This window comes from Leptodactylus fuscus, chromosome 1 (assembly GCF_031893055.1).
Source record: "Leptodactylus fuscus isolate aLepFus1 chromosome 1, aLepFus1.hap2, whole genome shotgun sequence".
NCBI classification, from domain to species: domain Eukaryota; kingdom Metazoa; phylum Chordata; class Amphibia; order Anura; family Leptodactylidae; genus Leptodactylus; species Leptodactylus fuscus.
The window spans coordinates 49,414,256-49,486,344 of record NC_134265.1 but is presented as its reverse complement, the minus strand read 5'-3'; the positions used below and the strand labels follow the sequence as shown (position 1 = coordinate 49,486,344).

Sequence of the window (72,089 nt, the reverse complement as noted above, 5' to 3'; positions counted from 1 at the left end):
TACGTGCACCCACAATTTTTACTACTGGTATACAGTGCCATTGTCTGACTGGGAATTCAAAGAGTATATTGGGAATACAAATACCCTCATTTCTTGCTACTGCCATATAGTGCCAGTTTCTGACTGGGAATTCAAAGAATATATTGGGGTTACGTGCACCCACAATTTTTACTACTGGTATACAGTGCCATTGTCTGACTGGGAATTCAAAGAATATATTGGGGTTATAAATACCCTCATTTCTTGCTACTGCCATATAGTGCCAGTTTCTGACTGGGAATTCAAAGAATATATTGGGGTTACGTGCACCCACAATTTTTACTACTGGTATACAGTGCCATTGTCTGACTGGGAATTCAAAGAATATATTGGGGTTATAAATACCCTCATTTCTTGCTACTGCCATATAGTGCCAGTTTCTGACTGGTAATTCAAAGAATATATTGGGGTTACGTGCACCCACAATTTTTACTACTGGTATACAGTGCCATTGTCTGACTGGGAATTCAAAGAATATATTGGGAATACAAATACCCTCATTTCTTGCTACTGCCATATAGTGCCAGTTTCTGACTGGGAATTCAAAGAATATATTGGGGTTACGTGCACCCACAATTTTTACTACTGGTATACAGTGCCATTGTCTGACTGGGAATTCAAAGAATATATTGGGGTTATAAATACCCTCATTTCTTGCTACTGCCATATAGTGCCAGTTTCTGACTGGGAATTCAAAGAATATATTGGGGTTACGTGCACCCACAATTTTTACTACTGGTATACAGTGCCATTGTCTGACTGGGAATTCAAAGAATATATTGGGGTTATAAATACCCTCATTTCTTGCTACTGCCATATAGTGCCAGTTTCTGACTGGTAATTCAAAGAATATATTGGGGTTACGTGCACCCACAATTTTTACTACTGGTATACAGTGCCATTGTCTGACTGGGAATTCAAAGAATATATTGGGAATACAAATACCCTCATTTCTTGCTACTGCCATATAGTGCCAGTTTCTGACTGGGAATTCAAAGAATATATTGGGGTTACGTGCACCCACAATTTTTACTACTGGTATACAGTGCCATTGTCTGACTGGGAATTCAAAGAGTATATTGGGAATACAAATACCCTCATTTCTTGCTACTGCCATATAGTGCCAGTTTCTGACTGGTAATTCAAAGAATATATTGGGGTTACGTGCACCCACAATTTTTACTACTGGTATACAGTGCCATTGTCTGACTGGGAATTCAAAGAATATATTGGGAATACAAATACCCTCATTTCTTGCTACTGCCATATAGTGCCAGTTTCTGACTGGGAATTCAAAGAATATATTGGGGTTACGTGCACCCACAATTTTTACTACTGGTATACAGTGCCATTGTCTGACTGGGAATTCAAAGAGTATATTGGGAATACAAATACCCTCATTTCTTGCTACTGCCATATAGTGCCAGTTTCTGACTGGGAATTCAAAGAATATATTGGGGTTACGTGCACCCACAATTTTTACTACTGGTATACAGTGCCATTGTCTGACTGGGAATTCAAAGAATATATTGGGGTTATAAATACCCTCATTTCTTGCTACTGCCATATAGTGCCAGTTTCTGACTGGTAATTCAAAGAATATATTGGGGTTACGTGCACCCACAATTTTTACTACTGGTATACAGTGCCATTGTCTGACTGGGAATTCAAAGAGTATATTGGGAATACAAATACCCTCATTTCTTGCTACTGCCATATAGTGCCAGTTTCTGACTGGGAATTCAAAGAATATATTGGGGTTACGTGCACCCACAATTTTTACTACTGGTATACAGTGCCAATTTCTAACTAGGAATTCAAAATGCGCAAGGCTCCCGGAAAGGGACGTGGACGAGGCCGTGGGCGAGGTCGGGGGAATGGTTCTGGGGAGCAAGGTAGCAGTGAAGCCACAGGGCGTCCCGTGCCTACTCCTGTGGGGCAGCAAGCATTGCGCCACTCCACAGTGCCAGGGTTGCTTGCCACATTAACTAAACTGCAGGGTACAAACCTTAGTAGGCCCGAGAACCAGGAACAGGTCTTGCAATGGCTGTCAGAGAACGCTTACAGCACATTGTCCAGCAGCCAGTCAGACTCTGCCTCCTCTCCTCCTATTACCCAACAGTCTTGTCTTCCTTCCTCCCAAAATTCCGAAGCTTTACAGAACAATAACCCAAACTGTCCCTGCTCCCCAGAGCTGTTCTCCGCTCCTTTCATTGTCCCTCAACCTGCCTCTCCACGTCACGATTCCACGAACCTAACAGAGGAGCATCTGTATCCAGATGCTCAAACACTAGAGTCTCCTCCATCTCCGTTCGATTTGGTGGTGGATGACCAGCAACCCACCCTCATCGACGATGATGTGACGCAGTTGCCGTCAGGGCATCCAGTTGACCGGCGCATTGTGCGGGAGGAGGAGATGAGACAGGAGTTGGAAGAGGAAGTGGTGGATGATGAGGACACTGACCCGACCTGGACAGGGGGGATGTCAAGCGGGGAAAGTAGTGTGGATGTTGAGGCAGGTGCAGCACCAAAAAGGGTAGCTAGAGGCAGAGGCAGAGGTCAGCAGCTTAGGCGAAGCCAGGCCACACCCGGAATCTCCCAAGATGTTCCAGTTCGTACCCAGCCCCGAAAAACTCCCACCTCGAGGGCACGTTTCTCGAAGGTGTGGAGTTTTTTCAAGGAATGCGCCGAGGACAGATATAGTGTTGTCTGCACAATTTGCCTCTCGAAATTGATTAGGGGCTCTGAGAAGAGCAACCTGTCCACCACTTCAATGCGCCGTCATTTGGAATCCAAGCACTGGAATCAGTGGCAGGCAGCAACGGCAGGACAAAGGCCGACTGCCGTTCACGCCACTGCCACTGCCTCTGCCTCTGCCTCTGCCACTGCCACTGCTGACTGTGCTGGCGATGCACTCCAGAGGACGAGCCAGGACACCACTTCATCTGCCTCCGCCACTTTGTTGACTTCTACCTCATCCTCCCCTGGTCCTGTCTTATCTCCTTCTCCTGCACCATCAAAGGCACCATCAGGCGTTTCTTTACAACAACCCACCATCTCTCAGACATTGGAGCGGCGGCAGAAATACACTGCTAACCACCCACACGCGCAAGCCTTGAACGCCAACATCGCTAAACTGCTGGCCCAGGAGATGTTGGCGTTCCGGCTTGTTGAAACTCCCGCCTTCCTGGACCTGATGGCAACTGCGGCACCTCGCTATGCCGTCCCTAGCCGTCACTACTTCTCCCGGTGTGCCGTCCCCGCCTTGCACCAGCACGTGTCACTCAACATCAGGCGGGCCCTTAGTTCCGCGCTTTGCACAAAGGTCCACTTGACCACCGACGCGTGGACAAGTGCATGCGGACAGGGACGCTACATTTCACTGACGGCACACTGGGTGAATGTAGTTGAGGCTGCGACTGCTTCCCAAACTGGCCCGGTGTACCTCGTCTCCCCGCCTAACATTCCTGGCAGGGACACGAGAAGAACACCCCCCTCCTCCTCCTCCTCTACCGCCTCCTCCTCCGCCACCGCCTCCTCCTCCGCCACCGCCTCCTCCTCCGCTGTTAGATTGACCCCAGCTACGAGTTGGAAACGTTGCAGCACTGGCGTTGGTAGACGTCAGCAGGCTGTGCTGAAGCTGATCAGCTTGGGGGACAGACAGCACACTGCCTCCGAGGTGAGGGATGCCCTCCTCGATGAGACGGCAATATGGTTTGAGCCGCTGCACCTGGGCCCAGGCATGGTCGTTTGTGATAACGGCCGGAACCTGGTAGCAGCTCTGGAGCTTGCCGGACTCCAACATGTTCCATGCCTGGCCCACGTCTTCAACCTAGTGGTGCAACGTTTCCTAAAGAGCTACCCCAATGTTCCAGAGCTACTGGTGAAAGTGCGGCGCATGTGCGCCCACTTTCGGAAGTCGACAGTAGCCGCTGCTAGCTTAAAATCTCTCCAGCAACGCCTGCATGTGCCACAACACCGGCTTTTGTGCGACGTCCCCACACGCTGGAACTCAACGTTTCAGATGTTGAATAGAGTGGTTGAGCAGCAGAGACCTTTGATGGAATACCAGCTACAAAACCCTAGGGTGCCACAAAGTCAGCTGCCTCAGTTTCACATCCATGAGTGGCCATGGATGAGAGACCTTTGTGACATCCTACGGGTCTTTGAGGAGTCCACAAGGAGGGTGAGCTCTGAGGATGCGATGGTGAGCCTTACAATCCCGCTCTTGTGTGTTCTGAGAGAATCCCTGATTGACATCAGGGATAACTCAGATCACACAGAGGAGTTAGGGATAGCATCCGATCCGTCACAGCTGGAGAGTAGGTCCACACATCTGTCCGCTTCACTGCGTTTAATGGAGGAGGAGGAGGAGGAGGAGGAGGAAGAAGAGTTGTCCGATGATGTGATGGTGATACAGGAGGCTTCCGGGCAACTTCGAATCGTCCCATTGTTGCAGCGCGGATGGGTAGACATGGAGGATGAGGAGGAAATGGAGATTGAACTTTCCGGTGGGGCCAGAGGAGTCATGCCAACTAACACTGTGGCAGACATGGCTGAGTTCATGTTGGGGTGCTTTACAACCGACAAGCGTATTGTCAAAATCATGGAGGACAACCAGTACTGGATCTTTGCTATCCTTGACCCCCGGTATAAAAACAACATCTCGTCTTTTATTCCGGTAGAGGGGAGGGCCAATCGCATCAATGCTTGCCACAGGCAATTGGTGCAGAATATGATGGAGATGTTTCCAGCATGTGACGTTGGCGGCAGGGAGGGCAGTTCCTCCAGTAGGCAACCAAGTTCTCACCGGTCCACACAAACGAGGGGCACACTGTCTAAGGTCTGGGACACCTTGATGGCACCCCCTCGCCAAAGTGCCGCCACGGAGGGTCCTAGTGTCACCAGGCGTGAGAAGTATAGGCGCATGTTGCGGGAATACCTTTCCGACCACAGCCCTGTCCTCTCCGACCCCTCTGCGCCCTACACGTATTGGGTGTCGAAGTTGGACCTGTGGCTTGAACTTGCCCTATATGCCTTGGAGGTGCTGTCCTGTCCTGCCGCCAGCGTCCTATCTGAGAGGGTGTTCAGTGCAGCCGGTGGCATCATCACTGACAAGCGCACCCGTCTGTCAGCTGAGAGTGCCGACCGGCTCACTTTGATAAAAATGAACCACCACTGGGTAGAGCCGTCATTTTTGTGCCCACCTGTGTAAAGCACCCCAACATGAAACTCCATGTCTGTACTCAACCTCTCCAATTCCTCCGCATCCTCATACTCATCCACCATAAGCGTTGCACAATTCTGCTAATACTAGGCTCCCTCCACCCTGATTTCCCCCAACTCTGCTGGTTAGAGGCTCCCTCCACCATGAATTTGCCCAAACTGGGCTGTTTAGAGGCTCCCTCCACCATGAATTGGTCCAAACTGGGGTGGTTAGAGGCTCCCTCCACCATGAATTGGTCCAAACTGGGGTGGTTAGAGGCTCCCTCCACCATTAATTGGTCCAAACTGGGCTGGTTAGAGGCTCCCTCCACAATTAATTGGTCCAAACTGGGCTAATTAGAGGCTCCCTCCACCATGAATTGGTCCAAACTGGGTTTTTTAGAGGCTCCCTCCACCATTAATTGGTCCAAACTGGGCTGGTTAGAGGCTCCCTCCACAATTAATTGGTCCAAACTGGGCTAATTAGAGGCTCCCTCCACCATGAATTGGTCCAAACTGGGTTTTTTAGAGGCTCCCTCCACCATTAATTGGTCCAAACTGGGCTGGTTAGAGGCTCCCTCCACAATTAATTGGTCCAAACTGGGCTAATTAGAGGCTCCCTCCACCATGAATTGGTCCAAACTGGGTTTTTTAGAGGCTCCCTCCACCATGAATTTGCCCAAACTGGGCTGTTTAGAGGCTCCCTCCACCATGAATTGGTCCAAACTGGGCTGGTTAGAGGCTCCCTCCACCATGAATTTCCCAAAACTTGGCTGTTTAGAGGCTCCCTCCACCATTAATTGGTCCAAACTGGGCTGGTTAGAGGCTCCCTCCACCATTAATTGGTCCAAACTGGGCTGGTTAGAGGCTCCCTCCACCATTAATTGGTCCAAACTGGGCTGGTTAGAGGCTCCCTCCACCATGAATTTCCCAAAACTTGGCTGTTTAGAGGCTCCCTCCACCATTAATTGGTCCAAACTGGGCTGGTTAGAGGCTCCCTCCACCATGAATTTGCCCAAACTGGGCTGTTTAGAGGCTCCCTCCACCATGAATTTGCCCAAACTGGGCTGTTTAGAGGCTCCCTCCACCATGAATTGGTCCAAACTGGGCTGGTTAGAGGCTCCCTCCACCATGAATTTCCCAAAACTTGGCTGTTTAGAGGCTCCCTCCACCATTAATTGGTCCAAACTGGGCTGGTTAGAGGCTCCCTCCACCATTAATTGGTCCAAACTGGGCTGGTTAGAGGCTCCCTCCACCATTAATTGGTCCAAACTGGGCTGGTTAGAGGCTCCCTCCACCATGAATTTCCCAAAACTTGGCTGTTTAGAGGCTCCCTCCACCATTAATTGGTCCAAACTGGGCTGGTTAGAGGCTCCCTCCACCATGAATTTGCCCAAACTGGGCTGTTTAGAGGCTCCCTCCACCATGAATTTGCCCAAACTGGGCTGTTTAGAGGCTCCCTCCACCATGAATTGGTCCAAACTGGGCTGGTTAGAGGCTCCCTCCACCATGAATTTCCCAAAACTTGGCTGTTTAGAGGCTCCCTCCACCATTAATTGGTCCAAACTGGGCTGGTTAGAGGCTCCCTCCACCATGAATTTGCCCAAACTGGGGTGGTTAGAGGCTCCCTCCACCATTAATTGGTCCAAACTGGGCTGGTTAGAGGCTCCCTCCACCATTAATTGGTCCAAACTGGGCTGGTTAGAGGCTCCCTCCACCATTAATTGGTCCAAACTGGGCTGTTTAGAGGCTCCCTCCACCATGAATTGGTCCAAACTGGGCTGGTTAGAGGCTCCCTCCACCATGAATTTGCCCAAACTGGGCTGTTTAGAGGCTCCCTCCACCATGAATTGGTCCAAACTGGGCTGGTTAGAGGCTCCCTCCACCATGAATTTCCCAAAACTTGGCTGTTTAGAGGCTCCCTCCACCATTAATTGGTCCAAACTGGGCTGGTTAGAGGCTCCCTCCACCATGAATTGGTCCAAACTGGGGTTTTTAGAGGCTCCCTCCACCATGAATTGGTCCAAACTGGGGTTTTTAGAGTCTCCCTCCACCATGAATTGGTCCAAACTGGGGTTTTTAGAGTCTCCCTCCACCATGAATTGGTCCAAACTGGGGTTTTTAGAGGCTCCCTCCACCATGAATTTGCCCAAACTCTGCTGGTTAGAGGCTCAATCCACCCTGATTTTCAAAACAAATGTTGGTGCCAACCTCAACTTACTACAAGGGCCAAATTCACTGCTGGTGACAAGCTCTCCTCACTGCAAGTGCCAAATACACATGTTTCAAGGTGTTTTCCTACTGTCAGAGAGGTGGTATTGAGTGTGTAAAGTGTGTAGTTGTTAGGCTGTGATGTTGGGGTAATAGAGGGTCTTTGGTGTGTTAGATGCCCCCAGACATGCTTCCCCTGCTGTCCCAGTGTCATTCCAGAGGTGTTGGCATCATTTCCTGGGGTGTCATAGTGGACTTGGTGACCCTCCAGACACGGATTTGGGTTTCCCCCTTAACGAGTATCTGTTCCCCATAGACTATAATGGGGTTCGAAACCCGTTCGAACACACGAACATTGAGCGGCTGTTCGAATCGAATTTCGAACCTCGAACATTTTAGTGTTCGCTCATCTCTAGCTACAACATTTTATACCCCTTTGCCACAGTGGAGATATTGGAGTCCATCCCAGTATGCGTTTACCCCAGTATATATTAATTCTTGGTGTACAGGATTCTGTTTAAGCAGTGGCATAACTAGCAATGGCGGGGGCCCCAAGGCAAACATTTGACATGAGGCTCTCTGACTCCCCCATTGAAGTAGATCACTTCAATTTTAGACCGGATGTCACCTGACTTAGGTTGGCATCATGACACAAGGACGCCAGCCTGGCCTGCATGATGTCACCAAACAGGCCCGAAGCCTGCCAGAACGCAGGAGAGGCAACTAACTTTTTTTTTTTTTTTTTGTTCCTTCACCTCTCTTGCCCCAACAATCATATTTCAGGGTCTGCACAGACCCCAGAGTATAAAGGTAGCAGTGTATGCTGGGGTTCACAGCCTTACTCACTGGAACCCTAGGTCCTGTTCATGGCCACATCTGAAGGACAAGTGCAGGCGGCTGTGAGCAGGATCGAGGATCAGTAAGTAAATAGGACCCTTTACCTGCTGGGGTTACTCCGGCAGGTAACAACAAAGAGGGGGGGGAACAAAACACCAAACACACCAGTCCTGGACCCCATGGTAGAAGAGGTAGTTACACCCAGGTTTAAGTATCCTGAAAAGAACAGTTGGTCTATGGCAGGGGTAGGGAACCGTCGGCTCTCCATCTGCTGCAAAACTACAACTCCCAGCATGCATACTGGCTCTGCTGTTCTTGAAACTCCCATGGAAGTGAATGGAGCATGTTGGGGGTTGGAGTTTCACAGCAGCTGGAGAGCCGAAGATTCCCTATCCCTGGTCTACAGGAACTCTGTATGTCCCTTAGACCTGTGCAGGAGTCCTTTCTTCATAGAGTTGTTCCATTATACCATTGTAACTGTGTTGTTTTTTTTTTGTTTTTATAAATTGGTTTAACCCCTGTAGTGATTGCCCAGACTTTTAATGACTCTCCAAAATGTGTTTTGCTCAAATGAATCTTGGGGACTTGTTTTATCATAATTATTACACAAGAACCATGTACTGTGATTTATTTCTAGTTTTAATCCAGATGTATGACTCCACCAGTTACCAGAAATTGAGAAACAAGTCATTCCTATACCTGTTTCACTATATGACTATCTAATGTGTGGCCTAGAAACACTAGTTAAAGTTAGACATCTCCGGTTAGCTAGCCCTCAGAGCAGTACTCAATAAGGAATCCTTGGTATAGGCAGTAGGCAATGAGAACCATCACACAGATCAGAATGTATATTAGGGGTCAATTTTTTTCACAGGACATTTTGGGACCCCCAAAAAACAAAACACCCACACAATTCACATCTTACCATTTATTGCTGGGGGCTGATGCCCAATGTTGAGGGCCTATCAGGGAGAAGACATACCTGTTTATATCTGCATCCATTTTCAGAATAAAGCCCTGTCCGGTTCAGGGACGGCATCTCAGTAATTTCTTTAAGGGTGCCTTCACACAGTGCACACACGTGTCCGAGCGCAGCGCTTCAAAACAGAGCCCATTGATTTCAATGGGTGCCGATATACACGCGCTACCCATTGAAATCAATAGGTAAAAAAAAAAAGCCTCAGATTGATTTCAATGGTAGCGCGCTTATATCGGCACAGATTGAAATCAATGGGCTCTGTTTTGAAGGGCCGCGCTTGGACACGTGTCTAAAGGAGCGGTGCGCTACGCCGTGTGAAGGCACGCTAACTCCCATTATGCAAAGGAAGCGGTGTGGATGGACTGACTATTTTCATTCACTTTCAGTAACAGATTGGAGAGGGCCAAGACCATCACTTATCAGGCAATTGTGGCATATCCTATAGCTACTATTATTGTGATGGAAGACTCATTTACAGTGATTTTGTGGGATGGGAAGACCCCTATTCAGTACATTCTCAACTTTTAAATATTAATGGGCCCTCCTAAGGATGGGTCATTGATATCAAACGGTGCAGGTAAGACAAGATAAGGGGGTAAAGGTCACCATTCCCCATCTGAATGGCATAGCAAGTCTAGCATGTACGGTATGTGCGGCTTCATTCTCTCTATGGGACTGCCAGAAATAGCCAAGTACATTCCTCAGCTATCTGTAGCAGTCAAAAGAAGTAAAAGGAGGATCTGTGTATGCGCAACGCTCCCTTCATCTGGAGCTACAGTGAACCTTTCTTTCTTTCTTTTAAATTTGATTTTTATTGAATTTTTTTTTTTTTTTTTTTTTTTTTTTTACAGTGAACCTTATTGCTCAGTGGACGCCCATGATCAACAAGTCACCCCCTATCTAGAGGACAGCTGGTAACCTAAAACTTTGATAACTGTTGGAGCTTGAAAAAAAAACAAAAAACAATTGGGCTGGTACGCATAGGCAGCACTTAGAAATCGAAGGATGCAAAAATGTTGGCGTTGGCTGTGAAAGGTTCCCCAAGTGTGTGCACCACAGGGAACCTGTAGTTGTCCATTCTTGTTGCCCCAGTCAGTAGTTCCGAGGGGTCAGAGCTAGAGATGAACGAACACTGTTCGGAACAGCCGTTCCGAACAGCACGCTCCCATACAAATGAATGGAAGCGGCCGGCACGCGCGGGGGGGTGTGTTAAGCGGTCGGCCGCCGGCAAAGTCTGCGTGCCAGGTGCTTCCATTCATTTCTATGGGAGCATGCTGTTCGGATCGGCTGATCCAAACAGTGTTCGCTCATCTCTAGTCAGAGCTGCTAAGACTTCCTAGATAGGATCACGTTCCTTACAATGCACCAAGTCTTGTGTTGACTATTAACCAGTAAGAATAAGAAGTCGAAAACTCCGAATTAGTTTTCAAAACCATCTTTATTTTGTTTGAAGGTCTAATACAATGTTTTAAAGCAACTTAAAACGAGACACAAGAGCTTTATCAAAGCTATAGCTCAAAGTTTCAGAGGCACAACTTTATTAATTGCCTTGTAAAGGCAAATAACTACTAACCATCCTTTTCCTCCCCAACAAAAGACCAAAGAATTAATGATGTTTAGCAAAGTCATTTTTTTAATGTTGTAGAAACATTGAACATAATTTTGTCTGAAATAGGAATAAAAAAATAGCAGCACATTGGGCAGCTAATGCAGTCATATGGTGACAAAGAATATGAAGTCATTGACGTAGCCAGTCAGAAATCTTGACGCATTAAGCTGTTCTTTAAGGATATAAAATTTGGCATGTTTCGCCTCTGCCAGGCAATGAGCACAATGCTGCCCATTTCTAAAGAGATCTTGAACACCACAAAGAATCCTGTCCAAAAATAGACAACCATGCATGACCGAGCCAACAACACGGGCAGCAAACTGGAAATGAGCGGAGACTTCAACAATTCTAGATCAATGTAAACTAAACCTAGAAAGATAAGTGCCTTTAATTGAAGGAGCGTCTACCGACATTCATATATATATATATATATATATATATATATATATATATATATATATATATATATATGTAAATGTTTCAGCAACTCGCCAAAACAAAAGATATCCGAGTTATCGAGTTCCAGAAAGGCAATTCCATGAGGCCAGCCACTTGGAAACTTATGGCCAGGTAAAGATCACAATGGCTTTGTATTACGAGAGTTCATTCAGATATCTTCGGTTCTAACACAGTCTCTCCGCATAGAGGATAGACTCGTGTTTTAGGTCAATTGGGCTTGAAATGACCATTCACAGTAGGGTCAGGTAGGCTTTGGCACTCCGTTAAATTGCTTTGAGCTGAGCACCTTGTGGAACACAGTCCGGTGCTATGGTCAGCACCTTTGAGCAGAGCACCATAGGTTGTCTGTATAAGAGGACCACCAAAGCAATAATACAAGTTGCCTTCCAGAAAAGCATGGATTGTACATTTAACAGCAGGTCTGTATTGTAGATCAGGGGCTGGTATTTACAGATGCACCCTACAAAAAAAAAAAAAGGTTAAAAGGAGCCCCTTTCCTATTGCATCAACTTGTATTGTAGATTTAGCAGCCCTGTAGACCATTCCTACTGCAATAAGGATAAGGTCTTAAAGGGTTCGTCTATTTCCAGGAAAAGCACCATTCCCACCCAGGGGCTGTAACCGGTATTGCAGCTCTTGTCAATTCAGTTAAAGGGGATTTCCAACTAGCAACACTCGCACTCCATCCATATAAACAGGTGTCTGCTGGATGTTTGATAGCCGTGACTCAGCATTCATACAAATGGGGAGTCCCAGAGTAATTGGGGTGGTAAGAGCACACACGTGACCAACGTTCCAGTCAGTTCTATGGGATTGCCAAAGTACTATGACCCATAGAAGTGAACAGGGCAGTGATCAGGCATGCTCACTACAGCACCATTGACAGAGCACTCGGAGACCCATTCTCATGATCAGTCACTTATCCCCTGACCCGTGAATAGAGGATCAATGGTGTTTGTGGGGGATTAACTGCAATAACAGAGCAACCCAGGGTTCGAAATAGCACAATTTATGGGAAACAAATTCCTGAAAACCCCTTTAAAAACCAATTCAGCCAATTGATCCTTCTGACCCTTATACAACATACATTTAATCTACATTTCAATTGTTGAACCTTAATACATGTGTTTGTGCTTCGAAAATCTGCATGGTGTACCTTGAATCTGATGAATAGTGCATGTACAAGTCAAAAACTTATTTTCCATCTTAAGAAAGCCTCTTCCATTCACCTATTAATGGTATGAGAGATTAAAATAAACTATAACCAAGGTGGGTGGGGGTGGGGAATAGTATGGCTTAGGTCGGGAAAGTCATCAAGTAAGCTTTTCCCGGAGTCTTAAGGAGAGAAAAAAAAAAAAAATCTGCATACGAAAAATAATTGTCTTATCTTAAATTATCAATTGGCGTAAAATCCAAGTACCAAATAGCTCACAGCCGTGGAACAACTTATCAAGCACAATAACCGGGCCGCATGATTTCCAGAAAGTTTACAGATTAAAAAAAAAAACTTAGATGATGTTTTAACATGATGACATAACATTGACTTAGAATCTACAGAAGCCAAAAAGTCTGCTAAAGTAAAACGTTGTCTGGAAAAATGCAGACCCCGCTATTCTTAAAGTATAGTTTGGTTTTCAGAATACGTCATGTACTGTAATAATAAAAGCTCATCTCACAGGCCTCGGGACTCCCAAATGCTCCGAAAGCTTAAAGATGGCTGACAATTCAACAAACTTGGATGAAGTATACCGAGCACAATTCATCCTGGTCTAAAAGGTAAAGCAATGTACAGGGGGGACTAATGTAAGATAACCACATAGGCGACTGGATAATGTCAGCAAATACTACAAAGGCAGGCAATTGCAAATACTATAGAATACAAAACTCAAGCAAGTACTGTATTGTGTCACTGCTTTCCAGAGCCATAAGTCAGAATACGCTTAAAAACAACTGGCCTGGGAAAGAGCAGCGGCGAAAGTGCCAAAAAATTAAGAAGGTACATAGATGACGTTTGTATCCCACAGTATTCCATGCTCATCTGAAAATCGTTTCCAATAAGACTTTTGGAGGGCAGAAATTAAAAAAAATTAACTTTTTTACTGGGCAAAATTTGTTTTTTTAAAAAAAATTGTCTGCCCCTCCCCCCAAAAGCCCGATTCTGACCGTAATTCGTTACCTTTCCTAAAAAAGTTTCTTCTAAAACCAATGCAGTGAAGTTACTTATGGCAGGGTTAGCATGCTACACAGTTGAAATGATGGGGGGTTTCATCACGTTCATATTGAGCAGGAGGCAGAAAGTTTTGTGCAGGCTTTCTACCCAAGTGATAAGTAGTAAGGACAGAGGACAAGAATGCCCCAAAGCACATGGCCAAGTACCATAATTAGAAACAACCCATAATAAAACACTGTCAAACTCTGATTTATTACGTTTATATATTTATATATCTTTAAGGTTTTATTTTCTCTTTTTTTTTTTCTTAAAAAAAGCAGCTTCGAAGCTCATTAGGCACTGCCCAACAATGCGTTAATCAAATATTTGTAATGAATTTTTTTTTTTTTTCAATTATTTTCTCTCTTTCTTTAATCTTGGGCAGAACGCCAAGTTAACTCTATACAAGGTTTTATGGTAAAATAGCTCGTTTAAATTCCCATGATTCTCTTCACCTCAGCTATTACCATCCGCTCCTACCCAAACAACGTACTGCACGTTTCCAAAAAATAAAATAAAATAAAAATGTGAAAAAAAAAAAATACAAACAAAAAGTAACATTTCATGGACAGAAAGGTATGTTATTGATACGTATAAAAAAAAACAAACAAAAAAAACAAACACAAAAAACAGCTTAAAGAAAATGGATGTTGCATAGCATTAAGGATTCAGCAGTCAGCAAAATAAACAGACAGTTTGGTATTGATAGGTTTCTTTTCGATAGCTTGTCCCCATTGCTATGTACATATATATTTATATATATACTGTTTATCAGTTTCCATCCTGTCCTCGTCCATATTAAATAGGTTCTCTTAACAGAATTCATTTCATGGTTAAAGTCTTAGTAAAAACACTTCCTGGCACTTTGCTCGAGTCGAAGCAAACTTGTAAAGTTTCCATTATCCAAAAAAAAATTTTCATCCGAAGTGCCGTTCTGCTACATTTGTAATTTTTTTTTTTTTTTTGGGAAAAAAATGAAACAATCCGCAAGGCTGTGTGGGTAAGATCCACTTTAGCAATGTGTCACTGGTCCTTGATAAAGGCTGTTTATGGAACGGTATTTTCCCCTCACGAAAAAAAAAAAAAAAACTAAAAAAAAAAAACTGAAGAAAAAAAATAAAAAAACAGTACTGTTCTAGCAAAAAGACACCTTGGCTTCTTGGATCTGCGGTGACCAACATTCAAGCTGGTAAAGCTTCAATAGAACGTAAACAAGCACCATGGTGAAGGCCTCGAGGTACCTGCAGGCCGGGAGATAGGCTTATAATAGCATATCTTTCTGTTGCTGTGCTTTTTTCGGTCTTACAAAGCAAGCACAATAGCTTAGAAACATACATTCACAGCTTAACACTCAACTCCTGCTTCCATGGCGAAAGAAAGCTCTTATCTCATCTGAAGGTAGCTTTGATACTGCAGCTCAATCTTGTGAAGTAGGCGGACGAGGGAGCTTTAGGATTTTGTTTTTTTTCCTTGCCGAAACTGGCATCTCAACTGTGTGTCGACGCGGGAATAATCTCCAAAGTTTGTTAGGTGCTCATCGCCTCTGCTGTGCATATACTGGGTATGCTAGTGTGACGTTGAGAGAGTCATTGTGCTGTACAAGTGACGTGTGTTGGTAATGTAGCACCAGTTCTTTCAGAGAGTTATATAAGTTGTATGGTTCTGCAAATCCATAGCCGGTAAGGGTTTTGTTGATGACGCAGTGCTTGACCTCCCCATCCGCTCTGCAAGAGAAGAAGAAGAAAGTCATGAATAAAACTGGTCTGGGCAACATGGCCGAAGGGGCGTACATGATAGCCATAATGGGATACGTACACCACAGAGCAGGCGTAGCACCCTTGCTTGCTGCTCTCCCGTACAAGGAATGTTCCATCTCTCTTTCCACGTAACAGGCTCTCGGCTTGATTTCTGTTAATATTCCCTACGTTCCACGTCCTTTCATCGTGGTGAGGTAAGTCCTCATCTTCTACTGTGGAGTATTGACTGGAAAGGAAAAACAAAAACTCATTTAACCCCCATAAAGAAATCCATATGTAGCAAAGTTAAGTGTCATCTGTCTAAACTCCAAAGGTGTAGATCATCTTGAGTCAGAGGTGAGAGACACAAAGGAATCCTTTAAATGACACATTGAGCTCTGCTGTATCTTCAAACCCCAGGGCAGGTTACTTGTGGCTGTCTAGCTATTGTGCAATGACCTGCTCAAGCTGGCAGAACTAGAAGAGTTCACGAGTCTTATAATCCATCCGGGGAGACTGAATTGCTACGCTTTAGCCCTCTGCCGTGACCTCGGGGTGTCATAACACTACACCTGCTAGAAAGGCATTTAAAACCCCAGCATTAAGTGTATTTCAACCCCATTAAAGCTATAAAGAGGATTTGCGTGGCACGATCTTCATCCGTGAAGATCCTCTGCTTTATATAACCTTGACGTGACGCAATCCATGGCACTTGTCTGGTCGCCAGGACGCCCATTTATTAGGGATCATATGGTAGCCTTTATGCAATAGATACTAGCAGACCCATACTACATGGAGACTTCTCCAAGTATACTTACTCTTCTGTGTTCTCTGTGCCCAGCCACTCGTTCAGTTTCTTCTGCCTTACTCCTTTTTGTGTCAACCACCTACAGTACAAAGGAAGGGTGAAAGACTTTAGTTAAGAGGACTAAGGTTACGTAACAGCAAGCAGATAAGGGTCAGGTGGAGCGGGACTTACAGTAAGTACTGATCTCTGGTCTTCCTCAGCTGTATCAGGTCTGGCTTAATACTATTCATACGTTTGTCAATCTCTCGATATTCGGCCGCCTGCTTCTTGAGGTCTTCCTCCAGCCTTCGTTTACTGTCCACGATCTCGCTGATTCGAGACTTTAATTTTTCATAATTGTGAAGGATTCTAATAAGAGAAAGAAGAGACCACAATCTTAGTCTTCATGACAGATTAGGCAGAGCCAAGTGAGTGACATTCAGAATTGCAGCTGGTAGTTGTACCAAGTCTTAAACTTATCACCCATTCAGTGTCTGGTGGGGGTCAGACCCTGGGAAGTACCATATTTCACGAGAATGGAGTAGGGGTCAAGTATACATGCAAGTATGCATACAGGTATACAGGAGACAGCTTCTTTGGTTATCTCTACGAAACTGCCTGCTCATGGGCCTAGCACATGCTCAACCATCACTCCATTGATATGTAGGGGACAAGGAACCCCCCCCCCTAGCAGTGGAAAGGATCAGACACTTACCCTGTAGATAAAGGGATAACTTTAAAGTTTGGTGAAAGGCCTTTAAACAGGAAGCTACAACCCTCATACCACTTTAACACTTTCTGTTCAACCAAGACGTACCTCTGAATTTCCTTCTCATTTCCTTCCCGTCTGAACTTCTCGATGTACTCTTTACTGTACTTCTCCTGGGTTTGACACTGTTCCTCAAATATTTTAATGGTTTCGTTGAACGCTTCAATGGCTGTTCTTTTCATTTGGATTTCCTGCAATGAAAGAGGACTTGGTTACATTCTAATACACAGACTCTTAGTGGACAGAGCAAGTAAAATGGCCATCAAATGTTCCATGAAAGTCCTCATGAAGCCGTGCTGATTCCTCACCTGAGAAGTCCTTGTATAGTCTTCATACAGTCTATCATATTCCTGGTTCTTTTCTTGGAACTGAAGGTTATACTCGTGCAACTTCTTTCCAACAGCTTCAATACTGTCTTCTTTCACGACTTGATCCTTAAAAGAAAGGAGGAACATTTGGTGACTCTTCTAGACTCCTCTAGAGGTGACAGCATCATGTAGTCGAAGATCAATAATTATAGTTACCTGCTGGAACCTGGATACTGGATACAAGAGCTTAACATCTAGTTTGGGATTGTACTGGGCCAAAGACTCATTCCGGTAGTGGATGATCAGCTCGACCACTGAGTTGAATGTCAGTGGGTCTGAGAAGCCATATTTCCCATCTCGATGGAATATTTTAATTAGTTTGTTATTTCCCCCTTTCCTAAAAAATAGGAACAAGAGAAGTCATTAGCGAAATATCCGTTAAGAGACCTGGTATGTGCCAATGGGGGCACCGCACGCAACATCCTCCTCACCTTAGTGTAAGTGTGTAGTCCCCATGCATTTTTGTAGACGCATCTCGTACCAAGAAGGTACCATCAGTGGTATCCCGAAGTTTCTCGTTCACTTCCTCCCTAAAGTAAAACATTTACCAAATTTAAATTCCGGAAAAAAAAACCCATCAGGTCAATAACCAAAGTAGAGATACCAGAGCATACCCAGCTAACCACGTCTAGACAGGGTCAGAGTTGTTGCAACAGGCTATTGCCATTTGCTGCCTAATGCACCTCATTCTGACAACTATTTTTGACTATTCGCTTGGTCTCCAAGGCAGTCGAGTGCCCCGACACTTAACCCCTAAGTGGGTGTTACAAGGAATCCCGAGTGGCTGAACAAAGTTCTATATTTACATTATTTCTAAGTCACGCCAGCCACTGGTCACCGTCTACACATGTTCAGGGTGACCACGAAATATTGAATTTCTTCAAGGAAGACTGGAGGAGGTGCAAGTATCTCTATAAATATATATACAGCACATGCAGTCAGGCAGCAAACAATGGGATTGGCATTACCTTGAGATATCGCCCCAGTACCATTCAGCATCTTGCAGAGACATACTGTGGTTAGTACCGTTGTTGGTTACAGCAGTGGTGGATTTGGGAGGTTTTGGAGGCAGTGCTGAAAGAGACAAAAATGACGTAAATGAAATGGGCTCCTGCTAAACGATCCATAGGAGCACATACTATATGCACAACCACAATGCTAGGCAGACCCTGCCTTCACTGAACTGCAGAACAGGTGACAACATGGGGGCTTCAAGTAGAACTCATCATCCACAAAAAAATTGCAAAAAATATATATACATGTACGCAGATAACATTGCAATAACTCCACCAAGCCAAACTGCTAAAAGCATCAATCTGTGACCCAGATACGCCTGGCACTAATCTCTCTATAAAAGACGACATTTTAATCAGGCTCAGTATCATCGCAGCAGCTGAACGCAACAAAAAGCCCTGGATTTAACCCCTCCATCCCCACAGACGTCGTCTTTATAAGCAGGAGGCTTCGGAACAATAGGCTTTACTGGAGATCACTATACTGACTGCTAACAATAGGGACCCAGTGCAGAGGGGGAAGAAAAAAGTGCAGCACTACAGAACAAAGGGATATATAGAGGGAGATGACAGCCGTACAATGCAGAGAGATATTACCTGGAGCATCCATCTCTATATAAAACATCAAATCGCCCTCAAAATGCAGCTCGGACTTGTCATACTGTGGGACCCCGTCATCCAGGCTCCACATAGCGTTGCACATGGTAATGACCACTAAAGCCCTGCGTTGAAATGGTGTCTTGGAATTCATTTAAAACCTTTAAGGGGCTGCACAGAAACCTATGACATCATCATCAGAGCCGGCCAATCCAATGTACCATTAATGGGGCCACTCCTGTCTCTCGCACCAACCTTATAGTCAGATTTTGCACTTGACAGTGCCATAAAAAAAAAAAAAAACCTGTGCAATAAAATAGGGGTTTTGCATCTGATAACGTAACTTGCACAATGTAATTTCCTTTTTTACGACCGTGTGAAATGGTACGGTCCGTGGCAGGCAGCCTGATGAGCTGATCTCCTGCGCACGTACCATTGACACTTTTCTTTCTTCTCTCCAGTGCCGGCACATGTACATCCAGCTGCACGCAGGCAACTTACAGCAGGCAACTAACTGAACGGACTAGACAAAGGCCGCTGCTAAATAATAGAGCCAGGAATATAGTCAGTATTATAAATCCTACATGGATGTTACATACACATCCTACCGCTCCACCGACATGCAAATAATTTAGTGAATTTTTACATATGAAACATTTTTGCTCGAGTCCAACTTTAACTGGGGAAATTGCAAGAGTCCACACGACAAAATAATGCAGATCCTTGTTATATTCCTATAGTTGGCACAAATCCTAGGAATATTGGGATGGGGGAGGTAAAAACTACTGCAACTGCCAGAAGTCACGCACTCGCTGGGAGTCACTTACCACAAAGTGTTAAAAGCCTGTCAACCTTGTACATGAGCAGGCGAGCGTGCACGCCAAACCAGTCTAGCTTGCTGGGAATGTCTATGTTAAGCGGCATGGGTTTAGGGGGAAGAGACAGGTAGATTTCCACTGTCTCGCTAGGTGATGGAAAGCGGCAGAGCGTGACCATCGTTTAACCCCTTCCTTACAAAAACCTCCGAGAACAGGAGAGTAGACAAAAGGGAAATAAAAAAAATCTGCAGAAGTGACATGCTACTTACTTAGAATATCGTGCATTGTCCTTGGCGGTCAAAGTATAAATCCAGAGAAAGATATCAATTCAAAAAAAAAAAAATACCCCTAAAAATCAAGCAATTTCCAGGATAAAAAATAAAAATAAAGTGCTAGTCGTTGAATAAAAGTTCAATTCCTTAGGTCCTTAGTATCCCATAGGTGAAGTGTCAGCGCCAGCTCGCCCGGCCGCCAGTCTGCGCTCACAAGTCAGCCCACAGAGTCTCTGCGCTGGAATCTAGTCCTTCATTCCCAGTTAATGATTAAAAAGTGAAGGCGATTTCAGTGCAGCGCTGGCTGGTAGGAGGGGAGGGGGAAGAGACTCTGGCTTGCACGTCTCTCCGAGATAAAGATCTCAGTTTCATGATTAACTCAAGCAGGTTCAAATATTTGCTGAGCTAGGGATTTCGGGAGGGGGGGGGAGGGAGGGTGTAGAAGAGGCTGTCAGTCACCGGCAAGCTGTCATCAGCTAACAAGTGGCTGATGCAGGGAGCGCTCTGGTTTTAGCTCAGTAACTGAGATGACCATTGTGTGGGGACTTAAAATAACCCCTGTCACTGACTGCTAGGAGCAGGGCTCAAGTATGGGGTGGCAGACTTAATCTCTGACGGCGGCCACATTCAGGAAGTGGCTTGGCGTAGACAAAAAAAAAAAATTGGAGTACAAAAAAATTTGCACCTCCAAAAAAAGACTGACAAGCCCACACACCCCCTTCCAGCAGTCTACTCCACAGCAAGCATGCTGCAGCTGGTTAACCTCTGCCGTGCCACCCAGCAGTGGCCATTCCCGTATCGCACAAGCTCCGTGACTAATCGCTTTACTGCAGGAGGATAAATGTGCATTGTTCTGCACGTCTTCCCAGCTCACGTCAGCCAATCTGTGCGTGCTGCAGATCTCGCCTCGTATGACAGCGCTCACTTCTTAAGACAAAGGGTGAACGCCACCAAGTTTAATCTGCCATATAGGTCGGCGTGAGCGAGATCTCATTTCGCCATGTGCAATGATTATCTGGCAGAGCTGGCCCCAAGTGATCTGCTGCAGGAGCACAATGCCAAGGATTGCTTAACAGTCACAACATGTGACGGCCATGCGGATACAAGAGACATATGGGGGTGCATTTACCCCAATACAGTACACCCAGCTAAACTTTATATATAAGTAACCAACACGCCACCAGTAAAATCCAAGACCTCAACTCACCCGTCCGCTATTACAACATCATTACACTTTATAATCTATCCAGCCCCTGGGGTAAAGAATCACTTAAAGGAACAGGACTGGTAAAGCAGCTCCTGACAAAGCGGCATTCATAGAGTTACACTAAGGGAATGATTTCATGCCTTGCACATGAGAACAAAGACTTTGCAGCATTAAGCGTGAGCGCCCTCTGGTGGTCAAAACAAAGATGACCGTTAGCCGGCTGAAATTTGTAACGTCATCTAAAATGATGGCATTAAATAAACGTGCAATACATTATAAAAAGGGAAAAAAAAAAATAGCATTGATAACATCTATATTGAAGAAGTCACTCAATATATGGACAAAAGTGCTAAACTCACGTGAAAAGATCAAGGAACAAAGTGCGGCGACTACTGACCGACAACATAACCTCCGCTCCGCCAGTGCACTCAAGGACAGATGTATGGATGCTTTACCCTGTGTACATACAGTATTTTCCATGCTGACCCGAGACACGCTGTACCAAACAGGTCTTGGTTTACAGCTCAGTTATAGATGTAAATGATATGGACTAAGAATATAGCTGTGCATCTGCTGACTGGCCTCGCGTAGGGAGGAACAACACGACCTGTGTTATCAAACAGTACCACCATAAACAGACACGCCTCGCTCTGACGTTTCAGACATGCCAGAATTCAGTTCGGGCCTGGGTCTCCGAACACAAAATCAACTATGTCCCAGGACAATAAAGATGGCGCCAATCCAATAAGAGCAGAGACCATCACCACTACTTGGAGAGTCGTTTTGGAGCAAACTAATATACACCCCAGTCCCATCCAAGCTCACATTCTCACAGAGCTGCAGGGGGTCAGAAGTCTGTACAGGCAGTGGTCATGTGACCCCGAGTCAGAGACGAGACTTCTGCCCCCTGCAGTGCCCAAAATTATTCTTCACCACATAACTCCTTTAAGAACATCTTCAGCATTTATTACAACATACATGACAGTGCTGCCCCCTATAGAGCTGGCATGTGTACACGCATACAGACTGAGGACTAGAGAACCACCCTAGAAAAAGCAATGAAATGCGGGATCTTCAAGCAAAGGTTTCCTTTTATATTTTTGTACTTCCGTCTGATGGGATCAATTCCCTTTTTTGCAAGGGAAAAAAAAAAAAAAAAAAAAAAAGTCTTCTGCAAAAGGGAACAGAGTAAACGCAGCCATGTGGGAGGGTGCACATATCATGTAATATGGCATAGCAGTGCAAGAGACCCCTGGGCCGCATAGCTCTAGTCTTGGAAGGTCAGAGGAGAGGACAATGAACCAATAAATCCTTTACATCCCACTAGTCAAGGAGGACACCTGGCTAACCGCAGAAATTCCTCTGGGCCGACAACCAGCAGCTAGACATGACCCTCCTAGAAATGTCCAGGGGACTCGGCTCAACTAAATAAGATACAAAGCCATAAAATGAGCAGAAAAATCAAAATGAACAGAAACACTGAGAAGAAGAAGAAGAAGAAATCTATATTCTGCTTATTACTGTGCAAAAGTTATAGCCAGCACTTACAAAGAGTGATCCCAAATCAAATCGGGAGGTAATCTGACAGCACTCCTGACATTGGCTGGTTCGGTAACTACTTACATACTAAGAAATAATTCTGCAGCATTTATTCACATAAGTCTGCACCATTCCTCTGTTACTCCTCCTGACAATGTATGACTGAAATGACAACTGGGAGTTCTTAGCACTTGACAAAAAGTGTTGAGCCCTAAACTTCCCAGACTGTCAGTGTGGAGGGACCATCCCCCCCAAAGTGTTAGCACCCGGATGTCAATGACTGGAACACCACAATTCTAAGAAAAGCACTAGCATTGTCATTTCGTGAACACAAGCATCAACTAAATTTGACTTGTCACAAGAGAAGACAGATCCTCTTTAAAGTTCTCACTTCTACAGGAGTGGCAACCACACATGCAAAAATCCATCTGGGCCCCTGTCTGTGCAATGCAGGCAAGCCATGATGTGGAGGAGGCCCTGTACCTGTACAGGATGCAACAACATGCACGTAACCAGGCGCCTGCTGTCTACCGATATCACCGTGTACTGGTCAAAGAGCATTAGAACTTTTGCCAAGAGAAAAGACGCAAAGCATAGTCTAAGGGGACACCACCTATCCGAGGTCTCGCTCTCTGCAAGGGAATACCTACCACCCAGGCCCTCTCTCAACGGGAGACACCTTCAGCCTAAGCTCTAGCTTTTTGTCCAGGGACACCCCCTCTGTAAGGGAATACCCTCCACTCAGGCTCTCACAAACATCAGGGGACACCCTCCAGCCAGGCTCTAAGCTCTCTGTTCGGGGACACCCTTCACCCAGGTTCTAAGCTCTGTTCGGGGACACCCTCCAGCCAGGCTCATGCCTTATCAGGGGACACCCTTCACCCAGGCCAGGGGTAGGGAACCTTGGCACTCCAGCTGTTACAAAACTACAACTTCCAGCATGCATACTTGCTCTGCTGTTCTTGGAACTCTGATGGAAGTGAATGGAGCATGTTGGGAGTTTTAGTTTCACAGCAGCTGGAGAGCCAAGGTTCCCTACCCCTGACCTAGGCTCTTTGCAACCAGTAACAACTCAATGATGCCTAATGTCTTACAGTAGATCTGCACTAGGACACATGTTACCTTTATGCACATAGTGGTAGGCGATCACATTTGGCTGAAGGGTAATGTTAAATAACGGGGCAATTAAAAAAAAAAAAAAAAAAAGTAATAAACCACAAAGTACAAGCGGCGTGGATTCTATGCTATGTACACAGATGTACAGTCCTATCCCTACCACACCCAGAAAGACCCGCATCGTGCACCTGCCGGTCCTTCTGGCATTCAGTGAAGTGATTTTTCTACGAATTTTATAAGCAGAAGCCCAGAGGCAGATTTCAATGCAACATAGAAAATTGCAAAAAAATAAAAAACATATGGTCCTACCTGGCGCCGCTTGCTGCTCATTCCATTCGCTGGCGATAAGAACTTCCAGAATCTGAGTGCTGTATTCGGGACTGTCCGAGCTGTAAAACAGAGAGACGTCAGTGCTGATAAAAACCAATAAAATGGCTAAAGTTAAAAAGCATCCTATAGTATCAAGCGACGCGTCGGTTCCTTACCTTCCGAGCTGGTTTCTATAGAGAAGAGGGCTGAAGATTTCTGCCAGTAGCTTTGCACTCAGTAAGTTCTTGCTGGAACTTTGACAAACTAGAAAGAAATGTTTCAGCAGATACTGGAGGGTGAGCCAGTACTGTTGGGGCACATTCGCAGACTGGATGATCTTCCTCAGCAGCTGAGCGTAGTCATCGGAGTTCAAGGATTCTGCAGACAGGTAAATCACAAAAGGTTTAGTCCAAAAGTCATAGGAGACCCTGTATCCTGAGCGAGGTGCAAGATGGTGAACTGAAACTGACTACATGGTGCTATAGACTACACTGTTTAGGAGGAGCGATTGTGAGGAACAAGTGGCTGGCCATTGGCTGAGGAACAGCACCTACAGGTCTTGTTCTTGTGTGAAGGTTATCAGATCAATATCCTGTTCTGCAGCATGTGACAGAAGGTTAGGTTTGGGGGTTGATACCAAGACGTCCTTACATTTGTTCTGCCTGGACTGTGAAAAAGATAAGCCTCGCAGCGCGCAGCAGGTGTTGAATCCTGCAGAGGCCGCTGAACCTGGAACACCGCGTCCTCCCCAAATAAAACGCTATTCGCCAGCGCTGATAAAAAGGTTAACAATTACCTCTTTCCGCACACAGATACAGAGACCTTCATATTGTTAAACATTACATGAATTGGTATCTTCTCAGAATTACCAAAGATATGAACCTAATACCAACACTACAATAGCAAGGGGTAGGAATCCTCACCTCGTACAGCAGCAAGCATTTCATTGTAGGTGGTTGCTGGAATGACGGGGTTAGGCAGATCTAATAGATATCTCTTTACAGCATCGCTCAGAGTTGGTAAGTCCAAGTGCTCGATATCTGACGCTGCGGTATCTGGAAAAAAAAAAATATAAGATTGGTAAAAACACATCAACATGTCGGCTGTGTGACCGGATTAAAAAAAATAAAAATGCTCCTCTTACATTTCTAGTGTCACACAGGAGTAGTTTGCAAAACATACGGAAAGCAAAAAGGATAGGAAGCTGAAGCGACAAGGTTATAGAAGCAGATTTTAACAAGTCTATGTTTTGCCTGCAAATATTTTTTGTATAAACAGCATAGGCTTTGTAAGGGTAGGGAAGGCTTCGGGCAAGGCAAACAAAGGAAGATCTCAAGTCTCCAGGAACGTGAGGAGAAAAATAAAAACAAAAATTTACAGTGAGCTTCAGATTTCTGCACTTAAAAAAAAAAAAAAAGCCAATGTATAATGAATATATATAATATATATATATATATATATATATATATATATATATATATATATATATATATATATTCTGGTGCCTCTACATATTAGATTTTTTTCCCCCCTCACTGTCTATCGATATATGATAAATAAAACCCGCATGATAGACATCTATCTATATCTACATACACATAAGAGGACAGACAACAAGTCACCTGCTTCTCGGGAAGTCAAATGAAAGCCCAAATGCGTAATAGGATGTCTAAGGATTGTATTTTAAAGATTTCTGCAAAAACCAGAAATGTCTACACAAGTCCAGAAGGATCTCATACAGCAGTGCATTAGTTAATCTTTCATTCCAATCTCAGCATCACACATGACCATGCTGGATTGTGTGGTTTTTGGCGCCATCTACTGGATCAAAATTGAATAGCTCAGCAAAAATCTTTAAACTCACTATCCATGGCCAACATTGGTCCTCTTTTATCACACCCACTAATGACAATTAATTCGTCAGATGACATGTTATTTTTATCTAGGTTCCCTGAGTAATTTGATCGGTTCCATGTAGTAAGAATATGCCATAAATTAATATTGAATCCATCTTTTAGGCACGTACCATAGTCCAGGATCTGCCGGAGCTCCGCCACACTGATGCCACTCTGGGATCTGTATAATGTTGTGGATTCCAAGCCTGAAAGAGAAAGCAGGGTGAGCAATGCTATTGTGCATGACGTCTCCACACTTAGAAACAGGTTGTATGGGGTATTGGGTAAACTCCGCACCTTTCACTTTCATATGTCTGAGCAGCAATACAAGTAATAGAAACAAGCCATGGTCGGGGGTGGTGTAATCTCTGAATGATTTTATTAATTCTGTACGACCCCTTTAAGCATTAATACAGAGCGGGTTTGCTGATCAAGTCCCTGATGTAGGGACATGCAGACCCAAATTTTGCCAAAATTCTGGTGCAAAGAAAAACTAGAAAATGGTATAAAAAGTTAAATTTGGCAATTTTGTCTATCAGCAATGAAAAATTTTTTCGGTAGAGTGGGGGTGTGGGTATTGAGATCATAATAGACTTCAATGGAGTGGTTCGGTTCCAATGTTACAAAGCAGAACCTGCTCTTTAATAAATCAGAACAGGGTGCAGCACAGACCCCCTCGGCCTGCATGGTGGTGTGCTGAGGCCTTAAGATGATGTGCTAATAGTTACTACAGCTGAACCTGCAGCCAACATGCCACGACCGCACTGAAGCCATCTTCGTAAGTACCTTAAAGCTGGCCATATAAATAGAAGTGAACTGAAATGGATTTTGACTGACTTTTGGCCGACTGCATGCGCTGGCTATAGAGTGACCGCCATTTTAGAATTTTTTACTGGTTAATGGTAATTATTGGCCTCTTTGCATAAGCTCATCAATCTTATATTTTCCTAATATGTGGATGGTTTGTCTACTTGATGCTGGTGGTCTAGTTTATACGAATGCTCCGATGATCTCCCAAATGCCCGTGTGCATTCATACAACATAGATATGTATGGCTGACTAAGGTTGTGTGGATTAAAGCAAGGTGATAAAAAGGTCGGTGCACCACAAGTACCTTTTCTCTCAATGGCCTCGATCAGCTTGCTTAGGACTGGTGGGGTCGTCTCTGGTGGGGAGAACTGATCAGCCAGATCAGGAAGCATGAAAGCTACAGGAGAGAAAAGAGGAAAGAGTCATTAGTCCGCGGGTACTTAGAAACCAGAGAGTTAACGTTTAAACCCTGAGCAAACACTTGATATTTGACAAGTCTGAGCAAACGTTACATAAATCAGACATGGCTGGAGGAGACAAGGCTGTGTCATCATTGGTATAGCCTGCTGGGCTGGAGCTATATTTACACCAAAATGGAGACAATTCAAGCCAAAAAAAAGAAGAGAAGGCAAGGTGTACATACAGTCACACACCACTAGGGGGAGCCAGAGACAACAATTAAACATTGCAAAGGGGGAGACAGATACATTGGGTTATACGGCTGCGTTTTGGGGCTGGTATAAAGGGAAAAGAAAGTGCGCAAAAGATTAAAATTCTGTCAACCCCATTTTAATTTTGCAGTGTCTGGTTATTGGAGAGCTCAAATAAAAAAAATAAAAAAAAAATTATATATATATATATATATATATATATATATATATATATATATATATATATATATATATATATATATATCCATAAAAGCAAGTATAGTATGTCTAAAAAAAAAAACCTACTTATAGTCACAAGTCAAATATTTACTTTAGGCTGTCGAAACGAGAACACAATTACAGTTTTCTTGACAAGGAAGAAAAAAACCACCTCATCTAGCAGCTGGCACAGACATCTGCTTCCTTCTAAACTTCCATTCATTCCAGAAGTAGAGCAGGAGGGCGGCCATTTTAAAATAGTCAAAAAAAAAAAAAAAAAAGGTTCCAATCACAACTCACTTTCGCCCTGAACAGCAAAATTTGCTTATTTTAGAAGCGCTCACTAAGCAGGATCCAAGTCAAACATAATGGCAGGAGGAAAAGCTGGTACGCTGCAAGCTTGTAGGTAGAAAAGGGGCATTATAAGCAATGCACAGCTGTGGCAACAAGGGCCGGGGTGCAAAAGTACAGGATTATTTTTCATGTATTGCTAAACCCTTCTCTGTGCTGTAGCACGGGGCTGGACAGAAGTTCCTTAAAGGCGGCCATTATAGGACGCGGGAGGAAAACCAGTTTGCACTTATCCGGTAAGGAATGTAAATAAGAGGATCAGTATGTGCGCTCTGCGCTGGCAGGACGAAATCTGCGATTTTAGGCTATTTTTATACTTTCTCCGCATTTTGTACAATACAAAGTTAAGGGGGGGAAAAAAAAGGAAAATCGAAAAAGAACACCATAAAAAATTTCTAGAATAATTCCACATTTTTGGTAACCCATTGAATACTGCGAGCATCCCCGCACGAAGCCATAAAAAGAAGCGCTCATTATAGCGACAGAGACAAGAGAACAATTAATCCTCCGTTTACAGGAATTAAACAATAACCCCCCCCTTCCCCTAATCCTGTGTAATTTACAGGCAAGCAGCTCCCTCCGACCATATTGCAAGCGCTTAATCTTTGTGTTCTGGTGGACGTGCAGAATCAGCACTGGAGAGAAGGGCAAAGTGCAGGCTCCACTCTGCCAGATTAACTCCTTGGGAGGAGGGGGCCGCGCTGAACACGCCACATGATGGATTGCAAATATTTCATGAATTTTCAGGAGATGGCAAAATGAGACGTCTTCAGCTTTGAAGTGGGTCAAGGAAAAAAAAAAAAAAAATTTTAAAAATCAAGGCATTGTCCCTCGTGCTTTACATACCCTGACGTTTCAAGTGGCATGTGGACACTACAAGGTGATCGCTCAATATGGGTTGGAGGGTACCATGTCTGCCTCTACAGGCACAGACCATCCATAATCTAAGGATTTAGGCATTCTGCACTCTTCCAAAAGGTGGCGCTAGAGCAGTTATACCTTTCTTCTATGCATATTCTCATCTTTCACATGTAAGCATCTGACCGAGGCAGGAGTGACAAAGCCCCTGAGCCTATTGCTAAATCTGTAAAGTACCCCCCCCCCCCCTTAACATGTGTCACCTATAACACTGATATGTCATGTTGTACAGACCCCACAGACCAGAAGAGATTGATTCCTCTGCACCACCTATAGCCCATGCCCAGGTACAAAGGATTGTTAGGCCCTATTCACATCTACGTTTCCTTAGGTAACCGCTTTTTTTATGGTTTCCGTTTGGTGGGCCCCCAGGTCGATTTCCCAAACACAGATGTGACTCGGGCCTAAGGTCCACCCTTTCGGCCTACATCTCCTAGAAACTATAGCCTTACAAAAAGCTTTCGGCCTATGCACCACCACAATACAAGCCCCTAACCACTAGAGCTGAGATGGCCGCTCACAGAATACAATAGATAGCATTCAGCTACACACCAAGTAACTATTACCAAGCTCCAAGAACCTCTCCATAGTCCTGTGCACAAAGCTGTACAGAGAAGTAAATGCCAATTCAGCAGCACAAAGTTTGTGAACCCCCTCCCCAAAAAGCCCAGATCAGCATAGCAGTCATCTGTTACATGACATGGCCTTCATGAATATGGTGGACGTGTCTCTGAACTGGAATGTGCGCTGGTAAAAACTCCCTCTACCTCCTGTTCTGAGCTGAAAAAATGCAAATACTTGGGCCTCTGCGGCAGGAGGGTGAATGGCTCCCTTTCATTTTAGGAAAGGAGGCAGGAAATGATAATCGCTGAATTGTGGGGGGAAAAAGAGAGGGGGGGAAAAAAAAAAAGTCGAGAGCTGAGTGAATGAAGCTTGGAAAATCGAGGAAAGGAGGGACATTAAAATGCAGAAGTCATGAATAACGTCCAGGGCGCAGTAAGAGGAAGCCACTTGCAGCACACACTGCCTGCCTATGCTTAGTGAAGTGCAAGCGGGGCAGAGAACCAGCACTGTGCCTAGCCCGGGATCCGTAACCAGCAGCACACGGTTTCCGTACCTGCCACCAGAATTTTTGCTTGCTTGCAGCTGTTCTGAAAGACGGCCTGAAGCTTCGGCGCACCAAACCCCCCTTTCAGGAACTTGGCAACCTTGTTGATCCCTTTGCTACAGTCCTCGATGAGTTTCTCGCTGAGTGCAATCATTTTTCCTCCCTCGGGCCGGATCCTTCGCTTTTTCGAGCCAAAAAAGTTGAGCTCACTGCCCGAGCACCATCAGAAGCTCCTCACGCCTTGCACGGACGAGAGCGAGTGGTGGGATCTCCAGCAGGTAGTGACAAGAAGCCTGTCAATGACATGTCACCCACGCAGCATTTTCCACTAAGTCTATTTTTACTTGCATGGAGCGGCAGCAAATCAGTTGGCTTCATAGATCAAGATGCCCTCCAATCCCCTGGCTCTTGTCTCCTGGTAACAGAGACAGGCCCGAACAGAGACGCCGGAGCCGACAGCATACCTTACATTTACTGCCCTGCCAACATAGCTACACAGTGCAAGATGAAACCGCCTCACAGCTGCACCTTTTGGAGAGGCCTTCAGCAGAACCAGATTATAAAGCCAATACCTGGCACACACAAGTGGAAACTTAATATTTGTTCCAGACACTCGTACCTGAACCCATTAGTTGTCACATTGCAAAAAACCCCAGAAAAGCCTAAAATAAGAGCTCCTGTGCAATAGAAAGGACTAGACGCCATCCAAAGTCCAAGGTGACCAAAGCATACCCAACACTATAAAACGCAGGAAGTAACACCCGCTCCCCAAAATTGGGAAATCTCTGCTAAAACAAATGAGCCCATTTTTCTGTGAAGTTGATATAGAGAACCCCAATAAGAGAATGTTCACACAGTCTTGTCAGGCTGTCAAAATTCCAAAGCAGTTTTTTTTAGCTTTTCCCTAGAACATATGGTTCAGATCCTAAAATCTATAGTATATTTTTGAAGTTCTTTTGGTAAAAACTACCCCCCCCCCCCCCCCAAAAAAAAAAAAAATACACTTCACTTTTTTTACTGCCTCAGGCCCTATTGACATCTGCAAGCAGCACTTCTCTCCATTATAGTCTATGGGGTCCGTGGGTTTCCTTAGGTAGCCGCTGTATTTTTTTAATATGTGGATAGGTTTCTGTTCAGGGGGTCCCCCAACTGAAACCCAAACGTAGATGTGAATAGAACTAGGACAGGTTTCTTTTCAGATCACAAAAAAATAAAATAATTTGTCCGAAAAAAAAAAAACTGGAGCAGACTCCAGTTAAAAAGAATGTGGGGTAGATTTCAGGGCAAAACAAAAACCCTCTGCGTTATGTCCACAATGTTGCTTTCCATGTCAGTCACATACACATTAGATGTACACTGGTCAAACCATCGGATCTGCCCAACATCTAATGTGTGTGGGGGATTCAGAGCTCTGCTTGATGGCAGATGTCAGCCATGAAAGGCGAGTGGTGCTTTGGATTTCATGTCAGTCCTTGCACAGAGAAGATGCCGCCAGATATGTCTGACAACATCTTGCACACTTAGGATTAGGAGATATCACTGACTGGTACCTATGTGTATGTTTTTGGAGCGTGAGAGGAATTTGGATTATCTGGAGGAACTCGCAAATACAGGGAGTACAAAAACTCTGCAATTATAGTCTATGGGGTCCGCGTGTTTCCCAAGGATTCCGTTCGGGGGTCCCCAAGTTGTCTCCCTGAATGGAAACCCATGCGCAGACGTGAACCGGGCCTAAGCAATTCACTTGCCCAAGCCCTTACATCTCTGCAGTCTCATGGCACAGCCTGGCACTATATTAGGACAGCTCAGTCCCATATCTACCGTTTTCCCAATTAGACCCCTGGTCTAAAGAGCAAGTGCAGGTATATGGCCTTTGACGCGGCGTACATCACGTCCCGCCGGTTCATGCCTCAGTAAACCGGTGAATTATGACCTGTCATCCACGTTTTATCTGCTATAGAATATACTTCTTAGAAATAGGAGCTATAAATAAGAGAACAGATGGCTTTTGTTGGCTCCAGCCAAAGCAGAGACACTTTTTGGAAGGAAGCCCCAAGGAATTAAAGCTGGATTGAGTTCTGCTGCCCCCTACATGTCTGCTCTGCATTAAGAAGCCCGCAGCTTTTGCTAAGAAATGCTATCTAATACAAGGGGGAGGTGAAAGCCTGCTGAAACGCACGCGGCCGACTTTACAGGTAGGGTCGTTGCACAATTCCGATCAGGTTATAGCACGTCTACGCTTCTATACCACTTGTCCTTACACAGAGGATTCACTTTCTAACATTTATCAGATGGGAAAAAAAAAACAAAAAAACACGTCGTCGTGCAGCGAGTTTCCCATCTAGTCAAGGACATCACGAACGTATGGAGTTTGCGATAATGCTAGCTACCCGGTATGATAAGACATGTCATCTGCTAGAGTATAGGAACCTGAACAGCTTGCACAGATGTGGAGTCAGATGTGATCATGTCGGCCATATTTTACATGTTGTCAAAGTGTCTAAGTTAGGTCTCGAGGGATACAGCGTCTGGAAATGGTGCAAGGAGTCTTCTAGGAAAGGCAAAGCTCCCTGGGAAAAGCAAGATACAGATCGGGTCTAATCCAAGAGATAGAAAACTATATGATAATGAGAAAACAGGGTTACACTATGGGTCAAGAGTAAACCCCATGACTCCGAGTTGTCCATGATTACTTGCAGACATGCGTATACCTTCTGTGTAAAGCATGGAGGGCTCCAAGGTTCTCCTACACGTGCCTAGCACATGGATACACGCAGCCAATGAGTTCGCAGAAGGGCACGTGTTAATAGTTCCCCGAAAAAAAAAAAGTTATATTAGTAAGCCCTACCTGCCTGTAGCCTCTGCACGGGATGGGAATATATGGCTTCTATGGCCGCTCCGTATGTGTCGGCCTCACGTTACATTCTGTGGAAACCTTTTCTAATCTCTCTTTACCTGCTAATGATCTGAAGAGCGGCCTACAGGCGATGACAGCAGATCTGTTCTCTGAAATGCCAACGCTGCAACGCAGAACTACAGTCATAACCAGGGATAAGAGAAGGTGACCTGAGTGCGGGGTAGAAAGCGAAGACCAATAAATAGGACTGGCCAGCTGACAAACCCTGGCGGGTCAGCTCGGGCTCGCTGGGCAATGTATTTTTACACCCTGCGTCACCTTATCTAGTCGCGAAGATTCTCCGGAGCGTATTGAAGATATTGTACTGTATAAGGATTACTGTAGTTTTATCAGATTTTATAGGGTGTATTACATCTTTGTCTCAGATCAGCATTCTCTGTACAATAGGACTCTTTCACCCCAATTTACCAGTCCAATGGCAGAGCGTGTTTTTTCAGGATCCCTTTAATACAACAATTTGCTAGTAGCACAAGCCATAAATATGTCCCCTACACATACAAGGATCAGCCAGGAACATACAAAGAACGGGCACTTTATTTTTTTCTCACTTTGTTCTTTAGCACTGTCCTACATAAAGGCTGTAGTGGAATAGTAAGAGTGTGAGTTCCATGCAGTGCCCCCAGAGGACAAATGAAGCATGACATGGTGCAAGCTGTAACAATTAGAAAGTACATCTAAGGCCCCAAGCAATGACCAAAGTCAAGTCATTTAGTATAGCGGGTAAGTCTAAGATGTACTACACCAAATGCAACCTTCTTGGGTTGTGGATGATGTGACGGTGCTGAAATGTCCTCTAGATGGCGTAGCATTTGACACTATACATTCATAATCTCTGCTCATTCTAGGCTTAAGACTGCTACTCCTATGTAAACCTGTGGGAGTGCTCATACACAAATTGCTTGCAATAAGTGATAAGGACCGCCCACTGGACTCCCAAGTCATTACACAGGAGAGAATTAGATTAATAAGAAGTTATATACAATAAATTATAACCACAAAACTATATATCAATCTGCTCAGCGACTCCTGCTCTATAACATGCCGCCTATAGACACGGAGGCATTTTCAACATGTTCCTTTTAAAATGAGGTGCCACTTGATTTCTGGCAACATGGATGTGTTGGGGTCACCTGAATCAAACTGTTGCCCCCTTGTGAATTTCCGCCTACTGCAGATGCTTCGCCGTTCTGTCAATATGCAGATGAGCTCTTTGTAGCAATGAGGAAGTTTCTGCTGATCCCGGGAGCAATGGAAGGGGTTTTATTTCAATAGTGACAAAAACAGGGCTCTCCACAATGGAGATACCAATTCACAAGGGGAACACATGGATTTGGGTGACCCTAAACTATTTGCAGGGCTGGATTCTGGTGACTGCCATTAAGTTAGTCTTTCCAAATTGTGAGGATGACTAGACGGTAGTATTTAGGTCTCGCTGTCCTCTTAGCAGATGCTTCTGACAATGAGATTAGAGAAGGGCCCAAGGCAGAGTAAGAACAAACCGTCACGTTACATCTTTGTCTGCCCGTACAAGATAAGGCTGACAAGATAGTGTGTATCTGCAGTATACAGCTGCCACATGGGACAATGCACGTGGTTTCCAGTTATGTAAACTGTACAACTGAGTGGGGGGGGGATCCACGAACCTGTTCTCAAACAGAGGGGCGCTTCTAAATTTCGCTCTCAACTATGCAAAGTATTAGATTCCAGACTGACTCGCACCAAAAGGAGGTGAAATCATTGTGGCCATTAAGAGCCGGCCAACAACGCTAATGGTGACGGCTTCATTTTCCGCCATCGCTGGATCTGGAAATAAATTGGGTACATATTTTACTACTGAAGCACCATCATCTCGAGCCCAGAACAACAAATTGAAACCACATTGGATTCTGCTTTTCCCTGTGAATTTTGCAGGACCCCCACACGCCCCTTGTAAAAGGCAGAATATTGCCCTGGTCCTCGTAGGGAGAAGCAGTCGATTTTTTCTGGCATCTGGTCAATTCTCTCTGGCATTCTGTAATCTCGCCAATAAACAGGCTTCGCTTTTTTTTTTCTCTTTAGAAGCAAAAAAAAAAAAAAAAAAAAATTCTTCTTGCCAACTTAAACAGCAGTCTCCTCAGGCGAGCAAATAATGAAAGGCACATGTACTTGCTTGCACGAATCTGACAGATGAGAACTTCTAAAAACTCAGCTAAACTATTGCACAATCCCAACTCCGGGGAAAGGGGGGAGGAGATCGGGAACATTCCCTCGCCATTGTACATACTAAAAGTAGCACCGATCTGCAAAGGGGGGAAAAAGGGAGGTAAGAGGCGCACTATATGTAGGAATACCAGACTGTCCTCTTGCCTCGGTGCTGACTGATTCACAAAATCCTTTCCATGGAGGTTAATCCTATAGGCTTAACATTTTATGTGAGACAGTTGCTAAACTGGATAAGAGCTGTATACACCCCTCCTGTCCTCTCACACTGCCATCTATATGAACCCAGGAGATCGTATATCCAATCCCAGCAGCCTTATCAAATAACCTAAGGGCCGGTCCATGCAGAATAAGCCAGAAATAAAGCATATGGGATAGAAATAATGGCCGCATTTATCAAAAGTCTGAAACTGGTAGTGTAACCCAAAACCATAGCTCAATATATATAGCCATAGCATAGATTCTTATAAGTGATGTGCTGTTCCTCTGTTATTCCTCCTAGAAACTCAAACTTACAATTGGGCATCCGCATTGTCCAATCAGAGCTCAGGCCCGGTTCACATCTGCACATGGGTTTCTGTTCAGGCAGTGCACTTGGGGACCCCCAGAATGGAAATCTAATTCGCATAAAAAAAGCGGTTGCATTAGGAAACCCGCGGACCCCATAGACTATAATGGGGTCTGTGTGATGTGGTTTCTGCACGAAAAATGCAGAGAGAAAACGGTTGCTTGCATTTTTCATGCAGAGAGAGGAACGGAAAGGCCCAAATGCAGATGTGAACCAGGCCTTAGTGTCAGACTGTAGGGATACAGCTCTGACAACCAGTCAGTTTATGCATAAATTTCTAGGAGGATCAACAGAGGAACACCACAAGGCAAAGTTAGGCTAGGTGTGCCTCTGTTTTATCTCCATCATAGAAACAGAAAAAGTAACTAAAACAGCAAGATCCATACATCTATCGCATCCTAAGGGACTCATTTGACTATAATGGGGTCTGGTGGATATCTTTGTCCAAGATGCCACTGGATGAAAAAGTAGAATTTGTATGGCATATGTGAAGATAGCTTATAAGAAAGCGGTGCAAAATTGTTATTTCATTGGGAAAACAAGGATTTACTAAAATAGACATGGCAGAAGACTCTGGCACATTTGCACTCTCTTTTAATACTGATAGGAAACCGGACCTTGTCCTGGCTGATCCTCAGAACGATGCTGACATGGCTCCGGTGCATTGCTTATACCTACACCAAGTTTTACATGCTCAGCAGCGACAACGACGACCATGCTGTGCAGCAGCCCAATCACTGGATCCCCACTGTGCAAGGAAAACGGTGAAGGAGGCAATGCTGCACTAACACTACAGTCTCCTCATTCTTTGGATCACTGGGGTCCCTTCCTACGGAGATGGCCTAATCTAGCATTATACCATGGACCCCTTTAAGAGTTGTAATTTCACAATACTTGTATCCGTCAGCTGCTGACCACTGCTGTAAAGTAGGTTGGTTCTGTCACCACCAACTATTATTAACACATCTCAAAGACTATGCAATCTACAGAAAACCACTTCCTTTAAGAAAACAGGCTGCCGATGGCTTTTTTTACACACTTTGTTCACACAGTAGTAAAAATAGGACTTTAGATAAGACTATTCACATAGCTGGGCAAAGACCGAGCCGTGTGTTTAGTGGATCACTACGGCATGATCAGTAACCGTATTACATCTCAAAACTGACCCCATTGTCTGAACCGTGAAAAAATAATGAGCACGCTCTATTTTTCATAATTGACGGGCGCCACAAGGTCGGTGAAGTCTAAATAAAACAAGGACGTTGCATCACTACGTAACAAAATGATGATGACAAGCAAATGGTTAATACATGGATCCCATATAAGAAAATTCTACAGGTTCCTTCACTACAGTACAAGTCTCCGGGGTCTCGTACGTCACCGCTTACAGTACTTTGATGTTCCTGAAGTGTTTGAAAATTTCCCATGGAAAATGTAATGAAAGGACTAGGATCGCTTCCAGGAAATAAAGCGTGCGCTCGGATCTTTCTTGCTAATTTAAAGGGGAAAGAAAAAAAAAAAAAAGTCATTTAGAGAAAGAAGATAAAAATCTAAACATTGGGAAATCTTCGTTTGGCACAAAAATGAGAAGGGGCCTGTAGGAGGGCAAGGGGGATATTTGCTAAAGATCATATAACTATACTGTCCTCTATTGTACATGGAAATAATCCCTGAGAGACTGCAGAAATTCAGTGGAAGGACATAGTCCGGAACCACACGCTGAGACGGAGAGGTTGGGGGGGTGGGGGTAAGCGACAAAGCTTGCTCACTTATATGTAGGATAGGGCCGAGGGGTAACTTGAAGCTCCTGGGCCCCAATACAAAGTCTAATGGAACCCCCACCTATCCTATGCCATTCAGAATAGCGGTATATTTTATGCAGCAGTGGAACCATTGGTGCCCCTTTAGTGTACAGGTACCTGGTCGCAACTGCCATCAGGGCACCCCAACAGCTATATCCCTAGTGAATTGTGATACAGTTTTCCTTGGTACATATCCATATCCCCATGCAATGTTCTCTGGGAAAATGGATATGCAAATTACCTCTGCCTCTTTAGTGCCACCTACTGGAGGCATTAGCCATAAGTCAATGTCTAATTGTAAACTTGCCTACAGAATAGTCGTCACATTTACAGAGTACATGTAGCCTTTGGAACAACGCTTGTGAAGTCTGTGGTGTGGCTGACCACAATGTACAGAGCGATGATGTCAACATCGCAGATTGTAGAATCCAACCACAGCCGAAAGGGTACTAAGTGCAAAAAGGCCCACCAAAAAGTCCTAAATTTCTTAATGTCGCCCAGTAATGGATACATACTATATTCTGAGGAGTAACGAACTCAGTCATGTGACTTGTTCCCAGACGTTTTACTAGGCCACATAAAATGTCTAAAAGTAAAACAATGGCAAGAAAGTTGCCAACTACTTGCCTACTATTCCAGACATAAGTAGTGGGGATCTGACTACCGGCAGCCGTGCAATGATCAGCTGAAGGTAATGTTTACCGGCCACAGCACCATACTTTTAATAGTGGCTGTATCTGGTACTGCAGTCATTGGCAACCAGTTACGGCTGCTTCCAAATATATGGAGCTGTATCATAAGGGGACGCAAACTCCCAACCTATAGCCTATCCTAATATTACTAATACCCCCTTTAATATGTAGCAAAGCAGCAATACCAGATACAAGCCATGGATAGTAGATAACCCATGTAGTCTAGGTACCCAGCAGAGTATAGCATGTGTGCATACATCACCATACTAAACCCACACTCTAAAAAACGTTAGACTTGTTAACTTATGCCCAGGCATCTCAGATATCCCAAGCATGCTACAATGCTGGAACACCGAACCCCTCTGTAACCACTACTGCAACAATCTGCACCCCAAGATTCCTTAGGCCAGATTCACATCACTTGGGGACGTCCCCAATGGAAACCTAGTACGCTTACAAAAGTGGTTACGTAAGAAAACCCACTGACCCCATAGACTATAATGGGGTCTGTGTGGTTTCCGCACAAAAAACTCAGAGAAAAGTGCTGCTTGCAGGAGAGAGGAAAAGAATGGCCCGAATAGATTTTCAGCTTCATAAAGCAGGCAAAAATCTCCTTCCATATGTGCCGTTTGTTCCCATTTAGCCCCATCAGGTCGCCAGGTCTGCCTTGGCGTCATTCTCACATATGGCGCTATATATGAAATTAGAGTTGGGCAATGAACAATCCTAATATTCTGGGGACTGCTAAGCTAGGCAGCTGAAACGTGGGGACATACGTCTTGACTGATGGACGGAGGCCAGTGGATGCCGAAAGATCACAGCGCAGATCTGCTAGGGTCATTAAATAAACGGCGGCCAAATTTCAAAAGAATATCCAAGCCAAGTATAAATGGCCAGAGGAGCGGGGTTTGATCTGCAAGTAAAATCCTGTTTTTCGTGCGTTATGGTGTGGTCTGCACACATATCTGGCACAGGCACTCACTGTGTGCATTGGCTCATCGTGACCTTACAAATGGGAGCCGTAAATCAGGTCTCTCCATACAGAGGAACTGAGGACTTTTTTTTGCTTTCCTCTCTAGCCATCTGGTTTTGGAATGTACAAGTCTGCGATGGGGGGGGGGGGGGGGGGGGAGAAGGACATGGCGAGCAAATATACAACACAAACAGCACTTGTAATAGGCCTCATTATCTGTCTTGCAGAAAAGCCCCCTTATTGTGGAGCAGCGTTCACACCATGGATCACGACAGGAGATGAAGCTTGCAACAGCTGGAGAGCCACGGGTCACTGTAAGGATTCGTGACCTGATCGAATCGCCGACTAGATATAAAATGATGCTCAATGTACGCCAAGCCTAATACTTAAAGGGAAAAGAACGTCGCCAGCTAGAGTGCGACTGATATAATGACAGTATATAATGCTGCAACGAGAGCAGACAATAGGCAGGATTCCCCGACAAGTACAGGCAGGCCCAGCTGGGCTAGTAAAATCCAGGTGACTAGTCCGTAAGCTATTCAAACATGTAAGAAAGAAAGCACTAGTGGCTCGAGACAACTAGAAATTCTGGTGTGGTTTCTATAGGAGGACAAAAAATGTCTTCACTAGAGCACAAGAGGCAGCGAATTTACAGAAGAGCCGCCAGACACCGCCAAGGGCACCGGACAAACCGCATTCCTGGTGAGCAGGGGAACACTTATCAATGAGACTGCAAATATACAACTGTAAGACTTACAATGGGGCGAGGGATACAGCCATGAACTCTGGTGACACGTAACAAGGGAAGGCAAGTGGCTTCAACAGCAGGCTCCGTGAGACTTTAGCCAGAAGGGCCCACTCCAACATAGGTGGTAGAAATGCCTTGTGGTCATCCAAACTGGAAGCTGCATTGTATACAGATGTTACCCCAGGGATCATCTTAAACAGGGGTTATCCAGGGCATAGAACGATGAGCCAAACTTAGGATAGGTCACCAATACATAAACCGTGCAGGGCTGAGGATAGATTCTCAATATTTAACTTTGGGGAAAAGTCAGGGTGTAAAAACCCCTTTAATGTTAGGGGAAGCATCTTCAGGACCTCCATAAACGCCGTGGCACATGCTCAACAGGATTGGGCAGGTTAATATCATGTCTGATCCATTTGTTCTCAAGGAAAATTGGTCAATGGCAGGTACCTTAGCGGTGGCTCACCTCCCTCTCAACCAAAGGACAGCCACCAATATTACAGACGTGAATAACCCCTTCAGTCATCACATGGCCAAAGATAGCCAGGTCACACGGTGACACCTTTGCTCAAGTTATGAATGAAGTCTCACTGCGACACCCAAGAATACCTCCAACTTCTACTCGCAAAAGTAGAACAAGGTTTGACTTGAAGACGGGGCACTCTCGGGAAGGCTCCATTCAGAAACGTGAGGGAAGTCATTGCAAAGTGACCATGCGATCTTTGGTCAAAAGTCACTGTGTAGTCCTAACCTTCATCCCAAAAGTTATTCTGCTACCTAAGGCTGCGGTCACATCTTTGCCAGAGTGTCTAACAGAAGACTTATTTCTCCGCCTGTTTCAGTGTTAAGATGGCCACCTGGCAGACCTCATAGTCAATGGGGTCCATCAGACTCAGTGTATAGGAGCTATTTTAGCAATCTGCCCAGCTGTTCTTATCCGATGGACCAGAACAGGTAGGCCGACACAAGTTTGACCCTATCATCAGGTGTATGACTACCTTAGGAGCACTCTCCATAATGCATAAGACTTGCAGCCTGCACTAAAGCCCTTCATAACTGCACATAATCTCTGGTAACCCTGTAAAACACCGGCTGCACCATCTACCTGTAAGAAACACCATCAAAGGGAATTCTGCAACATTATAGATTTAACTTCAGAAGGTAAAGAGCCGAGTCACGATGAGACAAGGCCAAACAGCATAAATGCCTGTAATTGAATGTTCTCTTCTGACATTTCACTGCGATCACAATTGTGGGGAGGGGGGGCATGGAGACCATGCCGTTTAACCCTTACTATGAAATACTAGCTCTTTCTCCATGAGAACATTCATTCTGTATATGGAGGTGCAGACCTTTCTGTACATATTTTGGAATTTTGAATTCTGACAAATTAAAGACATTAAAGTCTTGTTATAGTCTGCAAAAAGGAATTACCTAATGTATTATGGAAAGCAGATCCTGGCGGTTATTGGGTTGCAGCAACGCAAGGAGACCCTTTCACTATTAGTGGCACAGCAACTACCTGCTGACATTTAGGCCTACTCTTAAAGGGGTTATGCAGCAAAGTACAACAGGGTGCTCCAGTATATGTCTAGGTTCATTGGCTAAAAAGCTCCATGGATGGTCCGTACACTTGGCCATATAATGGAGTGCTATAAGGATCTGCAACTGTGCTCATCTCCACTATGGGCCTAAGGGCGGGTTCACACCAGCGCCCGGTCTCTGTTTTGCAGGTTTCTGTTTCCTGCCCGAGAAACTGGACAGAAGACTGAAACCTGCAGCCATTTTTGAAACCCATTAATCTGAATGGGTTTGGAAAGTGTTTGGCCATGAGCATTTTGTGATGTCCGCGGCGAAACCGGGTTTTTTTTTTACCGTTTCGCCTTCGCCACGGAGCGCACAAAACGCTCACAGCCAGACACGGTCTGCCAGGTTTCCATCTTCTGTCGGCAAAAGACGGAGACCTGAAAACGGAGATTGGGCACTGGTGTGAACCCGCCCTTACTGTATCCTCCAATCATATAGTGAGCCATAATGGAAATGATCTATTAAACGCCAAAGTCCACTATATAGTGCAGTTCGTGTATTATGATGAGTTATGGACCCATTAGTGTGGAATCCTGTGGGCATGGTATTACCATATTCATGACCCTGTAGAACGCTAGAAAAAAAAACAAAACAGAAAACACAGAATTAATATAGGATATCATCAAGCTTCCACATAGACTATGGTGTTACAGGAGGACGAGTAGTCAGGGCGCAATGCTATAAGTTACAGAATGAGAACAAATGCTGATAAGGTTCAGATGACGGGATCTGTAGAAAGTGGGGCACCCAACTATAAACCAGAACCGAGGTAGATAAGATAAGAAATCATGTATTACAGATTTGTGTCAGCACAGCACATTTCTCTGGGAACCTCCGCGACCATAAAGTCTAGCTGACATGTGCCATCAAGAGTCAGAGCCATTCCCAAGGAGAAAGAACTCTGTTCTCTAAACAAATCCTATATATTAAGCCTATGGACACTGGCCAAAACCAGATCAGCATATGTGATTGATTCCTTGACCACCTGTACTACAGACATCTGTTTAGGTTTTACATGGAGGTCAAAAGAAAAGTCACCGCAACAGAAACTGAAGGATCAGGATTGTGGTTGGAAAGTTCCTGCTACAGAACCAAATACACTACTAATGCATTTTCCAGGCCATCCTAGTCGATAATTCTCCATTGGTTACGGTTCTGCCATATTAGCTTCTTAAAGAAGACATGTCAATTGAATTACATCACTATAGACTGTGCAATGCAGTTTATAACAACTAACAGTCCACCCTTTATGGACGCCCCATTTCCCATACAAGTCTCTGCAACCAACAGGATTTAGGCCCGGTTCACATTTGCGTTCGGGCCATTCAGTTCCAGGAGAGAACATGGAGAGAAAAGTCCTACAAGCTGCACTTTTCACTCAACATTTTTCATGTGGAAACCACATGGACTCCATTATAGTCTATGGCATCCGCAGGTTTGCTAAGGTAACCGCATTTTATATGTGGATTAGGTTTCCCTTCCGGGGGGCTCACAAACGGAAAACCGAACGCAGATGTGAACCGGGCCTTAGCAATCCCCAAAGCAGACAAAACCTTGTTACAATCCCCTCCCCCAACGTTGACCCAGTCGCACCTATAACAATAACCACTTTATTTTTAAAGTCGCACTTTGCAGCCAGAAGAACCGGCTATCGTCTGAAATGTGTAACATGTAGAAGGTCAACACTTTCCAACATAGTAACCAACTTGCAATTTCTCACGGGATGACAGGAGGCTCTGGGCAGGCATGCTGTAGGCATCTCAGGTCACTGTCTATAGTATAATAATACACCCATCAAGGGCCTAGAATGGCATCGCTTTCACAGCACAACCACATTCTCCTCCAAACAAGTCTTGTCCCTTTGGTGTTAAGACTCAGGTCGATATTTTAGTATTTATAGATACTAGAAAGGCCTCTCTGGGTCGTGGCATTTGGACACTATTCAAACTGGCAGTACGGATGCGGTTTTACAAGACCTAAGAGATCTTGTAGGCTTATAGGTCCACCAGGTTTGTAGAATAGTAAAACTTGATGAAATACAACCATGTTGGATGCCGGTGTGAACAAAGCCTTCCGAATACGGAAACTGGGTTCTCTTTTGTTATTGGTAACAAGCCATACAACTGTTACACTGAAAGGTGCAATAAGATGACAGACGAGTGTCACAGTCTCTAAGGTGTCTGGTATTGTAGCTCTGTTCCGGCTCACATAAAGCCCATGCACAGGAAAGGTGCCACTTCCATCATACAACCCCTCAAGGACCAATACAAGGTGTTATCCAAGGAAACCAGTTACGCCATTGCAAACTGGGACCTGCAGTTCAGAAACCTGATCTTGCGGGCTGGTTCGGGCACCAGGTCACATGTCTGAGTCATACGTGGCATTTGTGCAGGGGTCTGGCTGACTCATTGTAAGATCTACGCCAGCCGCCCCCCTCCCCTTCTGTCTATGCATTAACCATGAGAAGAAGAAGGCTGGCTTAGCCATTACGAGAAATCAGTCTTCCACCCTGCAAGTCAGCAACATGGGGGTGGGGAGCTCCCAGAAACATGACCCAGTGTCAAAACCAGGCCGGAAGCGGAGGTTCCAAAACAGCAGGAACTGGTTCAATGCCCTGGATGGTCCCCTTAATTCTAAAGCCAGGCATATACATTAAAAATGCTCTTTCAGACAACCCCCTCCTTAATCCATGCTCAACCAGCTCAGCCTAGAGTCCATATGTTGTGAATAGGGAGAATGGAGGAAACTGCTGCCACTTTCCCGAGGAGACTTTTTTCCCTAAAGAATATAGGATTGTGTATGTTGGAATCCAACACGCTGAAACCTCTTTCTTGGAATGGTCATCTCAGTAATAAGGATTGGCGCACAATCACAGCTGCCTGGAAGTTACCAGATCTTGGCGATTGCTATGATCAGGGCTGTGGAGTTGGTAAGCAAAACCACCAACTCCAGACCCCTTCATTAATGCCCATTGTCAGACACTGTCACAGAAAAGTCAAACTAGAAACCTAATTGTAGAATATAAAAAAAAAAAAAAAAAGTTACTTCCAAACCGGAGTTTCAGTTGCCAACGTTTTTCTGCCTCCAACTCCAGAGCCCTGGCTATGATGGTCGCTGGACATTGCTATGAGGCTTGGCCCAATAATATTTCCAGCTGCAAATAACTTCCCTTAAATAATCTCTTTCCAGTCTGTTCACAGATTTTATAACTCAATTCAATCCAGAAAGAGCTTTATTAAAAAGAGAAGTTGCCACATTGAAGCTCTTACATTCTCCCTCGATCATCGATTTCCTGAGCGTCTCGAGCAGGACTGCACCGGCTCAGACAGGCTCTTTCTGGTATTGGATTACTGTGCAGCCTGGAGCTTAACCCTACAACTATGGACGCCTCTGCAACACAATGCCTAATGCATAGAGGGCTCTGCGTGCCGGGAATGAAGAGAAGCATTATTCTATACATGGCCCTGAAAACAACGGGGGAGAGTTAGAAAAACTTATGCAAAAGTGAAGCGGTCAGTCTGGCTGTTCCTGGTAACTATTCCCCAATTCTGATAAATCCTGCAGTTTGCAATCTGTGTCCTGCTTCGAGATGGATCTTTGCATGGTTAAGAGTCTGGTTATTGTAAAATGACAACTTTCTCAGACTTGTTACAAAATTCTGGGTTACATGAAAGTTGCTCTGACTTGGAGGCTGATGCAATGCACAAGTATAGAATCGCACATTTTGCAAATTCTCTGAAGGAAAAAAAAACAGCAAGGGACAAACCCGTCAGTGAGAAAATCCCTGCAAGGACAAACTGTACATTACTAGTCACCTGACCTATGTAGTGTTACCAGGAGTGTCCCAGCATATCAGGCTTACATGGCTATACAGACAAGAACTCCTCAATTCCACCCCTGACATTGACATTAGAGAAGGTCAATTTCTACAATACCATACAGGAGAAAACGCAAGTTTTTCGTTGCATGTATTACACAGAAAGCAGACAACGGAATGGCCGTTTTTTTTTTTTTTTTTTTTTTTTTTTACCCCTGACGTTTTCTCAAGGCCGATTCACAAGTTGGTTTCCCATGTATTAACTGCACTGAAACATTGTCTTGCTGCTTATACTTAAAGGGAATGTCCAGGACTATATAATATTGAGTGTTGTGACCTCTTCACCACTTACTAAGCATAGCGCTGTGCACTGTATAGTGGCTGAGCTTGGTATTGCAGCTCAGCCCTATTCATTTGAATGGGACTGAGCTTCAGCACTGTGACTAATTGACATGTCATTGCCTGAGAAGGGAAAGTAGAGCTCAATACCAAAGTCCCGGAGAAACCCTTTAAGGGGTACTGCTTGTATATTAGTTCGCCTTCCGGGTTTAATGCCACAATAGTAGTGGGGGCAAGTAGGACCACCAGGAAAAATGGCCAGTAAAATATGCAAGGCTAGGCAAACTCATGAGTCAGTCGAATGCTCCATTGGCCGAAAGCCATCTTTCCTGACCATGTCATGCAAATGCAAGCAAAATTGGCTGAACATGGAGTGAGTGGAGTATGCAGATTCTCATCCACTTATTTCACCCCCCCCCCCAAAAAAAAAAAAAAAAAAAAAGCAGTCATGTTGAAACCTAACCTCCTTAGCATCTGCCATCATGAGTATCAGAAGCCTCCATGCACATTAGATCAGCAAGGTAGGCCAAAATCTAATGTGTATGGCCAATGTCCAAATGCAAAGGTCACAGGGTGTGCAACCCATCTGTAGTCAACCATACACGTGTGATCCAGTCACATCCATGGTCCTCAACCTATACAATTACTGATCACCTACTATCTCAAGTGACTTGATCTCTGAAAATCTCAAGTCACAGATGTTGACAACTCCTATACATCCTGTGCTTAGTGCAAATGGCACATAAATGGCCTAAAAGCAACATTGCCAGACTTGCCAGGACTCACGTCTACTCCTATTTCAGCTCATGTCAGCAGTTCCTCATAGCAATGATGAAATGCAATGCTCTACTTCAATTAGGGGGAGAAAAAAAAAGGATAAGTTGCAAAAGTTTGGTAAACCAGCAAAATAGGCCTTAAAAGCAACATCTGCAAAGAAATGGCCACAGTGTCACCTGGCGGAGATGGGTGCTAGGGACTCTATTTCATTGGATGCCCAGCCAAAGAATACATGATGCAACTGGCAATTCTCCGACTCTTGTTGACTTAAAGGCTCCCATGATCTTCCAAGAAGCAATTCATTACCCTAACCAAACATTTCTGCAATAAGATGTTTCTCGAGTGCCAAGTATGATATCATAGTCTGTGCCGAGATTACTGGAGATTAAGTGTCACAAATCAGACCTCATCAAGTAATGTAACAAGCAGGTGACAGGTGCAGGTCTTAACTAGTCTGCGAGATGACATTTTGGGCAATTAAAGGGATTGTCTGGTATGTAAACTTTGCAATGAAAGGGTTAAAAAAAAAAAAAAAAAAAAAAATCAATACCCAGACTCCTTCAGCTCTAATGCCTGGGTCTGACCCACTCATCCTCAAATCCCACTCCACGCCAGAGAAAGCTACTCAGCCAATCACAAACCACAGTGACCACCCTCAGCCAATCACAGACCACAGTGACCACCCTCAGCCAATCACAGACCACAGTGACCACCCTCAGCCAATCACAGACCACCCTCAGCCAATCACAAACCACAGTGACCACCCTCAGCCACTCAGTTTCTGTATAGACCAGCAGGGTAGGAGGCATCAAAACTGGAGCAGAAGGTAAATCTGTAAAGTTGGGTAATACTTTTATTTTTTTACAACCCATTCTGAGCCTTTTGTTGCAAATTTTTACCTGCCAGACCGATTGTTTTGGATTATGCTTGCAAGTAAATACGGTATATTCTCAAAGTATGTCCTGGTTATTATATGTAGAAACCATAAGGATTCTGAGCGCTTGTCCCATTAGCTCTTATCCTCATTAACGCCTGTTAAGGGCTCATCGGAGATTTGGCAGAGGAAGGAAGATGATATCACTTTACTTCATTACTAGCAATTCACACAATGACACTTACCGGAGTAATCTGGGCCACAACCAAACTACATCCAGGGCGTATAGCCTTACTACTTTGGGATCAGATCATGGGGCGCACACCGTGCAATTCCATACAGACCAAGGCAATAGGATTTTAAAAAGTGTCCCTAAAGTTACTTTGTGCACAGAGCTAAGTATCTACTATACCCCTCAGAAACAGTAGTGGAAAGTAGCCTACCACCGCATGAACAAGCCAGAACACCTATGGATTAGCAATCCTTCTAATGTCAACATGTAATACCACATTCCACCTGCAGTGGCCACTAGCAGCAGCAACAATGGATTCTGAAACTGGACCAATCATGATTAGCTGATCACTGGGTACAGTACTAAAGGGAGGTCATGATGAAGCTTTAAGTAATAAGAAAGACCCCCATCTGGTAAAATAAGTATGGCACTACCCAAATCAGGACAAGTGTGCCCACAGAGTAAGGCCTTATTCAGATGACATTATACAGACTGCATTACAGTCACAAATCCTGTCCCATTCTCAACCCTTCGAGGGATCTAAAACGCTAGTTCAGGTCATTCGATTCAAGGTTGGACAAAACTTGCGGTCATAATATGGTCTGTACAATGTGGACACCAATGGCTTCCTGAGAAAGCCCTAGAACCTTGGGCACTCCATAAACCACCACATTGTCCTCTAGAAGGCAAAAATCCATGACCCTCCATATAAGATGTAGAGTACGGGTAACATATGGATGTATGGACCTGTGGTACAACTATGTTACAATTCAAGGTGAAATATTCCAAAAAATAAAATAAAGAACCATACAATCTCAACGCACAAATATCACCAAAAATCGATCACATTTCTACCACAAAATGTTACTATACCAAGGGAAGATTCTGTTGTAATTATATGAAACTTGACACAACAGGGACCTTACAATAGACTTGAACATGATCTTTTGTCCCTCCACAGACTCCTCCATGTGATTCCAGGCCAGTAGATGGCGCTTGCATCCCAAAAAGCAACTTCCCTGCATCATCTGCTCCCACTGTATATGGATTAGAAATGTACAAAAGCGAATAATGCAAAAATCTAAAAAAAAAAAAAAAAGGCGAGAAACTGAAAATTCTAAAAATGTTGCCAAGTCAGAGCAGCCAAAGACTTAAATCTGTGCAAATGAAAGCAAATGTCAATATCATGGCAACAAACTAACAAGTATGAATAGCAACAAAAAAAAATGCTACAATGTAACCACAAATCGTTGCTCTATTTTGTAAAACGCTCCAGGATGAAGAAACTGAAGCGAGAAAGGAATTTACTAATATTTATAAAACAGGCAAACATCAGATACGGGAGTTTACTGTAGTGTAAATGGAAACTTATGTATACACTATGCCGAGGACCATGCAGAGCATTGCGCAAGACTCAGCCCCTTATATGGCCCCCCAACAATGCAGACAGAGGATCTCCTCCGGCTAAAGCTGTGCTCTCAAACCATGCATGCAAATCTGCTCGCCAGAATACGCCTCAGCTTCATTTATACAGGGTTCTGGCACATGATGGCAATGCCAGTACTGAATAGGCTCTGCTACAGGACAGTTCTGCCAGCTTTGTGTGCAGGACAATAGGCGAGATCTACACGCAGCACAGGAAAGAGGAAGAAAAATCAATAGTCGACGACAGGAACTGACTGGGCTTCTTTGTGCACAAGCAGCAAATTCCAAAGCTTCACAGTCCACTTGGACTCAAGAATGTCTCGAACAATGAAGGCAGGGACAAGGAACAATCCTAATGGCAGAGATAGAGGGATAGGAGAGTACAGGAGGGGACAATGGTGAATGTACAGAGCTGGGGCCTGCCAGGGTCATGTGTCATGTAATGAGAGCTGGTACAAGGAACATGGGCACACTGTGCAATGATACGGGTACATTCCACCATGTTTGTAAACAGTCTGGCTAAATGGGTGATGGACATTGTATAAAAGGGGGGCTGATCACCCACCACGTACAGGGATGGCACCACAATACACAGAATCACATATAAAGGGGCACTGATACTGCACTCAATGAGGCCACGTATGGGGAGCTACAAGTACCAGCATGCACAGAATGAGGCCACGTATGGGGAGCTACAAGTACCAGCATGCACAGAATGAGGCCACGTATGGGGAGCTACAAGCACCAGCACGCACAGAATGAGGCCACGTATGGGGAGCTACAAGTACCAGCATGCAGAGAATGAGGCCATGTATGGGGAGCTACAAGTACCAGCATGCACAGAATGAGGCCACGTATGGGGAGCTACAAGTACCAGCATGCACAGAATAAGGCCACGTATGGGGAGCTACAAGCCCCAGCATGCACAGAATGAGGCCACGTATGGGGAGCTACAAGCCCCAGCATGCACAGAACGAGGCCACGTATGGGGAGCTACAAGCACCAGCACGCACAGAATGAGGCCACGTATGGGGAGCTACAAGCACCAGGCTGCAGGGGAGACACTGAAGCCATAGATCACTTGTAGCCATTGATGGACGGATGCCCCACCAATCTGCCCCTTAACAATGCAAGATTTTCACTGCGCCATAAGCTCCTTAAAAACTTTTCTTGTAGTATTTTGCAGATCTACATCACACAACCTAGTTCACACCTTCCAGATTTGCAACACTGTCACTTAACAGGAGTAATCCACAAACAATCTGCAGGATAACAGACAAAATGCAGATTTCAGATAATCTGCAGCACCAGAACCACAAAATCTCACCAGCTGCAGAATCTGCACAATGTGTGAATAGAGTCCAAGGAACAAAGTTATATTGCTAGTAAAGAGGCAGCAGCCAATACCGACCCATCTAGTAACACCTCGCTGACCATTGATGCATCGATAAGTGCTATATTAACCCTTACATTGCTACTTTGCATTCCCACTGGTAATCTGAGCCTAGAGATGCAAGGTACAAAAGTAAAGTAGCAATGTGCGGGTTGATATTGCAATGACTGATGCATCTATGGCTACTTTCAATGCAATTTTTGAACTAAATATTGGTTTAGAAAAACGCAGAGTGTGCACTTGCTCCAGTGGCATTCCCAGGCTGGACACGTACAGGGCAGCTCTGCAGACAGACAGGACAGGGGAGAAGTTTGGGAGCTGCACAGGAAGAAGGGGATCTGCATTCATGACACCGTGCACACTGCTCACCCTGTGCTTCTGCCCCCGCCTCTCCACGGGTTGCCCCAGGGGCCACGGGCAGGGGTCTCGGTGGCCGCGGTTTAGGCGTTGGGGGGCTGATCTTCTTCCGCCCGATATACTCCACGTAGGTGCCCGGGAAGTCGCCCCTCTCCCCGGTGTTCTCGTTGAAGCCGTTCAGCCAGCCGATCTGCTCGGGTCTGGCCTCGTTGCCCTCTCCACAGCCCAGGGCCAGCAGGGAGCCCCGGTTCACCGTCAGGATGTCCCCCACCCGCAGCTCCAGGTCCTCTTCCCTCTCCTTTTTATACGGGAACATGGCCCGGTACTGGTATCCCTCCGCGCTCATGCTGCTGCTGCCGGTTTCTGCAAAGCCACAAGCGGAGACTATTCGGTGCACTAAGGAGCCGGCTCGGCGCTCACACAGCCAAGGTACCCGGGGACTGCCTGGAGTCGGAAGCGCCGGAGCTTGCTCTCATTTCTGTCTCTTCCTCCTCCTCAGTCCCTCCGCTCCGTCTTCCTTCCTTCCTCGACGCCTCACACACACAGGAGCCGCTCACAGCACTGGGCGAGGGAGACGCAGGCAGCTGGCTGGGCGGGGCGTTCGGCTGCAGCACTGCGCAGGCGCCGTACGTCATTGTCGCTGTCCCACTTTACACCTCTGCCATTCAATAGTTCTAAGGCCGCCTCCTGATTGGTGGAGAGCGATATGACGTCACGGGGAGGAGGGCTCGCAGAAGCCATTTTTTAAATGGGCAGCAGGCTTGTTGCCATGTGCGTGTGAATTTACAGGGGAAGATTTCAGCGCTGCTCTGCGTTTACGAGTCCTGTGTGTGATCACGTCCTACATTGTAAAAGTTGTAGCCCCCCTTTTCTATTCTCCTAATATATGGACACCCTGCACTGGATATTACTATGCACATATTAGATATAAAAAGGAGGGGGGTCATGCAAGAAATCTGGGGGTCGGCCAGAGGTGAGGTGGTTGTCAGGGATCATGGGTGGAGTAGTGGGGGAGTGTTCTTGCTATGTAATAAATGCAGCTGCCTGCAGCTCCTTGCCTTTGCAGTGCACACTTTACAGCCTGACCTATTTTAAATTAAAAACTATCCAGTTATTGTTTCAATGTAAATCGATTCTGCACAATGAAGAGCTCAACTGCAGTGTGTGAACAAGCCCTAAAGCCAGATTTACACATTATCTGTCATATTGTCACCTCAGGATGTAACATGCCATATACTAGACATCTAGTGAACAGAAGGGATTGATAGATCACAAAATTATATATTTCATACAAAGAAAATTAAAAATACTGGTATATTTCATGCGGCAGATGGATCTTTGAGCACCAGGGGCTTATGCATCCCCTATAGCTACTCTCCTGTAATGCATTTGTATATAACAGTGATCCACAATTGCAGACAGTTGTGGAACCCGCAAAATACAGTCATGTGAATTGTTTAAAATCTCATCCAACTCACCACTACTGTAATCCACAGAAGGTTAGCTGCAAGCAATTCTGCAAAACTCGCAACATGTGGTCGGACCTTAAGAGGTGTTCTAGGGTAAATAGTGAAGTCAGGGGTGACAGCAGATGGTGGAGAAGTGTAAATATAATTAGATAGAGATATATATATCTCACAAAAACTCATCAAGGGACAGGCCAATAGTGTGCTAAGGCTCATGTGACCCATTGAGTCCAGTGATTGGATGCAGTAGTCACATGTGGGTTACTAATGACATAGCAGTGACATCATCAATGCTCACTGGCCCAGTAGTCTCGTGTGGCATTGATGGAGTCACTGCTATGCCACTAGTACCCCACATATGACTACTGGGCCAGCGATTAGTTTCAGCAGTCACATGGAACCTTGGCGCTTCTGGTTCAGCCAGTAATGGAACTGGGAATATTGTGGCACACAACGACAAAAATAAGACCAGGAGTAATAGATGACATTTTAAATCGCCTTCAGATTTCCCATTTACCTCCAGGGTAAACCTTTTAATCAAAGGTGGCCAGACAATATCTGCCAGACTTGCCACCCATGTAATTTGTCCAAAAGCGTTTGCCCAGGCCACCATCTTACTGCAAACGGTTGCGAAGGTTGAAATCCAAAATACTGAAATCATTTGTTCTCAAGAGCCCATCTCTTTAGGCTGACCGTGCATAAAATACCCATTTACCAAACACATACAATTACTGTATCTCTTCCAGTGACCCCATACTCAAGCACACTGTTATAAGTATGGACAAGGATGTAAGCTGCTGCCAGACATGTCTGACACAAGCTTATCTCCTTCATATCAAAGGATCAGACATGCTGAAATTAGACAGCCTTTTTCTTCACAGATGTCTGGAACAGTTGGAAGGCCTCATACACATTAGATGGTTGCCCATCCTACTGAAACGTGCAGCTTCTGCCAATGTGCATCTGATGTGTATGACCAGGTTTATTCCCTTATTCTTGTTGAGATCAAATGCACACTCACTAAAGAGTGTCTGGTGTCTGAGTTGTATGTCAACCTTTACGGATCAGTAAGTCTGACCGCTTGATACTCCACTATCAGTAAAGGCATATATGTGACATTAAATTTCAGGGCCCCAGCATAATACCTGCAGACTCCCGTGTAGTATAAAATAGAAATTGTGTCCTCATATTGGGAAGACACCTTATGTACCCCCCAAGGCTCCTGTGCCTAAGTGGTGAAGGGGTCAGTACAGTATGTCCTCTGCACAAAGATAGTCCAGACTAGGGGCTCTGTAGAAACTACACAATTGAATATGACATTGTTGCAGTATCCTCCATATCAGGTTAAGCTGTGCAGATAATAAGCACAAGGAGTGACAGCCCTTTCTAAGTAAAAGGAAAGAGTCATCGCTTTATTTATTAAAAGCAGATGACTTCTCTAAGGGCAGGTTCACACCAGCGCCCACTCTCCATTTTCAGGTTTCCGTCTTCTGCCGACAGAAGGAAACCTGGAATACTGTGTCCAGCCATGAGCGCCTGTGAGCGTTTTGTGCTCTCCGCGGCGAAGCCATTTTTTTTTTTTTAACCAGACACAAAGTCCTACATGTCCGACTGTGTCTGGTTTAAAAAAACAAACAAAAAAAAAAACAAAAAAAAAACTGTTTCGCTGCGGAGAGCACAAAACGCTCACAGGAGCTCACGTCCAGACACTTTCCAAACCCATTCCAATGAATGGGTTTGAAAAGTGACTGCAGGTTTCAGTCTGTCCAGTTTCTCGGACAGAAAACGGAAACCTGCAAAACGGACAACGGGCGCTGGTGTGAACCCTCCCTAATCTGTATATTCTGATTGGAGATTTTTTTTATTCTCTTTTCTGTACACTATTATGCAAGCAGCCATCTTGCCTGATCTTCTCCTTGCTCTGTTAACAGCATTTAGTGACATTATTTACAGCATAGGCAAGGCCATAGGCAGCAAATGTAGATTCCATTCACTGAGGCCTGTGAAGCCCTATTCAAATCTGCGTTGGGGTTTCAGTTCAAGGAGTCCGTGGAGACCTCCCAAACAGAAACCCATCCGCATAATAAAAGCTGTTACCTAAGGAAACCCGTGGACCCCATAGACTATAATTGGGTCCGTGTGATTTCCGCACGAAACATACGGAGAGAAAAATGCTGTTTGCTGGATTTTTCTCTCCGCTATATTTCATTATGTGACAAAGGCCTAAGAGTTTTTAAGATATGCTCTGTGCAGGAAGGGGGAATAGATAAGCTGTGCCATCTATTGTCAGTAGTGGATGCCAATCATGGGTCACAATGGGTGTTATCTGTGAGGTGTGAAGTTCTATTGTGATCCTATCAGTTTTGTTTGCGATTTAAATCAGGTCACTGCTGAAATGACAAAAGCTATACAATTACCAAGTGTGAGTCTGCCATAGCAGAATAATTGAGTTATGTAGATGGGGACAAAGAAAATTAAATTAACTCCTAATGTTAGTTATAAAAACTTGCTTAAAAAAATGCCATTTTTGGTGACATTCCCTTAAATGGTCAGAGCATACACAACAGGTAGGACATGTACAACTTGTGCAGTTCATAAAAGTTCATTAGGTAAGGGATCTATTTCTACCTTCAAAAGCAATTTCACACAGTTTAGTGGACTGAATCTAGTAGATTTCATGGCACACATGTAAGGACCCTCACATTGCCATAGCAGCCCCTCCATGCAGCTCCTGAGTGCCCCCTCTTAATTAAATCTCACATACATAGGGATTGTCTCACAAAATATCAGGTTCAGCCTAACCCAGATTTTTCTGGGGTTCGGCCAAACCCAAAATTTGGGAAGGGGGGGGGGGGATTGTCACACAAACTATAATTGCACTCTGAGCGTCTGTTCGAACCAAAGTATAATAAGTGGAGGCCGTGTATGGTTAAAAAAAAAAAAAAAAAAAAAAAAAGTGTTATTTACTTGTTCTGGGCTCCAACATTTCTCCTCGTGCTGCTCCGGCCTATAGAGAGAACGTCAGGTGGTCACGTAGAATATGAGTCTGTGTGCTACACGACCAATGTGACCATCTGACGTCATCTCTTGGTTGAAGGAGCACTGGGAGAAGTGTCGGAGCCCAGGACAGGTAAGTAACATTTATTTTTACTTCCCCACTACGATCGCCAATTATACTTTGATGGTCCAAAGAGCCTCAGAATATAATTGTAGTTTGTGGGCAACGAATTCCCACCTCCCCCCAATGGTAGTTAGTGGGATTGAACATTGTGCATACTCCTGGGGACAGTTGGACGTACCCCCCAGGGGTATGCGTACTGCTCCTTGAGAACTGCTGTTTTACACTCACACAGTGAGATTCAAGTGGACCCTAGACGAGACATTTTGGCAGCTTTCTAATCCTGTCGATTTTGAATGACAAATCTGGTAAATCTCAATTGTCTGGTCTTACTTTATAGCCTCTACAATATATGTTGGCTTAGTTTAGGCCTTTGTCCACTTCCCACAAAGTCACTTCTTTCTGCTAAACCACCCAATAAAAAAAAAAAAAAATTCATTGCTTTTCAGACAGTACTAAATGTGGTGTAAGGCATGTACTTATTTTTACAATTACATAGTAATTTTGGCAGAGGTTGGACCACCTTATACTAGTGCATCATTGACAGACTTACATGGACTCAGATTTGTTTTATATTGTTTTGCGTTCATTCTTTGCACAGATTACATCAGAATTCTGAAGATATTCCACTCTGCAAAAATAAATGGTACTATACAAAGATTATTAATACATTCACCCCCATTACCGGAAGTACCTGTGAGGCCTACGCAGTAGAGATAGATTGCCATCTTTACTTCGCATGTCTTGCAGTCACCACTAGGGTTGAGCGATCAGATCCCAATCGGCGATAGAGTAAATTTCACGATTGGATTCCGATCCCGCCTAAAAAAAGAAGATCGGGAACGGAATTCCGATCTACTCTTCTGTTTCCTCCCTACTGTGCCGTATACTGGACTCTGCTACAGCTCCATTACTTTACATTGACTTGTCTAACTACTTTTCTGCTTCGTCCCTGCTTTACCGTATACTCAGCAGGGACTAGAGTTGATTCGAATACTAGATTTGAATACCTTGCTCCATAGGAATGCATATTAGAGGCCGGCATTTAACCCCTTGCTGTATGGCCGTTCCCATGCATTCCTATAGGAGCATGGTTTTTGAAACTCTAGTTTCGAATAGTATTCACTCATCTCTAGCAGGGACGAAGCAGAAGAGTAGATAGACAAGTCAATGTACAGTAATGGAGATGTAGCAGAGCTGAGTATACAGTAAAGCAGGGACAAAGCAAAAGAGTAGCCAAGCACAACTCGTGGCATCCCTACTTGGAGAAGCTGGGATCTTGAGTTATGCGAAAAGTGGCGTTTCCCATAGAGATTCTCTGTGTAGTGATTAAAAAGCAATGTTTTATGGCCATTTAAGTGTTCCCTTGCTCTTTCTATGCATTATAAAGAACATGTATTTTTTGGTAACTTTTCATAGTTTTTGAAAGATCTTAAAAAAATAAATAAAATCCCATTGACTTGCATTAGGATCGGAATTGGGATCGGCTGAAAAGTGATCGAAAATCGGATCTTAAAAATGATCCTGAAATTTCAAGATCGGCTCAACCCTAGTCACCACCGGACTGTGCAAGCACTTCCAGAGGAGGAGTTGTTCCAGGACAAAGGAAGACACACAAGTATTGATGGGGTTGGGGGGAGGGAGTACTTGTGACTTTCCACTTTAGAAGCGGTGAAACCGTTCCAGAGATTCAGGTAATTACACATTTTTTAATAGAAGTAAATTAGAAGGTAAGCAGGGGGAGGAGGTTTAGTTTATAATTCATAGTTTATCCCGGACAACCCCTTTAATATATGTGTATGGGGTGCCCCATCTCTATCCAAATAGAAGTTCGGGATAAAAAGGATTGGGCATATGTTGGATTTCTATATACCCGATTTTTTCTGGGATTTTAACTTAAGTGACCCTATATTCTCACATGAAAGAATTCTCTAGAGGTTCCTAGAAGAGACTTAAAGTGTACCTCCAGTTGTATATAACTTTTCATAAATGGATAGTGCATTTAAATATATCTTATTGAGAAGATGGTTTCCCTCACCACTTAAGGCTAGGTTCACATCTGCGTTCGATGATTGTTTGGGGATTCTGTCCACCATTCCACTTGAAAATTTGTTTGCTTATCTTTTGTAATCCCTCCTCCCTCCATAGACTAATATAGAATCTATAACTGCCTGAAAAGTAGAGGAATCATTTCTTAAAGGGTTGTCCAGGCAAAAAATGGATAATCCTTTTAATATTTAAATCTGCCGAGACAGTAAAAAAGAAGAAAAAAAACAAAACAAAAAAAACAAAACACTGTTCCCGTTGCTCCGGTGTTCTCCCGCACCTCTTGGGTTCTATTGCTTCGGCAGCATCTCCCAGGTCCTTTTCCGGAGTTGTGCTGAAACCTCTGATTGGCCTCAGTAGTCATGTGCCTCAGGAAGAGAACCTGTGATGTCATAGGTAATGACAATCAGGCCCTTCGTTGACCGCTGAGGCCAATCTGTGGCTTCAGCACAATTCCGGAAGATGCCGCCAGAGAAGAAGAACTGGGAGGTTCGGGAGGTCACCGGAGACACGTGACTATGCTTTTTTTTTCCCATTCACTGCCCCCAGCAGATTTCAATGCTAAAAGTGTTGTCCATTTTTGCCCGATAACCCCTTTAGATATAATATTTAATAAGGTATACGGTAATACCAAGTTTTTTTAGTTTGTTTTTTTTATAGACCACTTTTCATAAATGAGTACTATTGGTTAATATAAGTAAAGATACACTTTAAAGGAGCTCTATCATTGCTAAAACATGTTTTCAGCTACTCATATGCCTGAATAGCCTTTAAAGAGGTTATATGGTGCTGCCACCAGCTTTTCCAAAAAAAATAAAAAAAATAACGGTAAAGCTACTATGGGCCAGCGAGCACCCCCGCATCATACCTCCTTCACGCCCCTCCATGGTTTGTGCTGTGTTATGCTGTAACCATCTACATCCAATCTCTCTCCAGTCTCTTTGGAAAAACTGGTGGCAGCACCTGATTTTTTTTTTTTTTTTTTTTTTTTTTAAGGCTATTCAGGCATATGAGTAGCTCAAAATACGTTTTTGCAATGACAGAGCCCCTTTAAGACCCTATTAGACAGATTTTACAGGCAAGATTTGTGAACAAATGCTCATACATGTGCCCAATCCAGATAATCAGCCTGTCTAGTGCCACCGATCACCCGATAAATGAGTATTCTAGCTATCTCTCCCAACTGAGAACACATGCACATGGGTGAGTGTACAGTGAATGAGGAATACATGATCTATGGCCGGCTTTAAGGGTGTTATGCCCATCATCCTTTGATCATTCACCTATAGGGGTTTAGGTACTTTTAAAACCTGCCATAGGAGGACCAGTGGATGGTCACTAATTCTTCTGAAGCCTCCCTTGTAGCCTTTATCACCTTTATTCCCTTTCTAACCTATTAGGTCTTTGGATGGAGTTCTGTAGCAGAGTAACCAGATGTCTACTGACTTTGGAATAATTCTGCCATATAATCTAGACAATGATTAAGATAATTTAATGTAATGCCAACAAATCACATGCCCTATTATCTCCACTTATCTGCGGACGCTCCACTTCAAGGACATAACTGCACCATTAACAGAGTCCTCTCCATCTCTCTTGCTATCCTGGGTTAATTATTTATATGTATTAGCAGAGCTTCTATGTGGGCAGATGTGTGGAGGGGTAAAATTAGGGTTTGGTCTCATTTTGGGCTCCGAGTACTTGTTAATGGCAACCCTAGGATTGATCCAATTAAAAGTATATGTATACACACACACATTTAATCCTGAACTGGTTTTAGTTGTGTGTGCGCGCTTACGGGCAACAATTATTATTATCACTGTGACCTAAGGCTAAGGTCTTTTTGGCGACTGCAGAAACACAACAGAAAAACGATGCATTTTACACGGCCAGCAGAGTAAAAGATTCTGGCTAATATCATCCACACATTGTGGAAACAAATGCTGCAGTAAATTTGCACCCAGTTTAGGGTTCCCTTTAAATACGATCGGTAAAATCTAATACTAGAAGCAGCCATTGGGCTGATCAGGAGCAGCCTACACCATGGCTATATTATGTCTGTATGACGTTTGTACCTTAGTTACTGGTAGGCCAGGTATCTGGCAGCAAAAGTGTATTTATACCGGAAACAACTTGATACCAAAGGGTTAACCACAATACAGCCAATGTGCTATAAAATAAATCCCAGGGCACAATAACTAATATTTAGTGTACACAACCAACCTGCAATGTCACTATACTAAATCCCAGGAAATGAAGTAATAGAAAAGATAGTTAATATTTACATGGCTGGTATAGTGTAATGCTCTGCTTCCGACGCGTTTCGTAATAGGGTTTCTTTGCTTAGAACCAGATACAACCAGGTGTATGTGTGTAGCAGAGCTGACATTCGCTAGGTTCACGTCTGTGTTGGGGTTTCTTTTCTTTAGGTCCATTTTGGGACACAATAAACGGAAACCCAATATGCTTAGAAAGTGGTTACCTGTGGAAACAAGCAGACCACATTGAGTCCACTGGGGTTTCTGCCCAAAATATGTGGAAAAGTAAAGTCCTGCTTGTAGTAATTTTCTCAAGCGGAATGGGGAACAGAATCCCCAAACACCCAACACAGATGTGAACCAAGCCTTAGTCATTTAGCAGCATTCACTGTGAAACTCTTATTTTATGCTACTCCAAGGAATTGTATATATACTCCCTATACTTATATCCTAGTAGGGTATGTAAACCTCAGAGGGGAAGTCCATTGGATGGTCCATTAGAGCAGCCCATACACGTGTCAACTACTTTATTTCAGTATGTGGCATCCTCACCACTATACTCCTCTGCCTCCATCATGTCAGCAATATAGTAGATGACCCAAAGCTCAAGGTCTTTCCTTCATACTCTACATGGAGATTAAGCAAAATTTGGATTAAAAAAAAAAAAAAAAAATCATCTAACATACCATGTGCCACATTTAAGTGTTTTACACTTTTCGCAAATTGTAAAAAAAAAAAAAAGGGGGCATAACCATGCAGGAACAGGGCAGGGGTCCAAGTTGCAACTGTAGGTTAAAAATGCACAAGAACTTTTAGGCCAGGGCCCCATGGGTCGGAAACGCCACAATTTGCCTGTGGCAGAAACGCCGTGGTAAAAATTGTGGCGTTTTACAGTAATTGCAAAGTGGATGGGTTTCATGCGAGTCCCATGCCCACTTTGCGGTAAAAACCGCAGCACGGACACGCTGTGTTTCCAAAACCGGTTGCAGTATGTCAATTATTTCTACAGAAAAGCCAGCGGCTTCCCCGTAGATGTAATGGTAAAGTCCGCGGACTAAAACGCTGCAAGCTTTCTGTTAAGAACCCTGCGGGAAGAACTGTGGAAGAAGCCGTGGGGCCTTAGCCTTAAACCAACTGGTAGTGTGATGTTAGACTTAAATCTTGCACAGTCCAAGACTGTCTAGTATAAAGTTGCATTGTCTTATTACAGATACTTTCAGGAAATCTGCCCATTATATGGAACTCAGATACATTAATGGCAAGTATTGTGCCCTGTACTTCAAAAAGAGGACTCAAGCTTTTGGGATAATTGTTGCAACTTTTCCATTCTCTGAAAGGAGGTAGTAAAATTTATGTTCTTGACCTTTGCTAGTATGAATTACACCAGATTAATTTTTTATTTTTTTCTAAAATCACAAGTTCCAAAAATTATTATCCAGTATGAGGGTTGAGTAGAAAGTTGCATTTTTCAGGACAGTAGTCTTCGAAGCACCAGGTTTACCATCCATTTCATAAATCTGTCACAGATTGCAAAATCTAGAAAATTTTTAGAAATTATCCTCATGATATCCCCTCTTCCCCCAGGGCAGGATTACTAATGAAAATGTAACAGAATTCTGGAATAAATTAAAATAAGCAGCTTACACTCCTACATTATAGTTTGGGTGAAGGCACTGGCAGAGATTTTGCACAGGGCCGAAGAGATTCTAGTTTTGTCTCAGTAACGTGCTCCAAAAAATGCACCAAAATTTTGGTTTTTTTGCAGGAAACTAAGCCAAATAATAGGTGGTATATACAGACTGGATTTGCCTTCTTATCCAGCATCAGTTATTGTGATAAATTTGGCACATTTTTAGTTTAGTGATTTGCATCAGTAATTGTGCGCCTGAGCCAAGATTGGGTCAAAAATACAAAAAGTGCAAATTTTTCCTTTGTATCTTACACCTCCGTAGACTCCAGAACTGGATCATAATCACTTCATATAATGGACCCAAATACTGACGAGACAGTTTTAGTAAATATGGCATTAGGACATTGTTAAATGCCAGATTATCTGAATTTCCCATGGATCCTAGAAATGTTAGTGTATATTCAGCCCATTTCTAGATCCCGCACTTGTCCACATATAACCTCGGTTATGTCACCTCTTAATTCAGCAAAGCAGATTGGCGGCAGACCAGAGTTCCTGGCAACTCCAGCTACAGAGAATGAACCATACGTTCCTGCTAATGCCTCAGGTATATGGATTAATGAATGTTTCCTCTGGTGCTGTACGATCGCTTTGTGCTGAAAAGCCTCATGAATGCTGAATAGTTTCCATTTTGGATCCACTAGTAAGATCCAGTGTTTAATGCGCCATTGAAGTCTTTAATTAAAAATTGTTTCTACAACATTCCAACTTTATCTGGCTCATTGTAGTGGGCTTCTGGGCTGAGGCTCGCAGAGTCGCTGCCAGATGGAATCCATGCCAAGCTAAGCAAGGTTTGGAGGAGATTCATGTGGCAATTTATCTTGAGGGAATTTAGTATATTCCAAGAACGAGCACAATGCTCACAAAGGTTTGCAAGATATTATATAAAACCTTTCAGGTCTGAGACAACAGAGGGCCCCTGTGTAATGTGTGTGGCCCCCTCGCACATGGTATGCATACTGTATAAGCATCAGTTTCTTAGCACGATGCACATGCCACTAATACACTGGACACAACACACGCTAAGGCCGACTTCATTGGGGTCAAAGGAGTTCACCACCTAAATTTTTATGGTGCATCTTGGGCCATTCATATGCCAGAAGTTGAAACTTATGCCAACTAGGAAATGCCAGTTTTATGTTAAATTGTAAGTTGGGGTATTTACTTTATATATAAAATATACAAAACTAGAATACATGTGGAACAACTTTGATCCATAGCCCATGTCTGGGCCACTTCTCTTTCTGCACACTGCTTGACACTTTAAAGGGGCTCCATCACTGGGAAAAGTCATTTGTAACTAATCACATCCTTGCATAGGCTTTAGAAAGGCTATTCCACACCTACCTTTAGTATGTAAATTGCCTCAGTAGTTTCTGAATAAGTCCGCTTTTATTAATATGCTAATGAGCTTCCAGCCAGCACAGGAAGTTCCCAGCAGCCTCCTCTCTGCTATTATCTCCAATGTGTGTGAGGCAAACAGGAAGCTGAGTCATCATCATCAGCAGCCTGTGCATAGGAAACAGGAGAGGAGTGCACGATGTATCGTACAACAGTCTAACGCTAGGTTCACACCTGCGTTCTACTCTCCGTTCTGTGCTTTCTGTCTTCTGCATGCCAGAAGACAGAAAGCACAGACCGGGTCCAGCCGTGTGCGCCGGTGAGAGTTTTATGCTCTCCACCGCAAAACCGGATTTTTTTTTATCCGGACACAGTACTGCATGTCGGACTGTGTCCGGATTATAAAACCCGGTTTCGCGGCGGAGAGCTTAAAACGCTCACCGACGCTCACGGCCGGACATCTTTCTCACCCGATCAAATGAAAGAGTCCTGCAGGTTTCCGTCTCCTGCTCTGTTTTATGCAGGAAACTGAAACCTGCAGTACGGAGAGGAGACCGCAGATGTGAACGAGCCCTAATTAGCATATCAATAAAAACGGACTTATTCAGAAACCACTGAGGCAATTTACATACTAAAGATCGGTGTGGAATAGACTTTCTAAAGGCTATGCAAGGTTGTGCTTAGTTAAAAATGACTTTTCCTAGTGATAGAGCCCCTTTAAGAAAAAAGTAGGACAGGACAAGATGGGCTTGGGCAAGGACAGCTTTGTGCTCGACCTGAAATGTATACCAGATTTCAATCTTGGCACATAGGACGACTTGTGCCAAGTGAGGGCGGGTTTCACACCTGCGCCCGATTTCCGCTTTGTGGGTTTCCATCTTCTGCCCGAGAAGCTGGACAGGAGACGGAAACCCAGCAGTCAGTGTCCGCCCATGAGCGTCTTCTAGTCTCCATGCTGAAAGTTTTTTTTGTTTTTTTTTAACCGGACACAAAGTCCTGCATGTCCGACTGTCTGGTTAAAAAAAAACAAAAAAAAACTGGTTTCGCCAAATCGATTTGGGACACTAAACCTTCCAAAGGTCCTTATGAAATGGGAGTTTAGAATCTCAAATTGCTTGATCTTGAAGCCATACCTGTCCAAGCTCATCTGTTGTGGTCCCAGAGCCTGCACAATTATTCAGTGAAGCAGAAGACGTACACCCTAACTTTTCTGCACATACATTTGAAGTATGGCACATGCGTACTGAAGCCAGGTTCTTCTACTCTGAATTCATTGAAGAACTACACAGGGACTAAGGCCCAGTTCACATCTGCATTTGGGGATTCCGCTAAGGGACCCCCCCCTTCCCAAAACGAAAACCTATATGTAGTAAAAAAAAAAAAAAAAAAAAAAAAAAAAAAGCAGTTACCTAAAGGAAACCCGCAGACCCCATAGACTAATGTGTGGTTTCTGATTGGTGTCCACATGAAACATGTGAAGTAAAGAATCCTGTGCGCAGAGCTTTTCTCTCTGCATGTTTAGTGTGGAAACCACACAGACCAGCTAGGGTGCATGTCTTCTGCTTCACTGAAGAACTGTGCAGGCACCAGGACCACAAGAAATGAGTCTGGTCAGGTATGGCTTCAAGATCGGGCAATTTGAGATTCTAAACTCCCAAACCCGAACATGTGAACCGGGCCAAAAGCAGCAGGGAGAGTACAAAGTCATTGCGGACACAGATGGCTTTAAAAACAGGGCAATTTAGAAAACCAAACCCCTTGTTCCATAAGGACTTGTGGGTGGTTTAGTGTCCCAAATCGCCCTCACAGGTTGCATTTAAATTCTATGCAACCACCTAGGTTTTCTTTATCTTTTTCGGAGAAAGGTTGGGCGACTACAATATACGGGTTGGTGTAGTCCCATCTGATACTATTGTGTCCCCTTACATAACTAATGTCGGAGGTGTCTGGCATCTACTCATTAACGTCTGTACACATAATCCAATGTAGCAATGCCAAACTAGCATGTAAAGTGCAATAAAATATGTCATGTGCGAGCCAAAAATCATTAATTGTCCATTTAGTAATTCTTTTTTGTTTTAATATCCTTAAACCTTTCCATATGAGACTATATAGTCATTAAATATGATGGATTATATTATTTAGGAATTTTATGGGACAGCCTAGCCTCTCAGCAATTTGCCTAAGGCCTAAAGCTAGATTGAACACATGATAAGCTGCACAAGCGAGGCAATGGCCCATTGTTAGAGCGTGTTGGGTATCACTTTAATTAGGAGGAGGTTCTATTGTACCTGTCTCGTAGATACTCTATACCACAAGTGGATTTAGGCAGGCTAAACTAAAGCCGCCCATACAGTTTAGACCGGTGAAGGAGTTTGTCTGGCAACTGACAGCCATCTTACCCAGCTCTGCCACAAACATGAATGCTCAGCCCGAGAAAAACAGGATAGGACAAATGAAATGTAACTGCTTCTCCTGACATGTGCGGTCAGTAGGTCCCCATACACATTAGATGGGATGTCAGACTGGAATGAATAGGGTCCACCAGTAAACTTCATTTTGGGAGCCCATTATACAACTACATGCAAATATCACAGATTCCTAAAATGTCACCAATATGCTGGAAATATATTTTTCAGTAGTATCTTGCTGCTTAACCCTGATCTTTTTCTATCCTTGGGTCCTATCCATAGCTTCTGTCTTCTACTTGAACTAGGGCCCCTATAACTTAGCCAGGGATATGTGCCCAAATAACAGCAGCGAGGTTACTGGGGTCCCTGTAATGTAACGCTAGGTTCACACTAGCGTTCGGCAGTCTGTTCTGTGGTTTCCGTCTTCTGCATGCGGACTACTGCAGTACTGCATGTCCAACTCTGTGTCCTATTTAAAAAAAAAAAAAAAAAAAAACGGTTTTGCGGCGGAGTATAAAACGCTCACCGCCACTCACAGCTGGACATCTTTCAAACCCATTCAAATGAATGGGTTTGAAAGAGTCCTGCAGGTTTCCGTCTCCTGCCTCTGTTTTGTGCAGGAAACGGAAACCTGCAGAAAGGAGACCGGGCGTAGATGTGAACGAACCCTAACTAAGATAGGGCCCGGCAGGAAAGATACTGGTTGGCCGGGGTCTGCACCTAGAGGTCATCTCAGCCACCCAGTGTGTCTGCTTTATAGAAAAAAACTGGGGAGACATCTACTCAGAATATTCTACGGAAACAGCCTGGTTTAGATGCTGTATGTATGATGAGTCTGCCTAAAGTCCAGAGATATAGGGGCCCATATACCTCAGCAGCCCACCAGGGGCTTCACCTGAGGGCCTGTCCCAACCAGTTAGTCAGGAAAAGCAGCTTAAAGCAGCAGATGAGGCTTAAACACATCTAAAGTATGTGCAGCACCAATATGTTGTGCTGAGTATATAGTTTATGCCCTGTGCCGTAATACTACAGCGCGGATCTGTAGCAAGCACAGGAGTTATGCCTGCTATGTGTCTTCTAGGCACTGACTGGCTGTTGAATTGGTAAAATTTTCTGACTTCATCCTCATTTAACAAAAAAAAAAAAAACATTAGGTGTTGCCTTATGCAAGTCCACCCTATCCAAAAAAAGAAAAAAACCCATTTATCCTGTATAGTGAAATATATATATATATATATATATATATATATATATATATATATATATATATATATATATATTATACAGTACTTCAATGCACAAACTAACATGTTTCATCAACTTGCCTCCCCCTATAAAAACAATAAGAAAACTGATCAAAATTTTTTTTTTACATACCTGAAAATGTTAAATACACCTTGTCCCATGTCATATTTAAGGCATGGTGAACACCATAAAAACAAAAAGTTACGATAGAACTGAACACTCCCCCCCCCCCCCCACACACACACACACACACACACTGTCCCTCAAAGTGGTAATAAAAGCTAAGCGAAACATATCCCATATCTGGTGCAAACAAAGCACAGCTCATCATGCAAAGAATAATCCTTTATATGGCTATATGACAGAAAAATAAGGTTATGCAATATAGATGGAAGATACGAAAAAGTTGCAGAGCCTTAATACCCAAATTACCCCATGTCCTTACGTGGTTAAGGGTCCCTTTACATTGGCAGTTTTTTGGACCGTAAGAACTTTAACCATATAGAAATGTGATCATCGCTTGTTTACAAGGGGCATTATTAGGTAGTGTATGTGACTGAACAAGTGTACAATTGTGCGGGCACACAGTTTGATTACTTTTGGCAGTACATCTCTGTCTACGCAAGATGATGCGCTGCCAACAGCTGATGATTGTACCGTCCACATTAGAAATTCCAGCCGCCAACAAATGAGTTTATGTTAGATTGTCATCTGATCATGGACTTGTTTACACAGGAATGGAATTTAAATGCGCTTGACACCTTCTGTAGCTGATGGCTGAACTCTTGTTCAATCCATGGCAACACGGGACTGGGAGGCCAAGTGTGCATGTGTTTAAGGGGGTTGAACATATTGATAAGGCGAGATTAATATCAGATCGGTGGGGTCCCACACACCACTCTCCCACTGATCAGCTTTTTTAGCAGTGGATGCAGAGAATAGAACAGGAAGCAGACAGCTTTGTTCCATTTAGTGGCCAGATCAGGTATTGCAGGTCATCTCTTACTTGAATGGGAGCCAAGCCCCAGCAACTTTGTTCCACTGCTACACATCAGAGCTGTCTGCTTCCTGCCCCATTCTCTGTGTATCAGCTACTCAAAACTGATTGTCGGTTAGGGTGGGGTGTCCGTTGCTACACATCTGATGGTGACCATCTGTAGGACAGGTCTTCAATATTCTTATTGGACCTCAACCTGGAAAACCCCTTTAATGGGGAGTGTAATGTAATGTAGTGTAGTAATGTCGCTGCCTGACAGCTCTGCTAGTGGCTTATTTCCATGGATAACAAGTGGATCAATTCATCATACAGACACCTTCTAAAAGGCTCCCATACAAATTAGATAGTAATTCAGTCTTCCCAAAGGCAACAAGTTTAGCCAACATTCTTTAATGTGTATGGGGACTTTAAGGAATACCTTATCCAGGCCTTGGAACTCCCCTCGATTCAAGCAAAGAATTAGAAGTGGATCAGTTTTATCTCAGATTGAGACAAATCTCAGCATTCCTTGGTCCCATTAAATTATTATTGGCCCATCTATAACTAATGTGGGGGATTTATCAACCTCTGAACCAGTTTTGGAGAGGAACACTCCAGAAAACCTTGACTGCCGTAGATGTCCACAGCGGTGTACAGACCTGTGCCTTATTAGCAGGATAGGGACTCTTCATAATTTAGTCATGCCTTACACCAGTCAGGGCCTTTATTTCGGCAGTCATAATAGTATGTACATGCCCAAGTTTTAATTTATCTCTGCACCCAGTAATGCAAGACATATCAATAAGGTGATAACATTAACTAACCCATAACAAGAGACCCTAGTGATAAGTGCGATGCTCCAAGGTCAGTCCGACATAGGGTCGGCTCCTGTTACATTGGAGTTCATTAATGTGTCTATAGTGTGATGGGCCAGTCTGACCCTGATGAACATGCAATGATAGCAAATTCTAAGAAAATAAGAACTGAAAAAATAAAATATGGATTTTCCAACTGCTTTATGTAGACAATCACTATCTGCGTGATAAAAAGTAGAAAATGACGTGGCTTAAAGGGATTCTATCATTAAAATGCTATTTTTTGTCCCTAACACATAGGAATAGCCTTAAGAAAGGCTATTCTTCTAACTTTAGAGGTTTTCTCCGCACCGCCGTTCGGTAGAAATCCTGTTTTTCTTGTTTATGCAAATGAGTTCTCTCGCAGCACTGGGGGCGTCCCCAATGCTGCGAGAGAAATCTCCAGCGCCATCTCTATCATTGCCTGGAACGGCCTCTCCCTGCGTCTTCTTCCGGTGCCGTTTCAAACTTCTAGGCATGCACAGTCTGCTCTGCCGTCAGGTCTCTGGCAGAGCCGACTGCGCATGCCCGCGGCCATTTTCTTGTGGCCGCTTACCCCAGCTTACTGTGAAAACAACAAGAAAATGGCCGCATACACCAATAGAACTCTATGGGAGACTTTTTGGAGGCTGATTTTGAGGCGGATTCCTGACCAAAAAACTCTGTGTGACTCAGCCTAAACTGGTGTAAGTGGTCATTTTTTTGTGGCTGTTTTCACAATAAGCTGGGGTAAGCGGCCACAAGAAAATGGCTGCTCATGCCTAGAAGTTTGAAGCCAGCGCCAGAAGATGCAGAGAGAGGCCGTTGCAGGCGAAGATAGAGGTGGTGCTGGAGAGTTCTCTCGCAGCATTGGGGATGCCCCCAGTGCTGTTTGAGCGCTGGGAACCGTCCCCAGTGCTGCGAGAGAACTCATTTGCATAAAGGAAAGAAAGAAAAAAAAAAAAAAAAGGATTTCTACCGAACGGCTACACGGAGAAGACATCTAAAACGTAGGAGAAGAATACCCTTTCTTAAGGCTATTCCTAAGTGTTAGGGACAAATAAAAAAAAAAAAAAAAAAAAAAAAAAAAAAAATCGCATTTTATGATAGAATCCCTTTAAGATACAAATACACACTTGTGAGGTTTTAATATTTAAGTTAATCTTAGTAAGAGGTATCGACAGAACCATAACACTGTGCTGGTGACAACTGAATGGCCACCATAGGGATTACAACCCACAGAGACCCACAACCGCATACATATCTAATATCATTGTTACATTCCATTCATCCTTATTCTCTACTAATTATGTAGTTCTTCCTGATCCATGGAAATAATTCAGATCAAGACTCCGTTCACATGACGTTTATGACTTCTGTTTAATGTATGTACTCCCGGTATGATATATATAGTAAACAGATGCCTGACAATAGTCCATTGTAAAAAAGGTTTAGTGTGTTATACATTATTTTCGATACTTCTGTACACTGCTACACTGTTCTGTACCTTTATACATATATCTTGTTTGCAGTATGTTGATATATAGTGGTCAGACAGGGGCCAGATGAACACACTTCTGACTAATGTGACCCTATGGACCCATTCAGCTTGATATTTTACAGCGCTCTTTCTGCATACACACTAAATATACATCATAAACGTGATCTGAACAAGTTTTAAGGGACATGAAATTGTGAGAGCTCAGCGTGCATCAAGATAATGACAGTTTAGCTACATCTATAATATATTGTACATTATATATTGTACATTATGGCATAGGCAGAGATCTTATTTAGGCACAGCAGGGTATTCTTATGCAGGACAGGTATGACTTATGCTCATGGCATAGCACTGTTGTGTAGACTATGGAAGTATTCTGGGCACACCATGTAGCATTACATTTAGAGCAATCTTCTTACCTTCTTTCAGAATACAATAAGAAACACTGACCCAGATTTACCATTTGATATGTGCCAAGAAAATGTCCATAGATACACCTCAACTTCACACATGGGACATCTCAATTCCTGAGCCCCACTTTCATTAGAAGCAGGGTGGGAATTTATCCAGGTCAGGGTGAGAGTACCCCTGTCCTACAGGTTTCCTACACAGAGTTCTGTTATGGTCATCAATTGGGGTCTCCTAGATTTCAAGCTGCCTCCTCCCCAAAAAAACACAAATTGGGTTTTAAAGGGACTATTAGAATGTGGCCATTTGAAATAGGAGTTGCTAATGTTTTTTTCAAAGACCCCTCGTTTTTATTACATACTGGTAAAACCGATATGTAAATGAGCCTGGCCGTGCACCCTGGGTGTTCCTCCAAGCCTCCGTGCACCCCCAGCGTCATAACTTCAAACTGCCCCCTCTTTTGCTTGAGCCCAAGAAATTCCTCCTCCTCTCTCCCTGTAGCCACTTCCAGCATCTCTCATATTGCTCCTGTACATTGAAATGTCGGGCATGCGCAGTAACGCTCCCTTCTGAGCGCTACTGCACATGCCTGAGCACCATTTTCTTGTGCGCTTTCTTCCACTGTCCACAAGAAAATGGGGCTCGGGCATGTGCAGTAGCGATCAGAAGGGAGTGTTACTGCGCATGCCCAACATTTCAATGTTCAAGTGCAATATGAGAGACGCTGGAGGCGGTTACAAGGAGAGAGGAGGAGGAATTTTTGGAGCTCAAGCAAAAGAGGGGGCAGTTTGAAGGTATGACGTAGGGGGTGCATGGAGACTTGGAGGAACGGCCAGGGTGCACTGCCAGGCTCATTTACATATCGGTTTTACTGGTATGTAATAAAAACAGGGGGGGGGGGGGGTCTTTGAAAAAATGATTAGCAGCACCGGAATAGCCTCTTTAAAGGCTATTCAGGCATATGAATATCTCAAATGGCCAAATTCTAATGATAGAGCCCCTTTAATGCAGTGGATGTTTGAGGAGGATACGTGTTGGACTTCCTGACCATGCAACTAACCATCAGTGATGTATAATGCAAATTTGGTGAATATTTCAATGAGGACAAGTCAGTGCGTATGCTTTTGGGAAGGGAATGAGGAGCCGAGCTGTGACCAGGGCTCATGGTACCAGAGTTGTTCCACCACTGTTCTCCTCTTACACCATAACTATAGTATTATTTTAGTAGACCTTTAATCACGGAGAAGCAGATCAGCAGTGACAGAGTTAAGCTAACACAACTGTCATAACATTTTCTTTGTGGCAAAGCTTATTAAATTCTGCTAAGCCACATAGACGCTACGCTGAGTATACCTGAATGTACTTGAACAATGCGTGTTTAGACAAACGAAAAAAAATAATGTGATCTTGTCACACAATCTTTAGAAATGCCTTGGTGCCTGGAATCTCTGCGCTAACCGTGCAGCCTTGCCCTCACAAGCACTTCACATTCCTGCAGAAGAGCATGTCATGGTTTGACTGGAGACCACAACCTTCAATAAGCATTATGGAACAAGTCAGTTTTTGCACCGCTGTCTGGATCTCAACTAAAATATTGTTCGCAGCAGCAAAAAGACGGGTCAGAAAACCTCAAAAGTTCCGCGGAATTCACTAGTGAAATAACCTACATCAAATGTTTCGGAAAATATTTGAGACTTGTGTAGAAAATAGTTTTTACAATTTTCTATGCAAAAAAAAAAAAAAGTTCTCAAACTTTTGAAAAAATATTGCAATCACTATTACATTGTATTAATAAAATAGTTCTTAAATATTTTAGGTAACATGTAATAAAGATACTTACTGGAGGACAGTGACGCAAGTTTATCAAAATCAGATGTACCCCGGGCGTTAATACAATTCCCCCTTCCTACTGAGTCGCCTCTGTCAATCTGCAGCCAAGTATCTGGATGCCACATGATGAACATACAATGGATACTTTGCATTACAGCATGGTAATATATACGCTTTCTGACAAGTATAACAATATCTTACATTAGGTTTTGCATCATATACCAAGCCACTGCATG

The 72,089-nt window shown here is 44.1% G+C and overlaps 1 protein-coding gene across 4 annotated transcripts; it reads right to left on the bottom strand.

The window, feature by feature from the left end:
* Positions 1-12,586: 12,586 nt before the first annotated feature.
* PIK3R1 (phosphoinositide-3-kinase regulatory subunit 1) lies at positions 12,587-51,293 on the bottom strand. 4 transcript variants are annotated; one of them, XM_075269813.1, is made up of 15 exons: positions 50,743-51,293; positions 27,089-27,181; positions 26,106-26,180; positions 25,003-25,134; positions 24,256-24,457; positions 24,080-24,159; positions 18,177-18,282; positions 17,640-17,738; positions 17,365-17,545; positions 17,149-17,274; positions 16,889-17,031; positions 16,264-16,440; positions 16,103-16,171; positions 15,364-15,531; positions 12,587-15,272 (listed from the first exon to the last, which is right to left on the bottom strand). In XM_075269813.1, the coding sequence occupies exons 1-15, from the start codon at positions 51,074-51,076 to the stop codon at positions 15,083-15,085; spliced, it is 2,175 nt and encodes a 724-aa protein (XP_075125914.1). In that variant the 5' UTR covers positions 51,077-51,293; the 3' UTR covers positions 12,587-15,082. The 4 variants fall into 4 exon arrangements, with proteins under 4 accessions (XP_075125914.1, XP_075125915.1, XP_075125917.1 ...); XM_075269814.1 differs by lacking the exon at positions 50,743-51,293 and adding an exon at positions 30,040-30,406; XM_075269816.1 differs by lacking the exons at positions 24,080-24,159; positions 24,256-24,457; positions 25,003-25,134; ... (1 more) ...; positions 27,089-27,181; positions 50,743-51,293 and adding an exon at positions 19,906-20,174.
* Positions 51,294-72,089: the final 20,796 nt, after the last annotated feature.

Excerpts from the sequence above, each read along its gene's own strand:
- PIK3R1 (XM_075269813.1), bottom strand. The coding sequence starts at position 51,076 with ATGAGCGCGGAGGGATACCAGTACCGGGCCATGTTCCCGTATAAAAAG. Across the intron at positions 17,275-17,364 it reads CAGTATCCAGGTTCCAGCAG|GATCAAGTCGTGAAAGAAGA; the intron begins GTAACTATAATT and ends CTTTCTTTTAAG. Across the intron at positions 16,441-16,888 it reads AATGAGAAGGAAATTCAGAG|AATCCTTCACAATTATGAAA; the intron begins GTACGTCTTGGT and ends TTCTCTTATTAG.